General features: G+C 43.0%; 2 protein-coding genes across 4 annotated transcripts in view; one reads left to right on the plus strand and one right to left on the minus strand.

The window, feature by feature from the left end:
• The first annotated feature begins 3,983 nt into the window (after positions 1–3,983).
• LOC139584620 (uncharacterized) lies at positions 3,984–28,945 on the plus strand. 2 transcript variants are annotated; one of them, XM_071416670.1, is made up of 5 exons: positions 3,984–5,102; positions 20,618–20,794; positions 24,781–24,990; positions 26,802–27,015; positions 27,624–28,945. In XM_071416670.1, the coding sequence occupies exons 1-5, from the start codon at positions 4,593–4,595 to the stop codon at positions 27,800–27,802; spliced, it is 1,290 nt and encodes a 429-aa protein (XP_071272771.1). In that variant the 5' UTR covers positions 3,984–4,592; the 3' UTR covers positions 27,803–28,945. The 2 variants fall into 2 exon arrangements, with proteins under 2 accessions (XP_071272771.1, XP_071272772.1); XM_071416671.1 differs by lacking the exon at positions 20,618–20,794 and having other exon boundaries at positions 4,455–5,102; positions 27,624–27,936.
• Positions 28,946–60,449: 31,504 nt separating this feature from the next.
• LOC139584621 (CD9 antigen-like) overlaps positions 60,450–72,089 on the minus strand; it is a 20,857-nt gene continuing 9,217 nt past the window's right edge. For both annotated transcript variants that reach the window (XM_071416674.1, XM_071416672.1), the window contains 7 exons: positions 63,218–63,320; positions 62,997–63,094; positions 62,560–62,634; positions 62,338–62,439; positions 62,117–62,206; positions 61,766–61,849; positions 60,450–61,621 (listed from right to left, as the gene is read on the minus strand). In XM_071416674.1, the coding sequence (XP_071272775.1) occupies positions 61,556–61,621; positions 61,766–61,849; positions 62,117–62,206; positions 62,338–62,439; positions 62,560–62,634; positions 62,997–63,094; positions 63,218–63,320 (618 nt within the window). In that variant the 3' untranslated portion in view covers positions 60,450–61,555. The remainder of the gene's footprint in view (positions 61,622–61,765; positions 61,850–62,116; positions 62,207–62,337; positions 62,440–62,559; positions 62,635–62,996; positions 63,095–63,217; positions 63,321–72,089) is intronic.

Raw genomic sequence — 72,089 nt, forward strand, 5'->3', positions numbered from 1 at the left:
TGGTCGAAAGTGAGAGTGGTGTATCTGCAGGCCAGCTCCCGACGGACTCCCTGTCTCTCCCAGCGGTCCATAGTTTGGACAACGCGATCCATGGCAGTGCTAAGTTGGTAAAGCATTGCTGCATACTCCTGGACGCGCTCCTCCAACTCAATGGCCGTGGTATCCTCTCCTGCTGACTCCATAGTGTGGTCAGAGATTCTGTAATGCGGTGCGTGCTGGTGGCAGGGAAGTCAGGCGCAGGAGAATGAACTTCGTAAAAACGGAGCTGTTTAATAAACATTCAAAAAACCTCAGAAAACCAAAGTATACAAAAATAACATAATAGGGTGCAAAACCCATCGCACACCAGAACAAATAACACACCTACATACAACAAACAATCTCTGACAAGGACATGAGGGGAAACAGAGGGTTAAATACACAACATGTAATGAATGGGATTGGAACCAGGTGTGTAGGAAGACAAGACAAAACCAATGGAAAATGAAAAATGGATCAATGATGGCTGAAGGTCGGTGACGTCAACCGCCGAACACCACCCGAACAAGGAGAGGGACCGACTTCGGCGGAAGTCGTGACACCGGTGAAATTGCAGAGCGCGAAATTCAAATTACAGAAATAGTCATATTTAACATTCATGAAAATACACGTGTCATACATCAGAAAAAAGCTTAATTTCTTGTTAATCCAGCCGCTGTGTCAGATTTGAAAAAGGCTTTGCGGTGAAATCACACCATGCGACTATCTGAGGACAGCGCCCAGCACACAAAAGCATTAAAAACATTTTCCAACCAGGCAGGTGCGCCACGAAAGTCAGAAATAGAGATAAAATAAATGCCTTACCTTTGAAGATTTACTTCTGTTGGCACTCCAAAAGGTCCCAGCTACATCACAAATGGTCCTTTTGTTCGATAAAGTCCTTTTTTATATCCCCAAAAACTCAGTTTAGCTGGCGCTCTTCATTCAATAATACACCGGTTTCCCTCCTTCAAAATGAATCCCAAACGTTACTTATAAACGTCTCCAAACAAGTCAAACAACGTTTATAATCAAAAGTCAGGTACCCTAATACGTAAATAAACGATAAATTTTAAGACAGAGAATCGTTATTGTCTTTACTGGAGATAAACAACAAAGTACGCGCTCTCATCCACGTGCGTGAAAACACTACAGCCAAAATGGGAGCCACTTAGAAAAACTACAAATCCTAGCTCATTTTTCCAAAAACAAGCCTGAAACTCTTTCTAAAGACTGGTGACATGTAGTGGAAGCCCTAGGAACTGCAATCTGGGAGGTTTTCCCTTCATATTAAGAAATGACAGCCATTGGAATCAGTGGTGGGCTGAAATTCTTTTTTTCTGGATGGTTTGTTGTCGGGTTTTCGCCTGCCATATCAGTTCTGTTATACTCACAGACATTATTTTAACAGTTTTGGATGCATATACTAGCTTCTGGGCCTGAGTAACAGGCAGTTTACTTTGGGCACCTAAGTCATCCAAACTTCCGAATACTGCCCCCTAGCCTTCAGAGATGAAGGTTGGTCAATCCGGACAATTTCAAGAACTTTGAAAGTTTTCAAGTGCAGTCGCTAAAACCATCAAGCGCTATGATGAAACTGGCTTTCATGAGGACCGCAACAGGAAAGGAGGGCCCAGAGTTACCTCTGCTTCAGAGGATAAGTTCATTAGAGTTACCAGCCTCAGAAATTGCAGCCGAAATAAACACTTCACAGAGTTCAAGTAACAGACACATCTCAACATCAACTGTTCAGATGAGACTGTGTGAATTTTCAACAGGACAATGACGTACGCTGTGTAAGGGCTTTTTGACCAAGGAGTGTGAGGGTGTGCTGCATCAGATGACCTGGCCTCCACAATCACCAGACCTCAACCAAATTGAGATGGTGTGGGATGAGTTGGACCGCAGAGTGAAGGAAAAACAGCCAACATGTTCTCAGCATATGTGGTTCTTCTTGACTGTTGGAAAAGCATTCCAGGTGAAGCTGGTTGAGAGAATGCCAAGAGTGTGCAAAGCTCTCATCAAGGCAAAGAGTGGCTTCTTTGAAGAATCTAAAATATATTTGTTTAACGTTTTTTGGTTACTACATCATTCCTTATGTGTTATTTGATAGTTGTAATGTCTTCACTATTATTATACAATGTAGAAAATAGTAAAAATAAAGAAAAACCCTTGAATGAGTAGGTGTGTCCAAGCGTTTGACTGGTACTGTATATAGAGTCTAGTACAGTTTGTGTGTGTGTGTGTGTATGTGTGTGTGTGTGTGTGTGTGTGTGTGTGTGTGTGTGTGTGTGTGTGTGTGTGTGTGTGTGTGTGTGTGTGTGTGTGTGTGTGTGTGTGTGTGTGTGTGTGTGTGTGTGTGTGGACGTGTTTGTGTGTGTGTGGACGTGTTTAACTATTCTTGTGGGGACTTCTGTTCCCCACAAGACTAGTAAACAATCAAATTTGACCAACTGGGGACAATTTGTTGGTCCCCACTAGGTCAAATGCTATTTCTAGGGGGTTTAAGTTTAAGGTTAGAATTAGGTTTAGGGTTAGTTTTAGGGTTAAGGTTAGGTTTTGGGGTTAAGGTTAGGGTTAGGGTAAGAGTACGGGTTGGGGTTAGGGGTTAGGGAAAATACGATTTTGGATGGGACTGAATTGTTTGTCCCCACAAGGTTAGCTGTACAAGAGTGTGTTTGTGCGATATGCAAAAAAAACGTTTACATCTACATTTCATTTGTATGAATTCTGGATAAAACATGTATATCAATTATGCCCTAAATATACTAAGTTCCATGATAAGGAACAGCCCCACACAGCCTTTCCTCTGCAAGAGAAGTGTGCTGCTGACTTACTGTCATCCAGCCTGTCTCTGCAGCTGCGCAGTCCCCTGGGGTTAAGCTATCACAGTGACATTGCCATCTCTTATGGCGGAAATTACAAGCCTATTTTGTAATACTTTTATTGCATCAAATGGTTGTTTTATGCAACAGAGTAGAGGGTTCTTATAACTCTCTATTGTGTCTGTGTGAACTGAAAGTGGGCCTCTGGGAGATAACACTGACAGGAGATTTACGATGTCTTTGGGGATACCGCATTCCAGAGCATGAGTTAATGTTTCTGTTCTATACAATACCAGGGAGACATGGCTCCTGTATGAAGTTGGGGGGCCTGTCACGCCCTGACCATAGAGAGCTTTTATTCTCTATGTTGGTTAGGTAGGGGTGTGATTAAGGGTGGGTCATCTAGGTGAATTTATATTTCTATGTTGGCCTAGTATGGTTCCCAATCAGAGGCAGCTGTTTATCGTTGTCTCTGATTGGGGATCATATTTAGGTAGCCATTTTCCCATTGTGCTTTGTGGGATCTTGTCTATGTATAGTTGCCTGTGAGCATTATTTATAGCGTTTCGTTTGTTCGTTTTGTTCTTTAAGTTTCTCTTCCGAATAAAAGGATGGAAACATACCACGCTGCATCTTGGTCCGCTTATTTCAACGAACGTGACAGGGCCAGACACTGGTCTCTACACCATGAAAACTGTTCACACAACAGATACTGTCTGCTGTGAATTATAAGTATCTTTCATACAAATCTTAACCTTGTGACCCATTCCATGCATCTGTTGTGTGTTACGTAGACTGAAGGAGGATGGACTTTGCTATAAAATACTGTGGCTCAAACCAGCTCGTTGAGTTCTCAGTGATCACCTCCAGGGGTGATTATCGACCAGCTCCATCACTGCACTAATTAAATAATAAAGTTGGATTGTTTTGAAGAAATCTTAAAAGTCTCTCCTTTTGATTACAATAATTCCACCACACTCTCTACTGGGGAGGCCAACCGCAATATATACTGATGGTGTTTTAGGTTACAGCCATGTCATTACAGAGAGAGATAGAGGTCGGAGCTAATCGACATGCCTGGTTTTAGACAGAGAATCAATAGTCCCTGAAATAAACCCAGAGCTGATTGTCCAGACCTGCAGACAGACTGCAGTTAGTGTTGCAGCAGGTCACATAGAGGGCTGGAAGCAATGTGGCCACTGGCCAGATGGACAATATTAGTGGGATGCATATTTGACTGAAAATAGCCTACACATTCACTCACAGTCAAAGTCAATTAGACCCTATTCAAACGGATTACTTGTTTTACACTCGGGTGAAACTGGATTCTTTTGAGTTTATGCCCTCTGAACTTGTTGCAGGACCTGATTGTGACCACAGGACAGAACGCCCGGCGCTCGTTAACGTGTAATTGTTACACTTACCGCGGCTGGAGATAGACGGTAAAGCGATACAGTATCGCTTTTTCGGTCAGTTATTTTGTTTTATGGTTTTGAAATACATCGTAACTGATTGAATAATTTATTCACAACAGTGTCATTCCTGGGTCGTCTAGCCAACTGTGACTTTACTTGCGGGAGAAGAGAAGAGAATGTGTGTTTGGTCGCAGCTGGTCTCGTTGAGTGGATGGGTCTGTGTGGAGAGACGCTGCGTTTCTCTCTCTGCTGGAGAGCACTGACCAAGGCGACAGTAACGTGACAGTGCGCATGTAAGAAAGCTCTCTCTACCTCCAACAAGTCTAAGTGATAAATGCTCATATCTAGCCACAGCATGGACGGGCTGCAGACGGAGAGCACCGGACTCAACAGCATCAACAAGGAGAAAACAGAGGAACAGTACCGGGCTCTAGCCTACGACACCGCGCTCAGCACTCTGGTGGCCGTGGTGTTTTACGTGGTGGTCAAAGTGAGCCTGGACGGGATCAGGCAATGGCGGGCCCGGATCTCGGTTCTAATAGTGGGCTCGGGTCCCGTGGGGCTAACGGCCGCGCTAGTCGCTGTTCGCTCGGGGAAGGTGCTGAAGCTCACGCTGCTGGATGAGAGGTACCGCACGGCGCTGCTCTGCCGCCCCCAGCAGATTGCCCTGGACCCGCGCAGTGTGGAGTTCCTGCTCGAACTGGGGGTGGACTTTGATAACATGGAGGGCTGCTGGCACAACGAGCACTTCTTCACGAAGATAGGAGTGTTTCAAGAGTACCTGCTCAGCATTCTGGAGCAGAAGAGACAGAAGGTGGAAATCAAGGTTCAGCTGGGAACGAAGGTACACTACATATATTTCCATTTATTTCTAAACCTTTATTGAAAAAAATGCATTACTTGTCACATTATTTGTACGTTCTATATATAGAGAGAGAGAACAATAGGGGGGGTTACACTCTGACAAGCATCACTCTGACAAGCATATATATATTGAATATATATACTGAACAAAAATATTAACACAACATGCAAAGTGTTGACCCCATGAGCTAAAATGCCACAAATGTCTCAAGTTTTGAGAGTGTGCAATTGGCATTCTGACTGCAGGAATGTCCACCAGAGCTATTGTCAGACAATTTAATGTTCATTTATCTACCATAAGCCGCCTCCAATGTCATTTTAGAGAATTTGGCACTACGTCCAACCGGCCTCACACCTGCAGACCACGTGTAACCACGCCAGCTCAGGACCTCCACATCTGGCTTCTTCACTTGCGGGATGGTCTGAAATGAGCTACCCGGACAGCTGATAAAACTGTGGGTTTGCACAACCGAAGTCTTTCAGCACAAACTGCCAGAAACCGTCTCAGGGAAGCTCATCTGTGTGCTCGTTGTCCTCACCAGGGTCTTGACCTGACTACAGTTTAGCGTCGTAATCAATAAAAGTGTGCAAATTCTCACCTTCGATGGCCACTAGCAAAGGAGATTTGTGACGCTGCATGAGGCAAATGGTGGTCACACCAGATACTGACTGGTTTTCTGATCCACACCCCTACCTTTTTTTGAAGGTATCTTTAACCTTTACCGAACCTCAACCCCGTATCCGGGATCACCCCCCACCCCCCACACACTGATTAGCATAGATAGCATAGCTTCAGAAGTAGATAGTAGCATCTAAATATCATTAAATCACAAGTCCAAGACACCAGATGAAAGATACAGATCTTGTGAATAAAGCCACCATTTCAGATTTTTAAAATGTTTTACAGGGAAGACAAAATATGTAAATCTATTAGCTAAACACGTTAGCAAAATACACCACTATTCTAACTCCATCAGTTTCTTACTCCTTCAGGTGCTATCACCAATTCGGCTCAACTAAGATATTGATAGCCAATAACCTATAAAAAAAACCATCAGATGACAGTCTGATAACATATTCATGGTATAGGATAGTTTTTGTTAGAAAAAAGTGCATATTTCAGGTAGAAATCACAGTTTACAATTGCACCGACCATCACAAATCCACTAGAATTACTAGATAGAGCAACGTGTATGACCAATTTACTCATCATAAAACATTTCATAAGAATAGACAAAGCATAGCAATGGAAAGACCCAGATCTTGTGATTCCAGACAATATTTCAGATTTTCTAAGCGTTTTACAGCGAAAACACAATAAATCGATAAGTTAGCATACCACATGTGAAAACGTTACCAGAGCATCGATTCCAGGCAAAGAGCGCTATAACGTAATCACCGCCAAAAGATATTAATTTTTTCACTAACCTTCTCAGAATTCTTCCGATGACACTCCTGTAACATCATTTTACAACATACATATACAGTTTGTTCGAAAAGGTGCATATTTAGCCATACAAAACCGTGGTTACACAATGAAAATACTAGGAAATCAAGCCTCAATATGTCTGACGTCATCTATCAGAGTGATCTAGTTTAATTAAAAGCTAATCATATACTTGACTAAAAAATACAGGGTTGACAGGAATCGAAAGACAAATTAGTTCTTAATGCAACCGCTGATTTACATTTTTAAAATTATCCTTACTTTTCAATACAGGGTTGGCCAAGTGAAGCTATACCAAACAAAATGGCGATGTATGCGTTTAAAATATTTCGACAGAAACACGGTTTATCATATTAAATATTGCTTACTTTGAGCTGATCTTCCATCATATTCTTGGGCAATGTATCCTTTCTATGTTATAAACGTCTTTTGGTCGATAGATGTCCTCTGTCCTTCGAAATGTCCATCACCAACGACCGACACCCTAAAGCGTGTCCAAACTTTCAGAGTGCACGACAAAGAAATTCCTCAAAATCGCACTAAACGGATATAAATTGATATAAAACGGTTAAAATTCACTACATTATGATGTTTTTAACAACTATAACGACTGAAAACATGACCGGAGAAATACTGCTGGTTAGAAAACGATTTGGAACGAGGCAGGTCCGATGGCCTTCACGCTTGAGGCGCACGTTGAGAAAGAGGGGTCTCTGTACATTTTTGTCATTTATAATGGCTGTGAACGTCCCATAGACTTCATTGAAAACGTGATGACGTACAGACACCCAGAGGAAGACGTAGGTAGTGTCGGTTTCTTCATAGCATTCACTGTGGCCTTATAAACAGACCCCAGATCAGAGGTAAAAATTTCTGAAATCTGAACCCTGTCATGAAAAGTGCTGTAGAAATTGTTCTGTACCACTCAGAGACAAAATTTCAACTCCTATAGAAACTATAGACTGTTTTCTATCCAATAATAACAATAATATGCATATTGTACGATCAAGAATTTAGCACGAGGCAGTTTAATTTGGAGACACAAATATGCTAATGCGGAACAGCACCCCCTATAGTTCCAAGAAGTTAACCATCAAATACATCAAATAACATTTTATTAGTCACATGTGCCAAATACAACAGGTGTAGTAGACCTTACAGTGAAATCCTTACTTATGAGCCACTAACCAACAATGCAGTTTCAAAAAAATACAGATAAGAATAAGAGATAAAAGTAACAAGTAATTAAAGAGCAGCAGTAAAATAACAATAGCGAGACTATATACAGGGGGTACCGATACAGAGTCAATGTAGGTAAAGTTATTACAGTGATTATGCATAGATGACAACAGAGAGTAGCAGTGGTGTAAAGAGGGGGAGGGGCAATGCAAATAGTCTGGGTAGCCATTTGACTAGATCAATCAATCAATCACATTTATTTATAAAGCCCTTTTTACATCAGCTGATGTCAAAAAGTGCTGAACAGAAACCCAGCCTAAAAGCCCAAACAGCAAGCAATGCAGATGTAGAATCACCTCTGAACTAGATGTTCAGGAGTCTTATGGCTTGGGGGTAGAAGATGTTTAGAAATCTCTTGGACCTAGACTTGGCACTCTGGTACTGCTTTCCATGCGGTAGCAGAGAGAAAAATCTATAACTAGGGTGGCTGGAATATTTTACAATTTTTAGGGCCTTCCTCTGACACCGCCTGGTATAGAGGTCCTGGATGGCAGGAAGCTTGGCCCCAGTGATGTACTGGGCCGTTCGCCCTACCCTCTGTAGTGCCTTGCGGTCTAAGGCCGAGCAGTTGCCATACCAAGCAGTGATGCAACCAGTCAGGATGTTCTCGATGGTGCAGCTGTAGAACCTTTTGAGGATCTGAGGACCCATGCCAAATCTTTTCAGTCTCCTGAGTGGGAATAGGTTTGTCGTGCCCTCTTCACGACTGTCTTGGTGTGCTTGGACCATGATAGTTTGTTGGTGATGTGGCCACCAAGAAACTTGAAGCTCTCAACCTGCTCCACTGCAGCCCCGTCGATGAGAATGGGGGCGTGCTCGGTCCTCCTTTCCTGTAGTCCACAATCATCTCCTGTGTCTTGATCATGTTGAGGGAGAGGTTGTTGTCCTGGCATCACACGGCCAGGTCTCTGCCCTCCTCCCTATAGGCTGTCTCGTTGTCAGTGATCAGGCCTACCACTGTAGTGTCATCGGCAAATTAAATGATGGTGTTGGAGTCGTGCCTGGCCATGTCGTCATGAGAGAACAGGGAGTACAGGAGGGGACTGAGCACGCACCACTGCGGGGTCCCTGTGTTGAGGATCAGCGTGTAGGATGTGTTGTTACCTACACTTATCACCTGGGGGCGGCCCGTCAGGAAGCCCAGGATCCAGTTGCAGAGGGAGGTGTTTAGTCCCAGGGTCCTTAGCTTAGTGATGAGCTTCGAGGGCACTTTGGTGTTGAACATTGGTATTCCTTATGTCCAGGTGGGAAAGGGCAGTGTGGAGTGCAATAGAGATTGCATCATCTGTGGATCTGTTGGGGCGGTTTGCAAATTGGTGTGTGTCTCGGGTTTCTGGGATGATGGTGTTGATGTGAGCCATGACCAGCCTTTCAAAGCACTTCATGGCTACAGACGTGAGTGCTACAGGTCGGTAGTCATTTGGGCAGGGTACCTTAGTGTTCTTGGGCACAGGCATTATGGTGGTCTGCTTAAAACATGTTGGTATTACCGACCTGGACAGGGACAGGGAGGGGTTGAAAATGTCAGTGAAGACACTTGCCAGTTGGTCAGCACATGCTCGCAGTACACATCCTGGTGTGGCCCAGCGACCTTGTGAATGTTGACCTGTTTAAAGGTCTTACATCGGCTGCATAGAGCGTGATCACACAGTCTTCCGGAACAGTTGGTGCTCTCATGCATGTTTCAGTGTTATTTGCCTCGAAGCGAGCATAGAAGTAGTTTAGCTCGTCTGGTAGGCTCGTGTCACTGGGCAGCTCTCGGCTGTGCTTCCCTCTGTAGTCTGTAATGGTTTGCATGGCCTGCCACATCCGACGAGCGTCAGAGCCGGTGTAGTACGATTCAATCTTAATCCTGTATTGACGCTTTGTCTGTTTGATGGTTCGTCGGAGGGCATAGCATGATTTCTTATAAGCTTCTGGGTTAGAGTCCCGCTCCTTGAAAGCGGCAGCTCTAGCCTTTAGCTCAGTGCGGATGTTGCCTGTAATCCATGGCTTCTGGTTGGCGTATGTACGTACGGTCACTATGGGGATGACGTCATCGATGCACTTATTGATGAAGCCAATGACTGATGTGGTGTACTCCTCAATGCCATTGGAGTAATCCCGGAGCATATTCCAGTCTGTGCTAGCAAAACAGTCCTGTAGCTTAGCATCTGCTTCATCTGACCACTTTTTATTGATCTAGTCACTGGTGCTTCCTGCTTTAATTTGAGCTTGTAAGCAGGAATCAGGAGAATAGCATTATGGTCATATTTGCCAAATGGAGGGTGAGGGAGAGCTTTGTATGTGTCTCTGTGTAACGGTTTTCTTCCGTTGGTGAAGGAGAGGACCAAAATGCAGCGCGGCTAGTGTTCAACATGTTTAATAAACACAGAGACGATAACGTGAACACTATACAAAATACAAAACAACAAAATGTGAAAACCGAGACAGTCCTATCTGGTGCAGAACACAAATACAGAAGACAATCACCCACAAACCCCAACACAAAACAAGCCACCTAAATATGATTCCCAATCAGAGACAACACAAAACACCTGCCTCTGATTGAGAACCATATTAGGCCAAACATAGAAACAGACAAACTAGACACACAACATAGAATGCCCACCCAGCTCACGTCCTGACCAACACTAAAACAAGTAAAACACACAAGAACTATGGTCAGAACGTGACAGTACCCCCCTCCTGAGGTGCGGACTCCGAACGCACCACCTAAAACTCTAGGGGAGGGTCTGGGTGGGCATCTGTCCGCGGTGGCGGCTCCGGCGCTGGACGAGGATCCCACTCCACCATTGTCTTTGTCCCCCTCCTTAGCGTCCTTTGAGTGGCGACCCTCGCCGCCGACCTTGGCCTAGGAACCTTCACAAAGGTCCCCACTAGACTGAGGAAACTCCTCCGGACTGAGGGACAGCTCATGACAGAGAGGTAGCTTATGACAGAGAGGTAGCTTAAGACAGAGAGGTAGCTCAGGACAGAGGGGCAGCTCTGGACTGAAGGGCAGCTCCAGACTAATGGCAGCTGCGGACTGAAGGGCAGCTCCGGACTAATGGCAGCTGCGGACTGAATGGCAGCTCATGACTGGAGGGCAGCTCATGACTGGAGGGCAGCTCATGACTGGCGGGCAGCTCATGACTGGCGGGCAGCTCATGACTGGCGGGCGACTCTGGTCGCTCCTGACTGGCGGGCGGCTCCGGCAGCTCCTGACTGGCGGGCGGCTCTGGCAGCTCCTGACTGGCGGGCGGATCTATCAGCTCCTGACTGGCGGGCGGTGTCTTATATATGTGTCTTATATCATTTTAAAGGTAATCTTGTTGTTAATCCCACCAAAGTGTCCGATTTCAAATAGGCTTTTCAGCGAAAGCACTACAAACGATTATGTTAGGTCACCACAAAACCACAATAAGCACAGCCATTTTTCCAGCGAAAGATAGCTTTCACAAAAACCAGAAATAGAGATAAAAGTAATCACCAACCTTTGATTATCTTCATCAGATGACACTCATAGGACTTCATGTTACACAATACATGCATCTTTTGTTTGATAAAGTTCATATTTATATCAAAAAATCTGAGTTTACATTGGCTCGTTAGATTCACTAGTTGCAAAAACATCAAGTGATTTTGCATAGCCACATCGTTTCAACAGAAATACTCATCATAAATGTAGATGATAATAGAAGTTATACACATGGAATTATAGATATACCTCTCCTTAATGCAACCGCTATGTCAGATTTCAAAAAAACTTTACGGAAAAATAAACCATGCAATAATCTGAGACGGAGCTCAGAACAATAGCCAAATTAGCCGCCATGTTGAACTCAACAGAAACCAGAAAATACATGATAAATGTTTCCTTACCTTTGATGGACTTCATCAGAATGCAGTCCTAGGAATCCCAGGTCCACAATAAATGCTTGATTTGTTCGATAATGTCCGTTATTTATGTCCAATTAGCTACTTTCGAATTGTTTACCAAACCCCCTAACCAAAGTCTCAAAGTGCGTCCACTATAACGTGACGAAATGTCCAAAAGTTCCGTTACAGTCAGTAGAAACATGTCAAACGATGTACTGAATCAATCTTTAGAATGTTGTTAACATACATCTTGAATAACGTTCCTACCGGAGAATTACATCGACTTCAATTGACCGATGGAACGGAGCTCACTCTCACGTGAACGCGCCAGTTCAATACGTGGGCACCTCATGGAAGTGATTACTCATTCATGTCTCCTTTGGCCTCAATTTACATTGGAGTCATCAGACAAAGTTCTATTGACTGCTGACATCTAGTGGAAGCCGTAGGAAGTGAAAACCCATCCATATCTCTCTGTATTTTCAATGAGAGCTTGGTTGAAAATCTGGCACCCCCAGAAAATATCCAAACAGAGAGTGGAACTTCTCAGGTTTTTGCCTGCCATATGAGTTCTGTTATACTCACAGACATAATTCAAACAGTTTTAGAAACTTCAGAGTGTTTTCTATTCAATACTACTAATAATATGCATATATTAGCAACTATGACATAGGAGCAGGCCGTTTACTCTGGGCACCTCTGTGCACCTTTCATCCAAGCTACTCATTACTGCCCTTTCAGCCATAAGAAGATAACCAACCAACTGTATGTTGATGTTGTCGTCGTTCAGCCACGACTCCGTGAAGCATAAGGTGTTAGTTTTTAATGTCCCGTTGGTAGTTTAATCTTCCGTGTAACTAGTCGATTTTATTCTCCAAGGATTGCACATTTGCTCGCAGAATGGAGGGAAGTGGGGGTTTATTCGATCGCCTTCGAATTCTCAGAAGGCAGCCCGCCATTCGGACCCTCTTTCTCCGCCTCCTCTTCACGCAGATCATCAAATCAAATCAAATTTTATTAGTCACATACACATGGTTAGCAGATGTTAATGCGAGTGTAGCGAAATGCTTGTGCTTCTAGTTCCGACAATGCAGTAATAACCAACAGTAATCTAACCTAACAATTCCACACTACTACCTTACACACACACACAAGTGTAAAGGGATAAAGAATATGTACATAAAGATATATGAATGAGTGGTGGTACAGAACGGCATGGCAGATGCAGTAGATGGTATAGAGTACGGTATATACATATGAGATGAGTACTGTAGGGTATGTAAACATAAGTGGCATAGTTTAAAGTGGCTACTGGTACATGTATTGCATAAAGATGGCAAGATGCAGTAGATGATATAGAGTACAGTATATATACATATGAGATGGGTAATGTAGGGTATGTAAACATTGTATTAAGTGGCATTGCTTAAAGTGGCTAGTGGTACATTTTTACATAATTTCCATCAATTCCCATTTTTAAAGTGGCTGGAGTTGGGTCAGTATGTTGGCAGCGGCCGCTAAATGTTAGTGGTGGCTGTTTAACAGTCTGATGGCCTTGAGATAGAAGCTGTTTTTCAGTCTCTCGGTCCCTGCTTTGATGCACCTGTACTGACCTCGCCTTCTGGATGATAGCGGGGTGAACAGGCAGTGGCTTGGGTGGTTGTTGTCCTTGATGATCTTTATGGCCTTCCTGTGACATCGGGTGGTGTAGGTGTCCTGGAGGGCAGGTAGTTTGCCCCTGGTGATGCGTTCTGCAGACCTCACTACCCTCTGGAGAGCCTTACGGTTGTGGGCGGAGCAGTTGCCGTACCAGGCGGTGATACAGCCCGACAGGATGCTCTCGATTGTGCATCTGTAGAAGTTTGTGAGTGCTTTTGGTGACAAGCCAAATTTCTTCAGCCTCCTGAGGTTGAAGAGGCGCTGCTGCGCCTTCTTCACAACGCTGTCTGTGTGGGTGGACCAGTTCAGTTTGTCCGTGATGTGTACACCGAGGAACTTAAAACTTTCCACCTTCTCCACTACTGACCCGTCGATGTGGATAGGGGGGTGCTCCCTCTGCTGTTTCCTGAAGTCCACAATCATCTCCTTTGTTTTGTTGACGTTGAGTATGAGGTTATTTTCCTGACACCACACTCCGAGGGCCCTCACCTCCTCCCTGTAGGCCGTCTCGTCGTTGTTGGTGATCAAGCCTACCACTGTAGTGTCATCCGCAAACTTGATGATTGAGTTGGAGGCGTGCATGGCCACGCAGTCGTGGGTGAACAGGGAGTACAGGAGAGGGCTCAGAACGCACCCTTGTGGGGCCCCAGTGTTGAGGATCAGCGGGGTGGAGATGTTGTTACCTACCCTCACCACCTGGGGGCGGCCCGTCAGGAAGTCCAGGACCCAGTTGCACAGGGCGGGGTCGAGACCCAGGGTCTCGAGCTTGATGACGAGTTTGGAGGGTACTATGGTGTTAAATGCTGAGCTGTAATCGATGAACAGCATTCTCACATGGGTATTCCTCTTGTCCAGATGGGTTAGGGCAGTGTGCAGTGTGGTTGCGATTGCGTCGTCTGTGGACCTATTGGGTCGGTAAGCAAATTGGAGTGGGTCTAGGGTGTCCGGTAGGGTGGAGGTGATATGGTCCTTGACTAGTCTCTCAAAGCACTTCATGATGACGGAAGTGAGTGCTACGGGGCGGTAGTCGTTTAGCTCAGTTACCTTAGCTTTCTTGGGAACAGGAACAATGGTGGCCCTCTTGAAGCATGTGGGAACAGCAGACTGGGATAAGGATTGATTGAATATGTCCGTAAACACACCAGCCAGCTGGTCTGCGCATGCTCTGAGGACGCGGCTGGGAATGCCGTCTGGGCCTGCAGCCTTGCGAGGGTTAACACGTTTAAATGTTTTACTCACCTCGGCTGCAGTGAAGGAGAGCCCGCAGGTTTTGGTAGGGGGCCGTGTCAGTGGCACTGTATTGTCCTCAAAGCGGGCAAAAAAGTTGTTTAGCCTGTCTGGGAGCAAGACATCCTGGTCCTCGACGGGGCTGGTTTTCTTTTTGTAATCCGTGATTGACTGTAGACCCTGCCACATACCTCTTGTGTCTGAGCTGTTGAATTTCGACTCGATTTTGTCTCTGTACTGAGACTTAGCCTGTTTGATTGCCTTGCGGAGAGAATAGCTACACTGTTTGTATTCGGTCATGCTTCCGGTCACCTTGCCCTGGTTAAAAGCAGTGGTTCGCGCTTTCAGTTTCACGCGAATGCTGCCGTCAATCCACGGTTTCTGGTTTGGGAATGTTTTTATCGTTGCTGTGGGTACGACATCGTCAATGCACTTCCTAATGAACTCGCTCACCGAATCAGCATATTCGTCAATATTGTTGTTGGACGCGATGCGGAACATATTCCAATCCGCGTGATCGAAGCAGTCTTGAAGCGTGGATTCAGATTGGTCGGACCAGCGTTGAACAGACCTGAGCGCGGGAGCTTGTTGTTTGAGTTTTTGTTTGTAGGCTGGAATCAACAAAATGGAGTCGTGGTCAGCTTTTCCGAAAGGGGGGCGGGGGAGGGCCTTATAAGCGTCGCGGAAATTAGTATAACAATGGTCTAGTGTTTTTCCAGCCCTGGTAGCACAATCGATATGCTGATAGAATTTAGGGAGTTTTGTTTTTAGATTAGCCTTGTTAAAATCCCCAGCTACGATGAATGCAGCCTCAGGGTGTGTGGTTTCCAGTTTACAAAGAGTCAGATAAAGTTCGTTCAGGGCCATCGATGTGTCTGCTTGGGGGGGAATGTATACGGCTGTGATTATGATTGACGAGAATTCCCTTGGTAGATAATGCGGTCGACATTTGATTGTGAGGAGTTCTAGATCAGGTGAACAGAACGACTTGAGTTCTTGTGTGTTGTTATGATGATCACACCACTTCTCGTTAATCATAAGGCATACCCCCCCGCCCCTCTTCTTAGATCATGGGGATCAGGGCCTGTTCCCGAGGAAGCAGTATATCTTTCGCGTTGGGCTCGACAGAGTCGTGAAAGGAAAAAAAGGATTCTGATAGTCCGTGGTGAATAATCGCAATCCTGATGTCTAGAAGTTATTTTCGGTCATAAGAGATGGTAGCAGCAACATTATGTACAAAATAAGTAAAAAAATAAGTTACAAAAAACGCAAATAAACAAACAAAATAACACAATCGGCTGGGGGCACGTAAATCGTCTGCCTTCTTCTCCGGCGCCATCTTACAACAGATGCATGTCTGTATTTCCAGTCATGTGAAATCCATAGATTAGGGCCTAATTTATCTATTTAAATTGACTGATTTCCTTGTATTAACTGTAACTAAGCAAAATCTTTGAAATTGTTGTTTATATTTTTGTTCAGTGTGTGTATATATACAGTATGTGTCAAAAGTTTGGACACACCTACTTATTCCAGGGTTTTTCTATATATTTACTATTTTCTACATTGTAGAATAATAGTGAAGACATCACAACTATGAAATAACACACATGGAATCATGTAGTAACCAAAAAGGTATAGATACAGTTGAAGTCGGAAGTTTACATACACCTTAGCCAAATATATTTAAACTCAGTTTTTCACAATTCCTGACATTTAATCCTAATAAAAATTCCCTGTCTTAGGTCAGTTAGGATCACCACTTTATTTTAAGAATAGGAAATGTCAGTATAATAGTAGAGAGAATGATTTATTTCAGCTTTTATTTCTTTCATCACATTCCCAGTGGGTCAGAAGTTTACATACACTCAATTAGTATTTGGTAGCATTGCCTTAAAATTGTTTAACTTGGGTCAAACGTTTCCAGTAATCTTCCACAAGCTTCCCACATTAAGTTGGGTGAATTTTGGCCCATTCCTCCTGACAGAGCTGGTGTAACTGAGTCAGGTTTGTAGGCCTCCTTGCTCGCACACGCTTTTTCAGTTCTGCCCACAAATGTTCTATAGGATTGAGGTCAGGGCTTTGTGATGGCCACTCCAATTACCTTGACTTTGTTGTCCTTAAGCCATTTTGCCACCACTTTGGAAGAATGCTTGGGGTCATTGTCCATTTTGAAGACCCATTTGCGACCAAGCTTTAACTTCCTGACTGATGTCTTGAGATGTTGCTTCAATATATCCACATATATTTCTATTTTGTGAAGTGCACCAGTCCCACCTGCAGCAAAGCACCCCCACAACATGATGCTGCCACCACCGTGCTTCACGGTTGGGATTGTGTCTTTCAGCTTGCAAGCCTCCCCCTTTTCCTCCAAACATAACAATGGTCATTATGGCCAAACAGTTCTATTTTTGTTTCATCAGACCAGAGGGCATTTCTCCAAAAAGTACGATCTTTGTCTCCATGTGCAGTTGCAAACCGTAGTCTGACTTTTTTATGGCGGTTTTGGAGCAGTAGCTTCTTCCTTGCTGAGCGGCATTTTAGGTTATGTCGATATAGGACTCGTTTTACTGTGGATATAGATACTTTTCTACCTGTTTCCTCCAGTATCTTCACAAGGTCCTTTGCTGTTGTTCTGGGATTGATTTGCACTTTTCGCACCAAAGTACATTCATCTCTAGGAGACAGAACGTGTCTCCTTCCTGAGCGGTATGACGGCTGCGTGGTCCCATGGTGTTTATACTTGCATACTATTGTTTGTACAGATGAACGTTGTACTTTCAGGCGTTTGGAAATTGCTCCCAAGGATGAACCAGACTTGTGGAGGTCCACAATTTTTTTCTGAGGTCTTGGCTGATTTATTTTGATTTTCCCATGATGTCAAGCAAAGAGGCACTGAGTTTGAAGGTAGGCCTTGAAATACATCCACAGGTACACCTCCAATTGACTCAAATTATGTCAGTTAGCCTATCAGAAGCTTCTAAAGCCATGACATAATTTTCTGGAATTTTCCAAGCTGTTTAAAGGCACAGTCAACTAAGTGTATGTAAACTTCTGACCCACTGGAATTGTGATACAGTGAATTATAAGTGAAATAATCTGTCTGTAAACAATTGTTGGAAAAATGTAATGTGTCGTGCACAAAGTAGATGTCCTAACCGACTTGCAAAAATGATACTTTGTTAACAAGAAATTTGTGGAGTGGTTGAAAAACGAGTTTTAATGACTCCAACCTAAGTGTATGTAAACTTCCGACTTCAACTGTATATAGATATTGAATATGTATTTAGGATCATATGATTGTTCACTCTTTAGTTAAAAAAAATTTAACCAGCCACCATGCTGTTCTATAGAATAGCCTGTGATTCATTGACTATACATTACCACCTGATAGATACACATCTGATGTATAGTTGGTTTTAAAGAGTCACTGGTAAATGTGATCTGATGCAGATTACCGTACCACTCATTGCATAAATCTCCCTTTCTCTGCATTACAGCATTAAACAATGGTAGAATGATGGCAGCCTACAGTACTAGGGCTTATAGCACATCATTATATAATGGCAAAATTATGATCACATTCACTAAAGATGGGCTTATCTGCTGACACAACATAACCTGGAAAATATGTGTCCTCAGGCTCTCTCTATTCTGAAAGGCAGAGACCCTCAGTCCTGCTCCTCTAGAGCCACAGTAGTATTGCAGGTTTTTGTCCCAGCTTAGTGCCATCACACCTTATTCAGTTAATCAACTGATCATTGTCCCCTTGATTAGCTGAATCATGTGTTTTATTGCTGAGCTGGAACAAAAACATGCAGTCTGCAGCTCTCAAGAAGCAGTGTTGAGGATCACTGCCCTAAAGGCCTTATCTGTTTGCTGGCTGGCCAGAGTTTCTCAGTTCACACCAGTGCCTTTTGATCACTTCATGACATTCGTAATGAATAAATCAGTACCTATTGCCATGGCAATAATAATCCCCATTGGTTAATCAGTATCTGATTAAAGGTAGGAATGAAGGCCAGTAGACAGTGCAGCCCTTGAGGATGAGAGCTGTCCACCCCTGGTTCACCCTCCTCTCCCTGATTCCTCCCTGCTGCCTTCCTGGCGATCCAGTGACTCACTCCATGTTTATGCATTAAAGCAGGTGAACGTCAAGGTCAAGCATATCTTTGATCGGAACAAAGTTCTGCATCATTAAAGAACATTGACAATTCTGAAGCGTCCTGTCCATAGCCATTATTAGACAGGAGTGCTTGATTATTGGTTTAGTCCCAGGCTGTGGGATCTGTGAATGAATGACAGGACTTTTAAATCACCAGTTCTCTGTAGTCTGAATGGATTTAACACGTCTTAGCCTCGACTCTCAGCCATCACTGGCTCAAACCTGATTGAGTTTATTGTTGGACACACACCAGGGGAGAACGACTTCTCCCTCTCATTGAAGCCAAAGATGTTCAAGGCCAACCGCGGTTCTGCAGGCTGTTGTTTTCAGAAAAGCAGGATCCCCCATTATAGTGAATGGGAAAAATCTTCTTGAGAAATATTAATGTCAATAAACAAAAAATGCTAAGACAATCATGGTGCCAATAGTTGCTTCTATTACACCAGATGTACACTACATGGCCGAACGTATGTGGACACCTGCTCGTCGTATATCTAATTTCAAAGTCATCAGCATTAATATGGAGTTAGTCACACTTTAATGCTATAACAGCGTCCACTCTTCTGGGAAGGCTTTACACTAGATGCTGGAACATTGCTGCGGGGACTTGCTTCCATTCAGCCACAAAAGCATTAGTGAGGTCGGGCACAGATGTTGGGCGGTTAGGCCTGGCTCGCACTCAGCTCTTTAGTAAGGCCTTTCTACTGCCAATGTTTGTCTATGGAAATTGTATGGCTCTGTGCTCGATTTTATACACCTGTCAGCAACTGTTGTGGCTGAAATAGTCAAATCCACTCATTTGAAGGGGTGTCCACATACTTTAGCATATATAGTGTATGTCCTTGAACCGATTATTTTAAAATCGCCACAGAATAAGTTATAAGGATAATTTAGACTCTAACAGCAGCCTGCAGTACCCCGGTCGTTCTCTCTCTTTCTCTCTCTGTTTCTCTCTTTCTGTCTCTGTCTCTCTTTCTCTCACTCTCTCTCTCTCTCTCTCTTTCTCTCTCGCTCTCTGTCTCTCTCTGTCTCTGACTATTATTTTCTATCTGTATTATTAATTCCTCTATTCCTGTTATCAGGTATTTATTCTGTATAAACTAACAATATTTTGTATTTGTTTTAATCAACAGTTATCTGTGTGTGTGTGTGTGTGTGTGATAGTGTTTACACCAGATCACTGCCCTGCTCTATTGCTCTGGACACTTAGCCTTATCACAGACATGAACCAGTACCTAAACAAACCAGGATATCAGAGCCAGCCGGACACAGACACACGCACGGCTGCACCCTACGCAAGCACACACACAGACACACAAAGTTGTCTCAAACATAGGGCTGTTATTGTTTGGTATTGTAGATAATAATAACAATAATAGTCCTCATCATAATAATAATTAGGTGGGTGCTTATATTTGTCCTATTTCATGTGTTTTTGGAAATGTGTTTTTTTGCATATCCCAACTCCCCCTCAGACACCCTCGGAGAGTGGGGTTACGGCCAGGGTCAGCCATTATCAACGGCAACCCTGGAGCAATTAGGGTTAAGTACCTTGCTCGTGGGCACATGGACAGGGGTGTAAGTGTGATCCTTTAAGCTGTATGATTGGTATGTCTCTGATGATGTCGTACCACTTTTAGGATAAGCATGTTTGTTTAGACAGAAAGAGGGATAGAAAGGGAGGGTATAAACATTTTTATTTTATTTTATTTAACCATTATTTAACGAGGCAGGTCAGTTAAGAAGAAATTCTTATTTACAATAACGGCCTAAAAAATTATCTACCCCCCCCCCCCTCTCTCTCTCTCTCTCTCTCTCTCTCTCTCTCTCTCTCTCTCTCTCTCTCTCTCTCTCTCTCTCTCTCTCTCTCTCTTGATCTGTTCTTCCTGTTTATCAGTTCACAGAGGAGTACCTGCGGAAGATCCCGGGTTCTGATTGGCCGCGTGTGATCGTGGTGGCTGATGGGTCGTGTGGGGACTCATGCTCTGTGCTGGGTATCAGCTCTGACTACACTGTAGAGTCCTGCCACGCATACGGGGCTAATGCCACTATAGAGAGACTGGACCAGAGACAGGTCAGACAAACAAACAAACAAACAAACAAACAAACAAACAAACAAACAAACAAACACACACACACACACACACACACACACACACACACACACACACACACACACACACACACACACACACACACACACACACACACACACACACACACACACACACACACACACACACACACACACACACACACACACACACTGATCAAACAGAGCCCTGGTGATCCACAGCTGAATACAATACAGTATTTAACTCCTATATAAACCATAGCTCTGTAGAATGGCCATAGGGACTGTCTATACTAGCAATATGGCCCTGTTCCATGTTGGTCTGTCAAACCTGCCCTTGGTGTGTTTATGGTAATCTGAACATCTCCTTAAGTACACAGTATAGAGCTTATTGCACTCTATGGGAACATTGAGATCCATCCACAGATAAAAGTAGTCAGTGACAGGCTGAAGCCCCTTTTGAATTATATTGATGTTATCAGGTGTACAGCAGGTGTTACTGTACTGTATGTCAGGCTTGTTAGGCCCTCAGGCCGTGTATTGTCTTGGTCCTCATCTGTTACCTGACTGTGATGTCATCAGCTCTGATGTTCCTGGGCCAAAGGTCATCTGTCATGGCAACCAGAGTGTGGATGGTGTGATGAGTTAGTGGTGTTACTGGGAGAGGGGAGGAAGGAAGGAAGAAATGAATGACGGGATAATGAAGGAACAGAGGAAACAGAGGAAATACAGACAGGATGATGACATAGGCAGCTATCAGCACAACAAGATCTGCTAAGCAACAGCTGTCTCCTCTGTCTGTATGAACTCTGATGTGTTCATGTGTTTACTGTGTGTCTTTAAAGGAGAGGATCACTTAATTTGAACAAATCAATGTTTTTGATGTAAATTGGCATGTTATAGAAATGCGCAGACGCTTTTTTTGAGAAACTTACCCCACCAGAGATATACTTCCTCATGCTCGTTCAGCAGTTACAGTTAGAGATATACTTCCTCATGCTCGTTCAGCAGTTACAGTTAGAGATATACTTCCTCATGCTCGTTCAGCAGTTACAGTTAGAGATATACTTCCTCATGCTCGTTCAGCAGTTACAGTTAGAGATATACTTCCTCATGCTCGTTCAGCAGTTAGTTAGAGATATACTTCCTCATGCTCGTTCAGCAGTTACAGTTAGAGATATACTTCCTCATGCTCGTTCAGCAGTTAGAGATATACTTCCTCATGCTCGTTCAGCAGTTACAGTTAGAGATATACTTCCTCATGCTCGTTCAGCAGTTACAGTTAGAGATATACTTCCTCATGCTCGTTCAGCAGTTACAGTTAGAGATATACTTCCTCATGCTCGTTCAGCAGTTACAGTTATAGATATACTTCCTCATGCTCGTTCAGCAGTTACAGTTAGAGATATACTTCCTCATGCTCGTTCAGCAGTTACAGTTAGAGATATACTTCCTCATGCTCGTTCAGCAGTTACAGTTAGAGATATACTTCCTCATGCTCGTTCAGCAGTTAGAGATATACTTCCTCATGCTCGTTCAGCAGTTACAGTTAGAGATATACTTCCTCATGCTCGTTCAGCAGTTACAGTTAGAGATATACTTCCTCATGCTCGTTCAGCAGTTACAGTTAGAGATAAAACATGAACAAAGGAAACAACAACATTGTCAGTGTAGTGGGACTTGAGCGATACTTCTTTGGAGAAGCAGCACAGCTGGATAGGGGGAACCACTCAGGTCACACAAAATGGAACATAACGTTGTGGATAAAGTTTGGAATGACACAATTTCATGTGTACAAGTGTACATCTAACGACCATACTGAGAGCGTTGCAGTTTGTAAAAGAACGTACGGTACTGGGTGTTTTGGGAGCCTTTGTTCATGTTTTATCTCTGCCCCTATAGCTGCTGAAAGAGCATGAGGAACTATATTGCTGGTTGGGAAGTTTCTCAAAGACAAGTTAGAGGCACTTCATACTGCAACATGCCATTTTCCTTTCATGTGAAATTAATGTTTTATAAAACTGAAAGTTAACTCAACTTGGGTTCATTATAGGTACAATTCTGGCACCAGAAATGTCTTGATTCATGATGATTCTCTCTTACTGGTTCTAGAACATAATTCTCAGTACTCTAAAATAGCCTACTCTCATTATCTTCTTTCCTTCAACTACATTGACATGAAAGAACTGGTCTGGTGAATGCAAATTATAGATATAATAGGCATCCACTATATTGCTTACACATTGGCTAGGTTTGATCAGTGAAGATGGTGAGCAGATGAGGCGAGGAAGCCCTTCTAGACAATTGAGATGGTCTCCTAAGTAATAAACAGACACAGACTCTTGGCTGCCCTGCAGGGAGAGATAGGCACCTGGATCATATTTACATAAGCAGTCATCACACGTCCTGCATAGCTAACCAGCCACCAGGAAAAACACTGATAAGACACAGTTTATTCTCATAATAAAGAAGACAGGGCTGTGGGCACAGATGTAATAGCAATGCAAACGATGTAAAACACAAATATGAGAGAGCGAGAGAGCGCGCGTGAGAGAGAGAGAAACCCCTTGTTCTATCCAAGGCTATGTCAGGTCAGTGTTTCATAAGGTTGAGCAGTAGCAGTGATGTGTCACATCTGTTTCTCAGAGACCTGTTTGTGTTCCTCATGGGTTTATTCTGTTGTCTTATTGTGCTCCAGCTACATCCTCTCCACAGGGACAGATTCACACAGCTGTGACTTCCAATCACTACTTAACTTATCTATCTCTCGCTGGCCGTTTCCGTTAGTTAATGAATTTAGCTCAGAGGATATGACCTGTTTACCCACCCCGCTCTCTCCTCTGCAGTGGTAAACACTGTTGGATCACACTGGTCTGGTTCATGTCATTGATGTGAATCTAGATCAATTCTGGGGGGGGGGGGGGGGTTATAGGATTAAACACCCTTTTGGGGTGGAAAAGGGGTCACATAGAAAGAGAGAGAGTGAGAGAGGTGGAGAGCAGGGGCGTGCCGGTATCTGGTGTAACCACCATTTGCCTCATGCAGCGCGACACATCTCTGTCGCATAGAGTTGGTTGTGCTGTTGATTATGGCCTGTGGAATGTTGTCCCACTCCTCTTCAATGGCTCTGCGAATTTGCTGGATATTGGCGGGAACTGGAACACACTGTTGTACACGTTGATGCACAGTATCCCAAACAGGCTCAACGGGTGACATGTCGGGTGAGAATGCAGGCCATGGAAGAACTGGGACATTTTCAGCTTACAGGAATTGTGTACAGATCCTTGCGACATGGGGCCGTGCTTTATGCTGAAACATGAGGTGACCGCGGAGGATGAATGACACGACAATGGGACTCAGGATCTCGTGCATTCAAATTGCCATTGATAAAAATGCAATTGTGTTCGTTGTCCGTAGCTTATGCCTACCCATACCATAACCCCACCTCCACCACGGGGCACTCTGTTCACAACATTGACATCAGCAAACCGCTCTCCCACAGGACACCGTACATGCTGTCTGCCATCTGCCTGGTACAGTTGAAACCGGGATTCATATATGAAGCGGACACTTCTCCAGTGTACCAGTGGCCATCGAAGGCAACTCAATATTGGGAAGGTGTTCCTAATGTTTGGTATACTCAGTGTATAGCCATTGAATTATACCGTGCTGTTATACTGTGCGTTATAGGGAAATAATGCTTGCTCTATAATGCCCTTCACACCAATCAGAAACGAGTATTCAACGATGACATGGTTTAAACAGTTTTACAGGATAAGAACGTATCATTGAATCTATGAAGTTTTTTTTAACAGTTCTCTCTAAGTAGTTTTATGTTATTGCTATACTGATGATGGTAAGTATGACATTGATTTCTTCTCTCTGCACTCTAAATTAATCTAAATTAAATGCATCTGTTGCTCCCTCTCTCTCTTCCTCTATCTCTCTTACACACACACTGACATCCCTCTCCTTTTCATCTCCAGGTGCCCACCCCAGAGATCCGAGCCCACAGCCTGTTCTTCGACTTGTCTGCGTACGGAGTGGAGGCTCTCAGGGAGCCGAAAAGCTCTGCCGTCAAGCCAGGGTTCCACCTCAAGATCTACGGAACCTTCCGGAACCGCTACATGGCTCTGGTCTGCCCCGCCTCAGACACCAAGATGGTCCGCTTCCTCCGACACACAGCTAACTCTTCGGTAAAGACCCTAGCAGGCAGTGTCTATTTCTGATGACAGCACAGAGCATCTGTTCCATACCAATTCCCTGCACATTTCCCTAGGACCTGGGTTGGGACCACTAGCCAACACCTAGAGCCAAGACCTATTCTTCAGGCTTGCCACTGTCTGCTTACCAACATAAATAAACTGAGGTTTAGAAAACACATGGACAGAAAATGAATGAATCAATCATCCAATAATGAATGCTGTGATCACAGTATGTTTTCTGTGCCCTTCCATGCATGTGTGTATGAGCCTTGTCTCCCTGCTTGGCCAGACTAATGTACTGTATTTCTAATAATAACCCTGGCCACAGAGTCGCTTTTTACACCTACTTACCTCACACCTTTCCAGCATATGACCCCTGACCACACTGTGTTAGTCTGTTGATTACACAGAGCAAAGCCCTGTGTGTGTGTGTGTGTGTGTGTGTGTGTGTGTGTGTGTGTGTGTGTGTGTGTGTGTGTGTGTGTGTGTGTGTGTGTGTGTGTGTGTGTGTGTGTGTGTGTGTGTGTGTGTGTGTGTGTGTGTGTGTGTGTGTGTGTGTGTGTGTGTGTGTGTGTGTGTGTGTGTGTGTGTGTGTGTGTGTGTGTGTGTGTGTGTGTGTGTGTGGCCATCTGGACGCTCTTAGAAAAAATTGTTCCTAGGCTGTCCCCATAGGAGAACTCTTATTTTGTTCCATGTAGAACACACACACACACACGTATGCTGTTACTTGGTTACGGATGACTGTCCTGGTGTAGGCCGAAGGACAGATGAGTGGAGAGCACAGCAGTGTCACAGAGAGGAAGAGAGTAGAAGACAGAGAAAGGAAGAAGGGGGAATCATTCATTTCATGGCTGTAATTGTTTTACAATCGACGTGATAACAGAGCAGACGTCAGAGGAGGGTCAGAGATGTGTTTTCCACTGTTCTTTTTCAAGTTTCACTGTCTTCCAGAACATCAATGGATAATAATAAAATGTCCTGATTATATTCCTGTACAATTGACTCTGGTAGGCACCGCAGTTTGTTTGTATGGCAGAGGTAGCTCACTGGACTATGCTCTTGGTTTGAGCAACAAATCTGAGCCCATGAGCTAACATGGTCTTGCACTGACAACCTGGGCTGTCAGTTACAATCACTCAGGTCCCTCTTTTTCTCAAAGAGGATCTTCAGTTGCTTTGTCTTTGTCTTGGCCACACCAGATTTCTTTATCCAGCCCTTGGCTGGCTGGGTGGGTGGTGTTTCTGTTTCTACAGATGACAGTCTGTCATTCTACAGATGACAGACTATAAAACTGTAGTGTGTAACCTTTCAACCCTAAACCAACCACCATTGACCAATCAAACAATACCAAGTTTACAGTGCAACCTGACCACCAAGGCCCAATCTCCATGGGGTGTCACAGCATTTACAGGCTTGTGTGGGGGATGAGACCAATGTAAATAAGACCGAATTCCCGAGAGGACCATAACACTCTATACAGATACAAGTAACCACAGAGATCATACATCAATATACTGTAGAGAGCATCAGAGTTATCCTCAGTGAACAAGTTTCAGAGAGATACCAGACATGGATACTATAGTATTACTCTATCATATTCAATAGTCAGTCTCTGGATACTGTAACAGAGAGATACACTTTGGCCCCTTAGAGTGGGAAGGGCTGACTAGGCCTTGGGCATTGTCCTTTGTTCCTGGACTTTTTGACATGCAACTCCAGGTAACAGTGCACACATAAATTAGGGGCGAGCCTACAAAACACATTCTGTTCCATGACTCATCTCTGGTTTTCTCTCCCTCCAGATCATGAAGAACATCTTCCACCAGTCGTTTAATGCGTATAAGACCGACATCGAGCCCCGTCTCAATGACCTGACACTGCACCGCATGCAGTGCAGTAGACGTCTATTTGACATCCAGCTGTCTCACCGGAGAGTCAGTGCCGCCTACATAGAGGGAGACAATGTGTCTGTGACCGTGGAGGGGGAGGCGGTACGGGTGCTCAACTTCGACACAGGTACACGCAAACGCCCTGACATCAGCTTACATTGGTACACAAAAATGTTCTGGCCTCACTTGTCGCAGTGCTCAACTTCTATGGTATCACCAATGCAGGTATGTGTAACTCCTTGACTTCATTATCATCATCATCAACAGAGTGCTTGGTTTTCCCATAGGTAAAATAAATCACCTTTGTTGTCAAGGGGCCCCTATTTTTAGAGCATGAAGACACTTGAGAAGGAGAGAGAAATGGATGGGTGAGATGAAGTGGTGTGACTCACTACTGTACTGAATGCCATTTTAGCCTCTGAAAATCAATTTCTCCATCTCTCTGAGGCTGCTTTTTACTTTACAACATTTCAGCATCTTTTAGAGTACCTTTCAGTGTCTTTTAGGCTACGTTTAACCGTTTTTTATTAATGAGGGGTTTATGAAATTAATAACGCCTTTTGATTTGTTTTATCTCTCATATTTTCAGTATCTATGATAAGAGTAAGATATAACATCTCTCCCAAGACCTCATGATTTCAGATTCTTCTTCTCACTATGTTTGATAGATATTCAACTCACAGCACTGATAAAATGTATCTTTGTCCCCCCCCTCCCCCCCCCTCCTCCGACCAGGTTGTGGGGTGAACCTGGGGATGAGGGGTCTTGAGTCCTTGGGGACATTTATCTACCACACGGCCACGGCTGTGGACCAGAATGACATGTTGGAGGCCTTGTCCGCCAAGATCCAGCACTCCAGACAGGTGGCAGAGACCTTCAGGCAGACTGGTCTGGCACACACCATGTTCGAGTGACAGCAGGGAGAACACACACACATGGGGGCGGAGTAGGACACTGTCTCTAGTGTCCCTGTTTCAGCTGAAAGAGAAAAGTGGCTTTTACATTAAATGTAAAAAAGCTGCTTTACCATCGTGGGCCCATGGATCAGGAGCACAGAGAGGGTTCTGAACAGGAAACAGACTCTATGGATGAATGTATAGGAGGTTGGTGGCACCTTAATTGGGGAAGACAGGCTCGTGGTAATGGCTGGAGTGGAATAAGGGGAATGGTATCAAATAAATCAAACACATTATTTCCAAGATCTATAGCCTTTATGTATGGTCTGCCGTGAGGACCAAAGCGCATATGTCAGTGTTTAATTTCAGGGATGGGAGTGTCTCGGTGTTCTACAGTGGCTTCCTTCCCTTACCTTCCCTCATCCAACCAATCCTGTAGTTTCAGATAGCTGGATGATGGACAGGAAGCTGTTAAAGAGCATTGAGATGTAGTCTTGCACTTGATGTACTGTGGGTTTAACTGAAACTTGAATCATGTGATGGAGTTGATCTTTTTTCCGGTGGAGTGACCTGTCTTGTGAGATATTCAGTACAGCATGTTACTGTAATTCTGTGTTTTTGACACCTTTGGTATGTGCCTGGTGCATCGTACAACTCACAAACCTTGGCCATTAGCCAGAAACAAATGGATTCTGTTGTTACAACCCCTTTACTGCTGAAGAATGTTTGAGTAGCTTTGAAGATTCTAGAACTGCCTCTGATTAGGACTTTTAGTATTGTTGAAGGAAGCTGAGTGGCAGGCAGAAAACGTCTGAAGTAGGTCTCTCCTCATCTCCACTAATATAAAAAGGCAGGATAGATGAACGCAATATGTGCAGATGAAGGAAAGGAGACAAGCAGAGGAAGCCAGTTTGTACTTTTGGGATTATGCACCCATAGTTCCACAGGAAGATGTGGAAGGAGCTTATTATGGCATTATGTTCCAATGTGGATGAAGATGATTGACTAAGTAGTAACACATGTGGGAGAAGGTATCATGTTGAAGTGCCATAAGTACTGGCTTAATCAGTCATTACCACACCGGACTGATACAAGTGAAGATTGTACTCTTTCTATGGATATTGTTTGTTTGTTTAATAAAATATATGGTCTTATAAATCACAGGTTTCTATGTACAGTATGTAGTTCATGGTTAGGTGATAATGTCATCTAGTGGTATTTTAGACGTTCGGACATAAATCTGTATCACAAGAGAAGCTTTGCACTTTTAAAAGTGTAGTACTGCTCCCCCCCACCAACTAAATATTGTAAAAATAACTAAAATAAAACACACAAGGATTAGGTTAAATGTACACATATTTGCATTATGCACTGTAAAGACAGAGTATACTGTACATTTAACCACCAGTATCAGAATCATGGCCATGCTTACCTGTTCCTAGCATCTACACTCTATCCAAGCTCCACAACCACAGTTAAGAGCCTACTGCCCCTAATCATAGAAAAGAAAACACTGGAAACTTAAACCTTTGACTCTTCATACAAAAGGTGTGTTAAGTTTGTACAACCGATTAACCCATCAACCACTCAATAGTTTATTTCCTCCTCTTGAGCAGTTTGCTGTGTAGTCTATTGTCCGTATGAAGGAATTCTGGTTATGGAATGTTTGTTTGATGCTGGACATGAGCATTCTCATCAGGGCTGCATTGCTCTCCATCTCCTCTAGAGGGCGATATTGGACACATAACAATAGTTAGATGTCATCAAGCACTACGACTGCCACACACTATCTCTCTTTCTCACCTTGGTGAATGCTCATATCAGGCGTCGTAGCACGGCCTCCTTTCTCTGAGGACACAGGCTGGTCACCTGACCCACATAGCCCAGTAAACAGGACATGATGTGAGGCTACTGGGACCACACACACACGCTAGTTGCTGATGCTTTCAACATCTTTGATGAACGTAAGAGGAGATTGAAGACCCTAAAGTAAGCCATGATATGATTAAACGCGGGTATATGGTCTGACTGGGTCTCACCTGCATCAGCACACAGAGATGGTTCATGTTTTGAGATACTGAGGTCAACCTCTATGTCCTTGGCACTCAGAACAGGCTACTGCAGAGAGAACGAAACAGGGAAAGAGAGAGAGTAGGAGAGAGCTATCAGTTGCAATTTAGTGACATTTTATCTCTGTAGTGAGATTGTGGTTCTTTATCTGATCTCTCTTACCTTGAGTTTCTCCATCCAGGTCCTCAGTAGAGAGCTAAGTATGTGTGGATCTGACTGTGACCAGTAGGGCTCAGGCCACTCACTGCTGTCCAGCTCCTCCTGTCAAATCAGGGGTTCTTATATCTGTTTTGTTTCACACATGTACAAGTGTGTTTGTTGCATTTCCATATGTGGAAATGTGTTTGTTGCATATCCCACTCAGACACCCGCTGAGAGTAGGGTCACAACCAAAGGGATTAGCAATTATTGACGGCGACCCTGTAGCAATTAGGTTGTAGTGCCTTGCTCAAGAGCAGATTGACAGATTTTTTCCAGATAGTCAGCTTGGGATTTGAAATATCAAGCTTTTGGTTACTGGCCCAGCGTTCTTAACCGCTAGGCTACCTGCCGCACCTGTCAGTCAACAAAGAGAGACAGAGGGGAGATAGAGCAGAGTGCAGTTAGGATTCCAGTTACAGGTAGGCAGCCCATGACAGATTAAGGTATCCCATTCCCATATGTTCATATCATAGTATGGTAAACTCTATTACATTTTAGTCAATTCAGGAGGGCCCAAATGTTGAGATCCGGGGAACAAGCTTTAGGAGCTTAGTAACTTCCCAGCAGATCTAGATTCAATCCGATCTGCTTTATCCTGTGATAACCGACAACTGCATAGCAGTCTTATTGTTTTTATTTAGGCGATGTTGGAGGTGTAACTGTGTTGGAGCTGTCAATTCAGCAAGCGGCTCCCGGCATTATACCTATCACGGATATTGCCATTGGATGCACCGAGTAGCATTAGTACTACAAATCCTATGCAGCCTTCATGCAGATTGTAATCTACACCAATTTTGTTAAATGATTTTCAATTTGAGTGTCTTTATTTCTATATAACCTAGACACCTTCTCGCTCTGAACTGTTAACGCAGGTGGGATTTAAGGACCGGTGTGGATTTGTGACAATGACGGCAAGATAATGGCACCGGAGGATATGGCTGCCGTTTTACGGGCTCCTAACCAACTGTGCTATTTTGTGTATTTTTTCATGTTGTTTGCAACTTATTTTGTACATAATGTTTCTGCCACCGTCTCTTATGACTGAAAAGAGCTTCTGGATATCAGGAAAGGCCCAAATCCCCATCATTCACATGAAGAAAACGCAGATAAACTGGGTGAGCTCTGTTGAAGAATATCCTACCAACGGGACATTAAAAACAGTAATATCTTATGTTTCACCTAGTCGTGGCTGAACGACGACATGTAACAGTTGGCTGGGTTTTCCGTGCATCGGCAAGCCATAACAGCTGCCTCTGGCAAGATAAGGGGTGGCGATCTGTAGGGGTAGGTACTACTTGGCCACCAGCCCTGCCCAGGGCCCAACATTCTGCCCTCCTCTCCAGCATGCACCTCCAGAAAGGCAGGCAGGCTCAAGGCCAAGGCTGTAAGATGGCCGGGCACACAGTAGGTACACCACCTAGTTGATGATCATAATGAACACAGATAGCTTTAAGAAACAGATACAGGAACCCATAGGGTACTGGAGAAAGGGGAGGATTGAGAGAGAGAGTGGGCCCTGCTGAAGATTTTGACTAGAGTCATGATTCGTTTTTCATGATTCTAGTCAACTCATTAATTTTAGTCGTTCGTTTGACCTGCTAGTGCTGGGGCCGCAACGAGTCCTACAGCAGGATTGAAATCCAATTTATGCTTGATCCGAAAATGCGGTCGGAGGTGTAGGTGCCTCTCAAATTTTGTAACAATGCGGAGGGCTCCATATACCAATAGACATGATTGGTTGACGGTAGGTGAGGGCGGGAGATATAAACACAAACTCACTTCCTTGACAAATTCCATCACAACAGCACTGTGCTGCTCCGAAAAGCTCAAAAAGTATGAATGCCCTGACTTCTGCAGAGGTCATACCATCGTGCTAAATGCTACACGGCCAATGCAGTTGTTGGATGGACCATGCAGCGCCTTTAAGGGCCAATTTATGTTTGATATGAAAATGTGGTTGGAAACTCCGTAAGGAGGGTGTGACACAGCTTTGTAGAACCAAAACATTACACAGCCTCTGCTCAACAAACTCAAACTCGAGAACAAATCCTTTGGTGGACTGCAGTTAGTGAAGGACTCTTCGAAGCACCTTGCCTGGCTACCCAGACTCCTTTCTCCGTTCAAACGCTATGCCACGCCCACAGACGCAGCAGAATAATTTAGTGTGTGTCGTCAGGCTACTTAACACCCTCAAGGCAGTCAAGCAATGCATTCTGCAAAGAGTCGTTCACAATCTAGTCCGGTTGCTGCCACAACTAGACCTCATTTCAAATGTATCAATAAATAATTGTATTTGTATGCCTAGCAATCAACAAATGTACATTGTTTAAAGCACACTTTTACAAGTCTATCACAATAGGAGCCAATTTAAGGTTGATCCAAAAATGTGGTCGGAGATTCTGTATGAAGGGTGTGATGCAATTGCGGAGGTCCTGTATACACACAAACTCACTTCCTTGACAATTTCCTTCACAACAGCTCTGCTCAACAACTATGCACTGCTCCGCGAAATGCACAAAGTATGAATGCCCTTACTTCTGCAGAAGCCGTATCACCCCCAAAAGAGTTGTTATTTTGATTGAACAAGCCGAAAAGATCCAAGTCAGTAAAAAGATCCAAACTTCCAATCCCTACAGCATACAGTGGTCACCAGCAACGTCACGTCATTCTGAAATGACTGCCAGGATCTGAAAGATCAACTTTTTTTTTTTTATTATAAAGAAAACAAAAATTAATAAAAAAATTATAATAATACTAATAATAATAAAATGCAAACAAAAACAAATATAAACATAAAATTAAAATTACATTTGAAATTTGAAACTGGAACAACCATTTCAGTAAAGGGTGCAATAAATCCAACTAACAAAACATGTATGTTATTTATCTTTGTGTAGCATAAGATAAATTATTTGATTAATCAATCAATGTACATGCAAAATACAGATATTGAAACAAACAATATTTTTTTAAACCGCAATAGAGCATGCTGGGAAGTATGATAATGATGGGTGTGGTTTGCAGACCAGCTCGACCAGTGGTCACCAACCTTTTCTGATTCAAGATCACTTTCTGAGTCAAGATCACTTTCTGAGTCAAGATCACTTTCTGAGTCAAAATGTAAACCGAAATATACCACTCAGATTATTTTTAAACATAACTTTAAAAAACATAAGCCTATGCAACATTAACCAATTAAAAACAATTATGTATCAATGAGGTTTGTGCAGTAGGCCCAATACATTACCACCACAAATTGGCTATGCTTGAATTGCCATGCCAATATTGTTCTTCTCTGACCATTTAGAAATTATATTTCAAAATGTTTGGTATATGATCACACTGTTAATAGATCATTTGTAGTATTACTTGTGAGGCACAGCTGAGTGAGCATAATATGTATTTTTTTTTACTGGGCTGATGACCTGCATCTGATGGTCAGTCTGAGGGGAGAGAGCAGCAGTAAGGCTGCCTTTCACCCAACTCACCGTCCCTCCTCTCTCCCTTCCTCCGCTGAGAAAAGGGGACACAGTCTTCCAACTGATGGTGAAACTTAAGTCGCACTGCATTACTTCTGCCTCATGCACCAATTCATATGAAAACGAATAAAAAAACATGAACGCTAGGCTTTATCGTTGTGTTTTTACAGAAATGTTTGGTGATCGACAAGGAAAGCCTTGGAGATTGACCAGTTGAACACGATCGGCCGGTTGGTGACCACTGATGTAAAGTGTGTATAAATGCCTTGATGATTTGAATTTGCAAGCGTTTGGGCAGAAGTGCATTAATGTTTCAGCAGTTCCACCAGCTACATCTTTATTACAAAAAAACCTATATCCACACACTCTGGAAATTACTGTATGGTTAGGGTACAGTGTTGTTCCCTGGGGTACAAAATGGTCAAAGGTAAACATAAGGTACTTTCAGAGGCACACTTAGAACTCACATGGTACTTGTCAGTTTCTTTCAGGGTGTATGTGGAGATAATCAAGTATAGTGGTAAATTGGTTTGGTATTGGTTTCGGTAGAATACAAAAAGGTTACTCTGCGCACACGCTACAGCTTTTGGGACTTCATCTATAATAATTTGGCTGCCCTAAATTATTTTTTACCAGCAGGTGCCACTAGTGTAGACTGTGTTGATTAAAGCCTAGAGTAATTAACCTATTTTTGACACAATTGCCTGGAAAGCCTCAATGCTTCAGGATGCTTCATTTCCCCATCACTGCTATTTTAAGCATTCTTTGCGGTTGGGAGCAAACTGACCTTCCTGCCACACCATCAGGTCAGTGAGCATGACAGAGATCAGCCACAGTAAGTTACTGTGCATTTTACAATAACTGCTTGCAGCAAGCTGACAGTTATGGATGTTATGTTTGATACTGGAGCTCCAAGGCATGTGTGGAAATCTCTAAGCAGCTAACTTTAAAGCAGTGTGCCGATGCGTGTATCACTTTATCAGAAGGATGTCATCAATGATGTCTGAAGCTTCATTTGATCATGTGCTTTTTCAAACCGTGTGTTGCAAAATGCGAGATCCCACTGATTATGCAGTGGTTCCAGTGCTTTCTTCCATTCTAAGCAGCTTTCAAACACTGACCTTTACTGGACACCGTACTTACAAATATAGTTAGGCCGGTATCTTAGCAGGTAGATCAGGGAACATAGGGAGGGTATGAGGTTCAATCCCATTGAAGACATTATTTTGTGAAACCACACTTTCTGCACTGTTGTTCAAATAATTTGTTTTATTTAGTATAGTATACGATTCTGTCTTAAGCATCCTAAATAATGCCATGGATTCAGTTTTTGAAAAATTGTAAACTTGAAAGCAAAAATGGGAAGCATGATGTAAACCTAGTATTCCAACTGATTATTTACATCTCATTTAGCAGATGCTCTTATTTATAGCAATTAGTTAAGTGCCTTGCTAAAAGGCACATCAACAGGTTTTTCAACTATTCAGCTTGGGGACTTGAACCAGTAACCTTTCAGTTACTGGCCCAATGCTCACAACTTCTAAGCTACCTGCCACCCTAGGCTAACAAAGCTAATGACTTACTGCTGCACCACAGAGTTGTGATTGAAACATTGGAGATATTTATTGCTGACCAACAGAAGACACTAATGCGCATTGTGAACAGATAATAAAGCTCTGCATAATTAACTGTTTTTTGGCACAATTTGGTGATAGCCCCAAATCCTTCAGAAAGCCTTGGTTTCCCATCACTACTGACAGTAAGTTAGATTTTTTTTTAACATGAACTATCCAGTGATTTACCGCAGTTAAGTTACTGGAAAATGCACAGTAACTTCTTAACAGTGCTGCGCTTGCTTCTCACAAGCTCTTACAAAGATTATAGAACTGTGAGTGGACAAATGAAGTGCTCAACATTCATCAACATGGTACAGCAGTTCCCTTAATGGTTGGCACAAAAACAACATATTTCAGGCCATGCCCCCAAATATGCGAATGAGCCTCCGACAGCACATTGCTCCCACCTACATTTCAAAGTGCAGTGAATGTAACAACAACTCATTTAACAACAATAACCTTAATTCAACAGTCAAAATTCTGTATTTTCACTGCAATTCAGTAGCTGGTAACTTACTGTGGGCTTGCCGGGTAGACGGAGTTCTACCTTCAGACACATGAAATTGTTGAAAATTAGAAGACTTTGCCTTCCCGGAGCTAGGGCGGCTGAATCAAGTGCACCTACCACCAACAGTGGAAAACGAATAAAAAAACATGAACGCTAGGCTTTATCGTTGTGTTTTTACAGAAATGTTTGGTGATCGACAAGGAAAGCCTTGGAGATTGACCAGTTGAACACGATCGGCCGGTTGGTGACCACTGATGTAAAGTGTGTATAAATGCCTTGATGATTTGAATTTGCAAGCGTTTGGGCAGAAGTGCATTAATGTTTCAGCAGTTCCACCAGCTACATCTTTATTACAAAAAAACCTATATCCACACACTCTGGAAATTACTGTATGGTTAGGGTACAGTGTTGTTCCCTGGGGTACAAAATGGTCAAAGGTAAACATAAGGTACTTTCAGAGGCACACTTAGAACTCACATGGTACTTGTCAGTTTCTTTCAGGGTGTATGTGGAGATAATCAAGTATAGTGGTAAATTGGTTTGGTATTGGTTTCGGTAGAATACAAAAAGGTTACTCTGCGCACACGCTACAGCTTTTGGGACTTCATCTATAATAATTTGGCTGCCCTAAATTATTTTTTACCAGCAGGTGCCACTAGTGTAGACTGTGTTGATTAAAGCCTAGAGTAATTAACCTATTTTTGACACAATTGCCTGGAAAGCCTCAATGCTTCAGGATGCTTCATTTCCCCATCACTGCTATTTTAAGCATTCTTTGCGGTTGGGAGCAAACTGACCTTCCTGCCACACCATCAGGTCAGTGAGCATGACAGAGATCAGCCACAGTAAGTTACTGTGCATTTTACAATAACTGCTTGCAGCAAGCTGACAGTTATGGATGTTATGTTTGATACTGGAGCTCCAAGGCATGTGTGGAAATCTCTAAGCAGCTAACTTTAAAGCAGTGTGCCGATGCGTGTATCACTTTATCAGAAGGATGTCATCAATGATGTCTGAAGCTTCATTTGATCATGTGCTTTTTCAAACCGTGTGTTGCAAAATGCGAGATCCCACTGATTATGCAGTGGTTCCAGTGCTTTCTTCCATTCTAAGCAGCTTTCAAACACTGACCTTTACTGGACACCGTACTTACAAATATAGTTAGGCCGGTATCTTAGCAGGTAGATCAGGGAACATAGGGAGGGTATGAGGTTCAATCCCATTGAAGACATTATTTTGTGAAACCACACTTTCTGCACTGTTGTTCAAATAATTTGTTTTATTTAGTATAGTATACGATTCTGTCTTAAGCATCCTAAATAATGCCATGGATTCAGTTTTTGAAAAATTGTAAACTTGAAAGCAAAAATGGGAAGCATGATGTAAACCTAGTATTCCAACTGATTATTTACATCTCATTTAGCAGATGCTCTTATTTATAGCAATTAGTTAAGTGCCTTGCTAAAAGGCACATCAACAGGTTTTTCAACTATTCAGCTTGGGGACTTGAACCAGTAACCTTTCAGTTACTGGCCCAATGCTCACAACTTCTAAGCTACCTGCCACCCTAGGCTAACAAAGCTAATGACTTACTGCTGCACCACAGAGTTGTGATTGAAACATTGGAGATATTTATTGCTGACCAACAGAAGACACTAATGCGCATTGTGAACAGATAATAAAGCTCTGCATAATTAACTGTTTTTTGGCACAATTTGGTGATAGCCCCAAATCCTTCAGAAAGCCTTGGTTTCCCATCACTACTGACAGTAAGTTAGATTTTTTTTTAACATGAACTATCCAGTGATTTACCGCAGTTAAGTTACTGGAAAATGCACAGTAACTTCTTAACAGTGCTGCGCTTGCTTCTCACAAGCTCTTACAAAGATTATAGAACTGTGAGTGGACAAATGAAGTGCTCAACATTCATCAACATGGTACAGCAGTTCCCTTAATGGTTGGCACAAAAACAACATATTTCAGGCCATGCCCCCAAATATGCGAATGAGCCTCCGACAGCACATTGCTCCCACCTACATTTCAAAGTGCAGTGAATGTAACAACAACTCATTTAACAACAATAACCTTAATTCAACAGTCAAAATTCTGTATTTTCACTGCAATTCAGTAGCTGGTAACTTACTGTCAAATTACAGGTAATTTTGGACAGTGTGTACTATAAGCAGATCTGAAGTATTGTATAAGTATAACTTTAGAACCTGTCATTGGTTCTGCCTGGAACCAGAGAGTTATTCATGAAAGGGTTCTAAATGGAAGTTCCCCTACAGCAGGGATAGGCAGCTTTGATGGGGGTGGGGGCCACCAAAAGTCTGAACTCATCATGAGGGACCACAGTGGCTCACAGGTCTGCATACCCACATCCATACCCACACATGCAGTCAGAGCCAGCCCTAGCCTTTTGGGGGGCCTAAGCAGAGAGAAAAATAATTAGTTTTAGAATTAATTTCCTGCAATTCTACACATTTTGACATGGGCCATAGATAAAATGTTGCAGTTTTAAAGCAAGTTTTCTGCAATTCTACACATTTTCCCATGGGGCAGAGAGAAGATTCAGCAATTTTATAACATATTTCATGCACGTCTACACATTTTTCCATAGGGTGGAGAGATATATTTACAGTTTTTAAGCAAATTTCCTTAAATTCTACACATTATGCCCTGAATTCTGCCATGTTAATATGATATCTGAGTAGAGTGAAAACAAAATCAATGGGTATCCCCCGGTCGGTAATTTGTTTAGCCGATGACGGCTGACTGAGTGATTGTCAGTGACTAACATAAAAAGAGAAACTGCAAATTTCGAAATTGCACCTTGTGTATTCTACTATTCTAACTCTCAAAAGTAAGTTGAGACCCCGACTGAGTTTCTAAATGTAATTTTGTTTATTTTTTATTTTTTGGAAATTGATCTGCACAAGCCGACAGTTGCCCATCTCTGCTCTACAGGGACAAATCAAAGGGTTCTACGACAGGGTTCTATGTAGATGTCTATCTATCCCCTACAGGGACAATTACATTTTTTAGGCAAGTCAGTTAAGAACAAATTCTTATTTACAATGACGGCCTAGGAACAGTGGGTTAACTGCCTAGTTCAGGGGCAGAACGGCATATTTTTACCTTGTCAGCTCAGGGATTAGAACTAAGAACTAAGAACAGATATACAGTTGAAGTCGGAAGTTTACATACATCTTAGCCAAATACATTTAAACTCAGTTTTTCATAATTCCTGACATTTAATCCTAGTAAAACTTCTCTGTCTTAGGTCAGTTAGGATCACCACTTTATTTTAAGAATGTGAAATGTCAGAAAAATAGTAGAGAGAATGATTTATTTCAGCTTTTATTTCTTTCATGACATTCCCAGTGGGTCAGAAGTTTACACACACTCAATTAGTATTTGGTAGCATTACCTTTAAAATGTTTAACTTGGGTCAAACGTTTCAGGTAGCCTTCCACAAGCTTCCCACAATAAGTTATGTGAATTTTGGCCCCTTCCTCCTGACAGAGCTGGTGTAACTGAGTCAGGTTTGTAGGCCTCCTTGCTCACACACACTTTTTCAGTTCTGCCCACAAATTCTCTATAGGAAGGTCAAGGCTTTGCGATGGCCACTCCAATACCTTGACTTTATTATCCTTAAGCCATTTTCCACAACTTTGGAAGTATGCTTTGGGTCATTGTTCATTTGGAAGACCCATTTGCGACCAAGTTTTAACTTCCTGATTGATGTCTTGAGATGTTGCTTCAATATATCCACATAAATTTTCTTCCTCATGATGCCATCTATTTTGTCAAGTGCACGAGGCCCTCCTGCAGCAAAGCAACCCCACAACATGATGCTGCCACCCCCGTGCTTCACGGATGGGATGGTGTTCTTCGGCTTGCAAGCCTCCCCCTTCTTCCTCCAAACATAATGATGGTCATTATGGCCAAACAGTTCTATTTTTGTTTCATCAGACCAGAGGACATTTCTCAAAAAAGTACAATCTTTGTCCCCATGTGCAGTTGCAAACCGTAGACTGGCTTTTTTATGGCAGTTTTGGAGCAGTGGCTTCTTCCTTGCTGAGCGGCCTTTCAGGTTATGTTGATATAGGACTTGTTTTACTGTGGATATAGATACTTTTCTACCTGTTTCCTCCAGCATCATCACAAGGTTCTTTGCTGTTGTTCTGGGATTGATTTGCACTTTTCACACCAAAGTACGTTCATCTCTAGAAGACAGAACGCATCTCCTTCCTGAGCGGTATGATGGCTGTGTGGTCCCATGGTGTTTATACTTGCGCACTATTGTTTGTACAGATGAACGTGGTACCTTCAGGCGTTTGGAAATTGCTCCCAAGGATGAGCCAGACTGCTGGAGGTCTACAATTTTCTTACTGAGTTATTGGCTGATTTCTTTTGATTTCCCCATGATGTCAAGCAAAGAGGCACTGAGTTTGAAGGTAGGCCTTGAAATACAGGTACACCTCCAATTGACTCAAATTATGTCAATTAGCCTATCAGAAGCTTCTAAAGCCATGACATCATTTTGTGGAATTTTTCAAGTTGTTTAAAGGCACAGTCAACTAGTGTATGTAAACGTCTGACCCACTGGTATTGTGATACAGTGAATTATAAGTGAAATAATCTGTCTGTAAACAATTGTTGGAAAAATTACTTGTGTCATGCACAAAGTAGATGTCTTAACCGACTTGCCAAAACTATAGTTTGTTAACAAGAAATGTGTGGAGTGGTTGAAAAATGAGTTTTAATGACTCCAACCTAGTGTATGTAAACTTCTGACTTCAATTGTAGCCCTTGGTTCACTCCAGATTTGACTGCCCTTGACCAGCACAAAAACATCCTTTTGCGTACTGCATTAGCATCGAATAGCCAATGCGATATGCAACTTTTCAGGGAAGTTAGGAACCAATATACACAGGCAGTTAGGAAAGCAAAGGTTCGCTTTTTCAAACAGAAATTTGCATCCTGTAGCACAAACTCAGAAAAGTTCTGGGACACTGTAAAGTCCATGGAGAATAAGAGCACCTCCTCCCAGCTGCCCACTGCACTGAGGCTAGGAAACACTGTCACCACCAATAAATCTACGATAATCGAGAATTTCAATAAGCATTTTTCTACGGCTGGCCATGCTTTCCACCTGGCTACCCCTACCCTGGTCAACAGCTCTGTACCCCCCACAGCAACTTGCCCAAGCCTCCCCATTTCTCCTTCACCCAAATCCAGATAGCTGATGTTCTGAAAGAGCTGCAAAATCTAGACCCCTACAAATAAGCTGGGATAGACAATCTGGACCCTCTCTTTCTAAAATTATCCGCCGCAATTGTTGCAACTCCTATTACTGGCCTGTTCAACCTCTCTTTCGTATCGTCTGAGATCCCTAAAGATTGGAAAGCTGCCGCGGTCATCCCCCTCTTCAAAGGGGGGAGACACTCTAGACCCAAACTGTTACAGACCTATCTCTATCCTACCCTGCCTTTCTACAGTCTTCGAAAGCCAAGTTAACAAACAGATCACCGACCATTTCGAATCCCACTGTAACTTCTCCCCTATGCAATCTGGTTTCCGAGCTGTTCATGGGTCCACCTCAGCCACGCTCAAGGTCTTAAACGATATCATATCCGCCAACGATAAAAGATAATACTGTGCAGCCGTCTTCATCGACCTGGCCAAGGCTTTCGACTCTGTCAATCACTGTATTCTTATTGGCCAACTCAACAGCCTTGGTTTCTCAAATGACTGCCTCACCTGTTTCACCAACTACTTCTCAGATAGAGTTCAGTATACTACCGGTCCTTCTTTGGACACTGTGTTAACAAACCTTCAGACGAGCTTCAATGCCATACAAAACTCCTTCCGTGGCCTCCAACTGCTCTTAAATGCAAGTAAAACTAAATGCATGCTCTTCAACTCGCCGTCTAGCATCACTACTCTGGATGGTTCTGACTTAGTATATGTGGACAACTACAAATACCTAGGTGTCTGGTTAGACTGTAAACTCTCCTTCCAGACTCACATTAACCATCTCCAATCCAAAATTAAATCTAGAACCGGCTTCCTATTTTGCAACAAAGCATCCTTCACTCATGCTGCCAAACATACCCTCGTAAAACTGACCATCCTACTGATCCTTGACTTCGGCGATGTCATTTACAAAATAGCCTCCAACACTTTACTCAGCAAATTGGATATAGTCTATCACAGTGCCATCCGTTTTGTCACCAAAGCCCCATATACTACCCACCACTGCGACCCGTTTGCTCTAATTGGCTGGCACTCGCTTCATATTCGTCGCCAAACCAACTGGCTCCAGGTCATCTATAAGTCTTTGCTAAGTAAAGCCCCTCCTTATCTCAGCTCACTGCTCACCATAGCAGCACCCACCCGTAGCACGCACTCCAACAGGTATATTTCACTGGTCATCCCCAAAGCCAACTCTTTCTTTGGCCGCCTTTCCTTCCAGTTCTCTGCTGCCAATGACTGGAACAAATTGCAAAAATCACTGAAGCTGGAGTCTTATATCTCCCTCACTAACTTTATGCATCAGCTGTCAGAGCAGCTTACCGATCATTGCACCTGTATACAGCCCATTTTTTGCTCCTTTGCACCCCAGTATCTCTACTTGCACATTCATCTTCTGCACATCTATCACTCCAGTGTTTAATTGCTAAATTGTAATTATTTCACCACTTTGGCCTATTTATTGCCTTACATTTTCACACACTGTATATAGACTTCTCTATTGTGTTAGTGACTGTACGTTTGTTTATCCCATGTGTAACTCTGTGTTGTTTGTGTCGCACTGCTTTGCTTTATCTTGGCCAGGTCGCAGTTGTAAATAAGAACTTGTTCTCAACTGGCCTACCTGGTTAAATAAAGGTGAAATATAATAAAATAAAATAAAAAGGGATTCAATCTAGAAAACGTTCAGTCACTGGCCCAATGCTCTAACCACTAGGCTACCTGCCGCCCCAGGTAGCCTAGACAAAATGAAGAACCCATAAGGGTTCTTCCTATTGGCCCCAAAGTCAAAACCTCAGACAACCACAGGGAAAGTAATAAAAAAACTAAAAACACAAAAAAATAAAGTGTTAATAATTAAATAAAATAAAATAAATAATTAAAATTTAATAAAATAATTACACAAAACAGAGACCTTGGGTGAATGACAAGTGTGCAGGCCTCCTGGCCATGGAAGAGGAGGACTTGATGGTGCAGGTACTGCAGCAGGGTGAAATGGGCCCATGGCACAGGCTGAGGGGGTCTGGATGCAGCGGGGACGTTTGATACGCACGTAGTGGACCACCTCACTGGAGCTCACACACAGGGTGTAGAACAGGTGGCAGGCTATCAGGACACCTGTCAGCAATGACAGGAGGTGTGTGTGTCATTTCTGCAGGAACGTTTATGGACAATATGTTTCTGATTGCAGTCAATAATTGCGTCCAACACAGACGTCATCAGAGCGTGCAACAGATCAGTGTACTGTTTCACTCGGTCTGTTGTTGGAATAGTTTTAATTTTCATTAAATAGTTTTTAACTCTTGTCACAAATTTGGATACCTCCTGCGCCTCGACCTGTTGGTTCAGCCTGTTGTACACATAAGTGTTTGTGTCAACACCTGCTACCCACTAGCCAGCTAGCTAGGTTGCAATAGAGCCCGCTTTGCCTGGAATAGCTAACAAACGTTTATAGCGCTGTAGAAGCTGTGTTTATTGTTCCAATCAACGCTCGTCCCATGTCACAACTCATGGAAACCGAAGGTAGTGGCATGCTGCTAAACAGACTGATGTGTCTGCAAGTGGTTTGAAGCAGATTGACATAAGGAATAACTTCGCCGCACTGGTGCCTGGTTTACCTATGCCTTCTTTGCTGGGATTGCATGTGTCTGCGATGGCTGTGCTGACTCCAACTATGCTGACTCCAGCAGCGGCTTCGTCATCAAGTTCGACTCCTTTCCCTCTCTCCGGATCTCACAGGGCACTGCCTGCAGGGAGAGATCTGAACCTATTGCCAGGAGCAGTGGGTGTATAGTATCCTGCTTCTCGTGGGCCCGTGAAAGGTTCAACGAATTGTGTGAGGGATTGGAAAGGGCACATTTTTTCATCCTCTTCTCCGAAAGTTGTATTGGGCAGTTTGATGGTGAGAAATATCTCAGTCCCTGGAGCAAAAACGTTGTGCTATCCAGGAGCAAGAGTACAGAAACATCAATAAGCTGCTCCCAAACATTTCTAACCTGCATCAGGAAATTGAGTCTGTCAAAGTTCATGTGGGATTCAATTACATTATGAAGGGCAGCTAAGAACAGCTGAAGATGTATTTTAAAGAACTGATTGGGTCTCTGCTTGACACCAACAAAGACCTCATAATATCTGGCCCTGTGCCCACCCTAAATTGTGGCGTTGAATATTTCAGCAGAGTTTTAGCCCTCCATAACTGGCTACGAGACTATTGCAGCTCTGTGGGTGTAACATTATTTTAAAATGTTAATACATTCTGGAAACTAAGCTTGTTTTATAAGGAGGATGGGATCCACCAAAATCATTTGGGTTCCTGGATCATTTCAGAGCATTATAAGGCTGCATTGAGACAATGACTTATCAATGACCCAAGCCCAACTCAGTTAACCCCTACCATTGTGTCGCTGAGTTGCCATAATGCTTCAGAAAATGTACATTATCCCAGGGGCATTGTAAGATACAATGTAAGTAACCTAATTTATGTCCCTCTAACTGACTTGAAGGCCTTTGCTGATCCTACAGCTATTGAATGCAGTAATCATGTGCCTATGAACCAAAGTTATACTGCTAGCACTGAGGTGAAGTGCCCTAGTAGGACGTCCACTGTGTGCAGCTTACCTGCACTAACATAAATAACATGAGCATGTCTACTTCTGCTAAGTTTCCCCAGTAAAGCAATTAAAACAATCAAGAATCCCAGAAAAGTGTTACAAATAGCCCACATTAAAAACAAGGTTCATAAAATCAATAATTTGCTGGAAACGTTCATATTCTGAAAATCTCTGAAACTCACTTAGATAATAGCTTTGATGATACAGTGGTAGCAATACATGGTATAACATCTACAGAAAATACAGAAATGCCAAAGGTGAAGGTGTGGCCGTTTTATATTCAGAATCACTTTCCTGTAAAGCTTAGAGAGGATCTCATGTTAAATACTGTTGTATTGGTATGGCCACAGGTTAGTCTGCCTCACCCAAAGCCCATTCTGGTGGGAAGCTGCTATAGACCACCAAGAGAGGGATGAGGAAAAAGGAATGGCAAATAAGTCTGGCTTCACAACTAGTTGGCAAACGTACTGCAAATTGAGAAATCATGAGACTAAACTGAATAAAAAGAAGAAGAAACTATTCTATGAAACAAAGATAATTTAATTTAAGAATTACAGTAAAAAGCTTTGGAGCACCTTAAATTAAAATTGTAATTTTGAATTCCGTAAAGTGAGTGTGGAAGAAGTTAAATAATTATTGTTGTCTATCACAGGGGTCTGACAACTTCAATAGAAAATGACTGAGGAAATTAGCTAATGATATTGCCACTCCTATTTGCCATATCTTCTATCTAAGCCTACCAGAAAGTGTGTGCCCTCAAGCTTGGAGAGAAGCAAAAGTAATTCCGCTACCCAAGAATAGTAAAGACCCCTTTACTGGCTCAAATAGCCGACCAATCAGCCTGTTACCAATCCTTTGTAAACTTTTGGGAAAAATTGTGTTTGACCAGATACAATGCTATTTTACTGTAACCAAATTGACAACAGACTTTCAGCATGCTTATAGGGAAGGGCATTTAACAAGCATGGCTTTTCCACAAATGACTGATGATTGGCTTTGATGATAAAAAGATTGTGGGAGATGTTTTGTTAGACTTTAGTGTGGCTTTCGACATTATCGATCATAGTCTGCTGATGGAAAAATGTATGTGCTATGGCGTTACCCCCCCTGCTATATTGTGGATAAAAAGTTACCTGTCTAACAGAACACAGAGGGTGCCCCTTACTTTTTTCAATCTATACTAATGACATGAAACTGGAAGCCATATATCCCGAGGCTGCATTTATTGTTATTTTTCATTTTAACAGAGCAAATTTGAGGAAAAGGCTACCTAAATTCTATCAGCATATCAACTGCAGCACTCGTACTGGAAAAACACTGGACCATTGTTACTCTAACTTCCGGGATGCATACAAGGCCCTCCCTCGCCCTCCTTTCGGAAAATCTGACCACGACTCCATTTTGCTCCTCTCTTTCTATAGGCAGAAATTCAAACAGGAAATACCCATGCTAAGAACTATTCAACGTTGGTCTGAGCAATCAGAATCCACACTTCAAGATTGTTTTGATTGGGTAGCTTCTGAGAATAATATGGATATGTACAAATCAAATCAAACTTTATTTGTCACTTGCGCCGAATACAACAAGTGTAGACCTTACCGTGAAGTGCTTACTTACAAGCCATTAACCAACAGTGCAGTTCAAGAAGAGTTAAGAAAATATTTACAAAATAAAATAAAGTAAAAAATTATAAAAAGTAACACAATGAAATAACAATAACGAGGTTATATACAGGGGGTACCGGTACCGAGTCAGGGTACAGGTTAGTTGAGGTAATTTGCATATGTAGGTAGTGACTATGCATAGATAATAAACAGCGAGTAGCAGCAGTGTACAAAACAAATGGAAGGGGAAGGTCAATGTAAATAGTCCGGTGGCCATTTGATTAATTGTTCAGCAGTCTTATGGCTTGGGGGTAGAAGCTGTTAAGGAGCCTTTTGGTCCTAGACTTGGCGCTCCGGTACTGAGTTTATCAAGAAGTGTATAGGAGATTTTGTACCCACTGTGATTATTAAAACCTAACCAGAAGCCATGGATAGATGGCAGCATTCGCGCAAAACTGAAGGCACGAACCACCGCATTTAACCATGGCAAGGTGGCAGAATACAAACAGAGTAGTCAATCCTTTCGCAAGGCAATCAAACAGGCAAAACGTCAGTATCAAGGCAAAGTGGAGTCGCAAGTGGGGTCTACAGACAATCACGGAATACAAAAGGAAAACCAACCACGTCGCGGACACCAGACAAGCTAAAAACGTTCTTTGCCCGCTTTGAGGATAACACAGTGCCACCGACGTGGCCAGCTACCAAGGACAGTGGACTCTCCTTCTCCGTGGCCGACGTGAGTAAGACATTTAAACGTGTTAACCCTTGCAATGCTGCCGGTCCAGACGGCATCCCTAGTTGCGTCCTCAGAGCATGCACAGACCAGCTGACTGGTGTGTTTACGGACATATTCAATCTCTCCACATCCCAGTCTGCTGTCCCCACATGCTTTAACCTGTCTGGCTCCGGGGTTCCGCTAGCGGAACTCCTCCCACATTCCACTGAAAAGGCAGAGCGCGAAATGATTTTTTTTTTTTTTAGAAATATTTAACTTTCACACATTAACAAGTCCAATACAGCAAATGAAAGATACACATCTTGTGAATCCAGCCAACATGTCCGATTTTTAAAATGTTTTACAGCGAAAACACCACGTATATTTATGTTAGCCCCCCACCAAATACAAAAAAGGACAGACATTTTTCACAGCACAGGTAGCATGCACAAAACCAACATAACTAACCAAGATCCAACCAAACTAACCAAGAAACAACTTCATCAGATGACAGTCCTATAACATGTTACACAATAAATCTATGTTTTGTTCGAAAAATGTGCATATTTGAGGTATAAATCAGTTTTACATTGCAGCTACCATCACAGCTACCGTCAAAAATAGCACCGAAGCAGCCAGAGTAATTATAGAGACCAACGTGAAATACCTAAATACTCGTCATAAAACATTTCTGAAAAATCGATGGTGTACAGCAAATTAAAGACAAACATCTTGTGAATCCAGCCAATATTTCCGATTTTTTAAGTGTTTTACAGCGAAAACACAATATAGCATTATATTAGCTTACTACAATAGCCTACCACACTACCGCATTCATTCATCAAGGCACGTTAGCGATAGCAATAGGCACATTAGCGATAGCGAATAAACCAGCAAAATATATTAATTTTCACTAACCTTCATGAACCTTCATCAGATGACAGTCCTATAACATCAGGTTATACATACACTTATGGTTTGTTCGAAAATGTGCATATTTAGAGCTGAAATCAGTGGTTATACATTGTGCTAACGTAGCATCTTTTTCCCAGAATGTGCGGATATTTTTCTAAAACTCACCTATTCTGACCAAATAACTATTCATAAACATGACTAAAAAATACATGTTGTATAGGAAATGATAGATACACTAGTTCTTAATGCAATCGCCGTGTTAGAATTCTAAAAATAACTTCATTACGACATCCAGCTTATGTTATAGCGAGAGCGTGCCCAAAATCTGGGCGCTACCTAATAGTATACATGTTTGACAGATATATGAAATAGCATCATAAAATGGGTCCTACTTTTGATGATCTTCCATCAGAATGTTGTACAAGGGATCCTTTGTCGTGAACAATCGTTGTTGGTTTTAGAACGTCCTCTTCTCTAGTCAATTAGCACGGAAAGCTAGCAAAGTAGCGCAAAGCTCTCCTTCCTGAACAAAGGCACACAACGCAACACGCCTAACGTCCCGAAAAAATTTCAATAATCGAATAAAACTATATTGAAAAAACATACTTTACGATGATATTGTCACATTTATCAAATAAAATCAAAGCCGGAGATATTAGTGGTCTATAACGACAGCTTTCCAGAAGGCAATCCCAGGCTCCTTCTCGCGCTTTCCAGAAAACAGGAAATGGGTGACACGTCATGCCAAGAGCTTTTATTCCACCTCAGACCAAGATAAACACTCCATTTCTTCTCTCACTGCCTATTGACATCTAGTGGAAGGTGTATGACGTGCATGTATACTAATACGTATCAAGCCCATTTATAGGCAGGCCCTAGAACAGAGCATCGTTTTCAGATTTTCCACTTCCTGATTAGGAAGTTTGCTGCAAAATGAGTTCTGTTTTACTCACAGATATAATTCAAACGGTTTTAGAAACTAGAGAGTGTTTTCTATCCAATAGTAATAATAATATGCATATTTTACGAGCAAGAATTGAGTACGAGGCCGTTTAAATTGGGCACGATTTTCCCCCAAAGTGAAAACAGCGCCCTCTGTCCTCAACAGGTTAAGATGGCCACCATTGTTCCTGTAACCAAGAAAGCAAAGGTAACTTAACTAAATAACTATCGCCCCGTAGCACTCACTTCTGTCATCATGAAGTGCTTTGAGAGACTAGTCAAGGATCATATCACCTCCACCTTACCTGTCACCCTAGACACACTTCAATTTGCTTACTACCCCAATAGGTCCACAGACGATGCAATCGCCATCACACTGAACACTGCCCTATCCCATCTGGACAAGAGGAATACCTATGTAAGAATGCTGTTCATTGACTATGGCTCAGCATTCAACACCATAGTACCCTTCAAGCTCATCATTAAGCTTGAGGCCCTGGGTCTCAACCCCGCCCTGTGCAATTGGGTCCTGGACTTCCTGACGGGCCGCCCCCAGGTGGTGAAGGTAGGAAACAACATCTCCACTTTGCTGATCCTCAACACTGGGGCCCCACAAGGGTGCCTGCTCAGCCCCTCTTTTACTCCCTGTTCACCCATGACTGCTTGGCCATGCATGCCTCCAGCTCAATCATCAAGTTTACAGACTACACAACAGTACTGTAGTAGGCTTGATTACCAACAATGACAAGACAGCCTACAGGGAGGAGGTGAGGGCACTCAGAGTGTGGTGTCAGGAAAATAACCTCTTACTCAACATCAACAAAACAAAGGAGATGATTGTGGACTTCAGGAAACAACAAAGGGAGCACCCCCCTATCCACATTGACGGGACAGCAATGGAGAAGGTGGAAAGTTTTAAGTTCCTTGGTGTACAAATCACTGACAAACTGAAATGGTCCACCCACACAGACAGTGTGGTGAAGAGGGCGCAACAGCGCCTTTTCAACCTCAGGACGCTGAAGAAATTTGGCTTGTCACCTAAAACCCTCACAAACTTTTACAGATGCACAATTGAGAGCATCCTATCGGGCTGTATCACCACCTGGTACGGCAACTGCACCGCCCACAACCGCAGGGTTCTCCAGAGGGTGGTGAGGTCTGCACAACGCATCACCGTGGCAAACTACCTGCCCTCCAGGACATCTACAGCACCCGATGTCACAGGAAGGCTAAAAAGATCTTCAAGGACAACAACCACGCAAGCCACTGCCTGTTCACCCCGCTATCATCCAGAAGGTGAGGTCAGTACAGGTGCATCAAAGCTGGGACCGAGAGATGAAAAAACAGCTTCTATATCAAGGCCATCTGACTGTTAAACAGCCATCACTAACACAGAGAGACTGCTACTTACATACAGGCTTGAAATCCTTGGCCACTTTAATAAATGGACCACTAGTTACTTTAATAATGTCACTTTAATAATGTTTATATATCTTGCATTACTCATCGACATATGTTAATACTGTATTCTATTCTATATATTGCATCTTGCCTATGCCACTCTGACATTGCTCATCTACATATTTATATATTCTTATTCTATTCCTTTACATAGATTGTGTGTATTAGGTATGAAATTCTTAGATATTACTTGTTAGATATTGCTGCACTGTCGGAACTAGAAGCACAAGCATTTCGCTACACTCGCAATAACATCTGTTAAACACGTGTATGTGACCAATAAAATTGGATTTGATTTGATGCCGCTGGCCTGAGTAAAGCCAAATGTTTTCACTGCAACACTTAACAAAGAGCTGCAGTTAGTATTAGAATGGGTGGCAAGGAATAAGTTAGTCCTAAATATTTCAAAAACTAAAAGCATCTTATTTCGGACAAATCATTCACTAACTCCTAAACCTCAAATAAATATTGTAATAAATAATGTGGAAATTGAGCAAGTTCAGGTGACTAAACTGCTTGGAGTAAACCTGGATTGTAAAATTCCATGGTCAAAACATGTGGATACAACAATAGCTAAGATGGGGAGAAGTCTGTCCATAATAAAGCACTGTCCATAACACAACACTATAATCAAGGCAAGTCCTACAGGCTCTAGTTTAGTCGTACCTGGACTGCTGTTCAGTCGTGTGGTCAGGTGCCACAAAGGTAGACCTCGAGAAATTACAATTGGCTCAGAAGAGGGCAGCATGGCTGGCCCTTAAATGTACAAGGAGAGCTAACATGAATATGTAAATCTCTCATGGCTTAAAGTGGAGGAGAGACTTACTTCTTCACTACTTGTTTTTGTAAGAAGTGTTGACATGCTGAATGAATCGAGGTGTCTGTTTAAACTACTAGCAAACAGCTTGGACACCCATGCATACCCCACATAAGAAATGCCACCAAAAGTCTCTTCACAATCCGCAAGTCAAGAACAGGCTATGGAGGTGCACAGTACCACATAGAGCCATGGCTACATGGAACTCTATTCCACATCGGGTGACTGATGCAAGCAGTAGAATCAGATTTAAAAAACAGAATACACCTTATGGAACAGCAAGGACTGTGAAGAGACGCACACAGGCACAGACATACATTTAAGTGATAATGCCCGAGAAGACGGTGTTTGGAGGATATATTGGCACAGGTGTTGTTAGGCACGAGACAAATCAAATCAAATCAAATTTTATTAGTCACATACACATGGTTAGCAGATGTTAATGCGAGTGTAGCGAAATGCTTGTGCTTCTAGTTCCGACAATGCAGTAATAACCAACAAGTAATCTAACCTAACAATTCCACAACTACTACCTTATACACACACACAAGTGTAAAGGGATAAAGAATATGTACATAAAGATATATGAATGAGTGGTGGTACAGAACGGCATGGCAAGATGCAGTAGATGGTATAGAGTACGGTATATACATATGAGATGAGTACTGTAGGGTATGTAAACATAAAGTGGCATAGTTTAAAGTGGCTAGTGGTACATGTATTACATAAAGATGGCAAGATGCAGTAGATGATATAGAGTACAGTATATACATATGAGATGGGTAATGTAGGGTATGTAAACATTATATTAAGTGGCATTGTTTAAAGTGGCTAGTGGTACATTTTTACATAATTTCCATCAATTCCCATTTTTAAAGTGGCTGGAGTTGAGTCAGTATGTTGGCAGCGGCCGCTAAATGTTAGTGGTGGCTGTTTAACAGTCTGATGGCCTTGAGATAGAAGCTGTTTTTCAGTCTCTCGGTCCCTGCTTTGATGCACCTGTACTGACCTCGCCTTCTGGATGATAGCGGGGTGAACAGGCAGTGGCTTGGGTGGTTGTTGTCCTTGATGATCTTTATGGCCTTCCTGTGACATCGGGTGGTGTAGGTGTCCTGGAGGGCAGGTAGTTTGCCCCCGGTGATGCGTTCTGCAGACCTCACTACCCTCTGGAGAGCCTTACGGTTGTGGGCGGAGCAGTTGCCGTACCAGGCGGTGATACAGCCCGACAGGATGCTCTCGATTGTGCATCTGTAGAAGTTTGTGAGTGCTTTCGGTGACAAGCCGAATTTCTTCAGCCTCCTTCAGCCTCCTGAGGTTGACGAGGCGCTGCTGCGCCTCTTCTAGATCAGGTGAACAGAATGACTTGAGTTCCTGTGTGTTGTTATGATGATCACACCACGTCTCGTTAATCATAAGGCATACCCCCCCGCCCCTCTTCTTACCGGAAAGATGTTTGTTTCTGTCGGCGCGATGCATGAAGAAACCAGCTGGCTGCACCGACTCCGTTAGCGTCTCTTGAGTTAGCCATGTTTCCGTGAAGCAGAGCACGTTGCAATCCCTGATGTCTCTCTGGAATGCTACCCGTGCTCGGATTTCGTCAACCTTATTGTCAAGAGACTGGACATTGGCGAGTAGTATGCTAGGGAGTGGAGCGCGATGTGCCCGTCTCCGAAGCCTGACCACGAGACCGCCTCGTTTGCCCCTTTTTCGGCGTCGCACAGGGTCGCCGGCTGGGATCAGATCCATTGTATTGGGTGGAAGGCAAAACACTGGATCCGTTTCGGGAAAGTCATATTCCTGGTAGGAACGATGATGAGTTGACGTTAATAACCTGTTGAGGATGGGGGCGCTGTTGTGGCTATTTATGCTAATCGTGTACTTTTTTGAAACGGCTTCCCACAAAGTTCTTGATCGTACAATATGCATATTATTATTATTATTGGATAGAAAACAGTCTATAGTTTCTATAGGAGTTGAAATTTTGTCTCTAAGTGGAACAGAGCCCATTCTACAGCAATTTCCCTGACATGGAGTCTTATTTCAGAAATTTTGGCCACTGTTCTGGAGTCAGTTAAAAGGGCACTGTTATTGCTATGACTATACGGACACTGCTTACGTCTTCCCCTGGATGTCTTTACGTGATGACGATTTGAATGGGGTCGATTGCGCGTTCACAGGCACTATAAATTAAAAAACCCTGAGGCTAGTCACTCTTTTGGAGCTGCGTCATGCGCCTAGAGGACACCGACCCGCACCTGTTCCAAGCATTAGTGGAGGGAGTAATATTACTCTGGTCATGTTTCTACTCGTTATGGGAGTTAAAAACATCATAAGGTAGTTAATTTAAAGCGTTTTATAGCAATTTATATCCGTTTAGTGCGATTTTGGGACATTTATTTCTGAAACGCTGTGAATTGCTGGGCACGCTTCCAGTTCATCCCGAACGCAGTTGGCATTTCCACATGGCAAGAGGACAGCTTTCCACCAAAAGACGATTGGACCCAAGAAAGGATCCTTTGCCCAAGATACTGATGGAAGAACAGCTCAAGGTAGGACATTTTTATTATGATAAATCGTGTTTCTGTCGAAAAATGTTAGTGGCTTAGGACGCCATGTTTTTTGACGTAGCTTCGCTTGGCGCAAGCTGTATTGAAAAGTAAGGATAATTTAAAAAATGTAATTCCGCGATTGTATTAAGAATTAAATTGTCTATCAATCCCTGTCCACCCTATATTTTTTAGTCACGTTTATGAGTATTTATGTATAAGAGTAGATCACTGTCTAAGTGGCGCACAGACTTTTTCTGACCAGCTGAGCTACATTTCACATTGTCTAACCATGATTTTGGTGGCTAAATATAAACATTTTCGATCAAACTCTATATGGATTGTGTAATATGATGTTACAGGAGTGTCATCTGAAGAATTCTGAGAAGGTTAGTGAAAAAATTAATATATTTTGGCGATGTTTACTTTTATCGCTCACTTTGGCTAGAATCAATGCTGGGCTGCTATGTGCTATGTGCTATGCTAATATAACGATTTATTGTGTTTTCGCTGTAAGACACTTAGAAAATCTGAAATATTGTCTGTATTCACAGGATCTGTGTCTTTCGATTCGTGTATGCTGTGTATTTTTACGAAATGTTTGATGATTAGTAAGTAGGTAAACACGTTGCTCTAAGTAGTTTTTCTATTCCATTTGTGACGGTGGGTGCAATTGTAACCTATGCCATCTACCTGAAATATGCACTTTTTTCTAACAAAACCTATCCCATACCATAAATATGTTATCAGACTGTCATCTGATGAGTTTTTTTATTGGTTAGGGGCTATAAATATCTTAGTTTAGCCGAATTGGTGATAGCTACTGGTGTTGGTGGACAAATAAAAGATGGTGGATTATGCTAATGTGTTTTTAGGTAATAGATGTACATCTTTACATATTGTGTCTTCCCTGTAAAACATTTTAAAAATCGGACATGTTGACTGGATTCACAAGATCTGTGTCTTTCATTAGCTGTATTGGACTTTAATGTGTGAAAGTTAAATATTTAAAAAAAATATTGTTTTTGAATTTCGCGGCACTGGTTTTTCAGTGGGGGTGGGGGGGGAGTGCCGCTAGCGGCACTCTCATCCTAGACAGGTTAATCGTATATTCAGTAGTTCCTCCCGACTGTATGTAATGAAACCTAAGATTACCTGGGGTACCGATGTAAGAAATAACACATAAAAAAACAAAATACTGCATATTTTCCAAGGAACGCGAAGCGAGGCGGCCATCTCTTTTCGGCGCCGGAAGACGGACAACAAGGTTGTCAAACCGTGCAAATATATCCTCCAAACACTGGCATCGATGGCATTATCACTACCTGCATTTGCATTTGTTTAAGCTGTTTTCTCGTGACATTTATTAGGATTTATCCATAACATTCAGCTAATGAGGCACGACACTGTTGTTCAGAGGAGCTAGCCAACAAAACAGCTAACACATTCACTTCAAACTGAAGCTGGAAACACTGCAAACTAGCTGCACTTTTTACCTCGTTTTACCTTTATTAAATTTACATTTCTTTGTATATATCCAGAAAAATTATGCCAGCTGATTCATGATTTCGACTGGCTGAGAAACGCTGCCTGCCTGTCTCGTCTCGACTCTTGATACGTTCATTACTATGGGACAGCTGGAGATCAACTTAATATTGAAACAATGTTGCAAATGTCAGAGAGACAGACAGCAAGGTTTATACAAATCTCTGCAGTTGAAAACTAAATGTTAGTCTAAAATAAATGTGAGATAATGTCTAGATACTTTTTATAATGGAGATCAAGTTTATAAATTGCCTGGCTGGGCTGATGAGACAGTGGATTGCGCTGTCAGATGGAACAGAGTAAATAGGCATTTTAAATGTAATAGATTTAGCCAGAGGTAACTTGTGGAATAGACACCGACTGGAATGCGGTTTAAACCAATCAGAATTCAGGTTTAGAACCACCTGTTGAATAAACACATGATAAGACATGCACTCTACACACATGTACACATGGATGTTGTATTGTAAATATGTGATAGTGGAGTAGTGACCTGAAAGAACACACTAAATGTATTGGGTAAAGTGTTATGAAATGTAATTTGTTACGTGCCTCCTAGAAGGAGGGAGGTGCAGGAATCAGGAGCAGGAGAGCAAGGAAGTCCCAGTGGCACAATCGTTTATTCAGTAGTCCCAACTCAACAACAACATGGGGGGAAACACGCCCAAACGAGGTTGCCACACACAGGGAAATAAACACTACACATGGAGGAGAAACCTCTACTCCTAACCACCTTCCAAAACGGTACAACTGCCGTGAGAAAAGAAAACCCCATGGTGCAGACACGCCCCCCTAACAAAGTAACCACAGCAAACAATCCGGCACAAAGACTAGCAGGCAGCGGAGGTTAATAAACCCACCGAAATCAAATAATAGGACACAGGTGTAAACAAAACAGACAGACACAAACGAAAAGGAAAAATGGATCGATGGCAGCTAGTAGGCCTGCGACAACGACCGCCGAGCACCGCCCGAACAGGGAGAGGAGCCACCTTCCGTGGAAGTCGTGACACTTGTAATAGTTTTTATTGTATATACCTGCCTTAATGTTTCTGGAGGTGGGCCACAGTGAGCATGCTCCCCAGGTGAAAGCATGTTGATGATGGACTTGATGTCCATCACACACACGCAGGCAGTCATGAACACATACATGACAATTAAGCATTGGTACTGCTCTATGATGCTGTACTTCTTGATGACGTGAGAGAAGGATCTGGCCATAGCCACAATGTCATCAGTCAGCCTGACAACAGCACACAATCACAGTGAATATAGAACTTCTAATCGTCTCTCTTTTTCTCTCTCTCTCTCGCCCCAATCTCCTTCTCTCCTTCTGTCCATCTCTTCCCCACCCCCAACCCCTCACCAGTGTGAGTAGAGTCCCTGTACAGTTTGTTGGCTGGGCATCCAGCAGGCTGGTCCTTTGTAGCGGCAGTCCAGTCCTCCACAGGCCAGGAGGCAGATGATCTTGGGTGGGATGGCTTCACCAGGTTCTCTCTGACCTGGGAGTAGGTGTCACGACAATTTTCAATCCTAATGATGATAACAATCACTATAGCTTTGACCAATTCCCCTTAGGTTGTAAAGCTAGGGTTAATAAGAATTAGGCAAAGACTCAGATTCTGCAAAAGGTTCGTTATAGTTTATTCATGAGAGCTCTAAAGTCAACCAAAATTTGAACAGTCCTTTGTTCTCTCAACTCTCACACCACTACACAGCAACACAATGATTTCAGGCTACTAACACATATTATGGAATTACGACTACACACACACACGCACGCACGCACGCACGCACGCACGCACGCACGCACGCACGCACGCACGCACGCACGCACGCACACACACACACACACACACACACACACACACACACACACACACACACACACACACACACACAGTAGGGGGATTACACGCGCACACAGACACACAAACAGTAGGTGGGATGTATCTTTCCCCACAGTCCTCATTCCTCGTTTATCACTACCAAGCTGGCAGTTCCATCCCGTTCCTTGGAAGGAGCCTCTTTCCTGTTGTCCTTTGTTCTCTCAACTCTCACACCACTACATAGCAACACAATGATTTCAGGCTACTAACACATATTATGGAATTACGACTACTAACACATTTCATACAATTATATGATTTCAGGGTGGAATCCTTTAGTCATTACTTTAAACATATAAACTTATCAGTGGGCTAGCCGTAGCACCGGCACCATGGGCATAATGGACAGCATGTACCATAACGGGGGTAGTTCACAGAGTCCGTTTAACCCTCTAGAGTGTAAGCCCTGTCTAAGCCGGGGGAGGCGGGGTTCTACTAAGCTAACATATTAATGTGTAGCCCAAACGGTTTGGATACTACAGACAGAAGTTGGCAAAAGAGGCTGTACCGACTTCAAACGAGTTCCAATACACTTGTAGAGAAAAACGGAGAACAACATCATATTCGTAAGAGTCTCATTGTTCCACAGGGAGGTTTATAGAGGTGGGCCAACCAGTTTGGACGCTTTAGACATTTTTGTGAGAAGACCGCTTTTCAGGATGTCTCATGGTCTGACAAACACCGCTCTAGCACTGTCACCTTTCACCGCAGATGCGGAAGGGCGATATCGGCGGATGTGGTGGATTGAGATGCAGCCCATACAAACTGTTATCTCTAGCTTAAACAGATAGATTTTGATGGGGATGTTTTTATTGTGATATTTAGATTTCCATGGTGCCATGTAAATTGTAGGAGAAGGGTTAAACCATAAAACTAAAGTCAATTGTTGAACCCTATGGAGGACAAGCTAGAGCCTTTGTCCAGTGGAGCCTGGCCTAATGCAGACACCTGAAGTTGTTTGTTGACCTCCAGGGGGACAAGATAGCCTCTTGGTCCAGTGGGAGGGGGAAACGGGATGCAGTCCAGGTACCAGGGTTACAGACTAATGGAAACCATTTGACTTGTGCCCATTTTGTATTGTATTATTAGCCAATTAGTAGTAGTTATCTTGTTATGAGGAGCTTATGTGTGTTATTGTAGAGACAAGGAAAAGTACAGAAAGTCCCAGGTCAAACACTGTTAATGCTGTATATTAAGATTCTACTAGGCAAAATAGCAACAGTCGGGTCTTGGTTCCTGTTAAGCCAAGTTAGTTTCTGTGACTTGTAGGGCAAGGGAAAGTGGTGGTGGAACTCAACATTGATGTAAGAACAACAGTTGAAGAGGGAGGAAACATCTTGGAAGTGGGCCAGAGAAGCCACCCTCAACAACACTCTAACTGCAGCCTCATTTCACAGGCACACACCTCCTTGCGCACGGGAGTTCTGGAATCGACAACACCGACAAAGAGGAGCCGACCTAGTTTCTGCCCAGCAACACTGATTGTTTTTTTTAGCCATACAAGGGAGGGAACTCCTGCAAGTCCGGTGGTTATAATTATTAAAATGTGATTCACATTTAAAATATATATATATAAAAAATAGAATAATATATCTCTCTCTCTCTCTGATTTGTATGTTATGCTATGCAGCTGAGCATCCAGTTGGGTGCAATACATCTGGTTTGAGCTTTTATCAGTGTCTGTCCGGTCTGTATCTTGAGTAGAACCTAACAAGGCTTAGCTCAGCCTCATGGGGAGATGTAAAGTCAATATGCCCGCCTCAAGAACAACAACTTGGTTAATCTTGGTTAGTATGCTACATCTGCAGGTGGTTAGGTCAGAAGTGACTGACAGAGCCTCTGTAGGATTACAGCCCAGAACGGCCACCAGGCGAACTTTCCCTACTGCACCTGTGTGGTAATGAAGAGTCCAGTAGCTTATACAATTGGAAAAGTAAAGAGAGTCTGTAAATGTTGCAGATAGCTAAAGAAACATACTGTATAACAGTATTATAAACCTAGTGACTAGACCAAGCAGCCTCCAGCCTCAGACCATGACGGTCCATTGCTTAAAGTGTAAGTATTTGATAGATCAAATTGGATGAAAATAAAAATTTTGTGAGGCACCATGCAAATGTACTTGCATTAAAGTTCCATCAATACATTCTCATTATCAACTGTGATTTAATTGACTGATCTTAGTAATCTCTATAGGATTGTTGATTAATTTCAAACAATACCCTCCTCTGTATCTTGTCTTCCCTTTTTGGGGACATCTCTGAGAGAAAAGCTCAATGTTTCTCTCTCTCTCTCACACACACAAAACGTATCTCAGCCATCTGGACATGTTTTGATTATGTCTTTAAGTGTTGCTGTGAGTGTGATATTGCAACCTACATGCACAATTAGAAAGCTGAAGATGTTATTGTTCCAAAGAGTTCCGACTAAATTAGTTATATGTAATTATATGTATTGGTCCACCATTGTTGATTTGACATTAGCACAATAAAAGCTATTTACTGTCAAAGTTGACTGTGCGTTCTTCAATTAAATCCTGATGATTATTCTGTTCCTAAATACAGAACACTTGAATGGGTCAGTTCTATCACAGTAAAGACACAAACATGAGTGTATTCGTTTTATTAAGACCACATGCAATGTCAGGCAGTGTCCATGAAAGGTCAATAGGCCTATGTACAGTATCTGTTGTGAAAATGGTTTTCAAAACATAGCCTAAGAGCAGCCTAAAGCTGAGATTATGGCCACACACACACACACATGAAACGCATCTGTCTCAGCCATCTGGACATGTTTTGATTATGTCTTTAAGTGTTGCTGTGAGTGTGATATTGCAACATACATGCACAATTAGAAAGCTGAAGATGTTATTGTTCCAAAGCAGGTATTCACAACCTGCATTCCCCAGGGGTACGCGCAATGCCGTTGGGGGTACGTCAAATAAAAATGTGATTCACATTTTTAAAAATACATTTAAAAATTACATGGTTTTTTTCTTCACATTTTCAAACAGCACATTTATATTTTCCAACGGGGCTATACATTTGGATGAGGTTTTTCTATCCTGAGTAGCCTAGTTTCACTGCCAAAAATAAACACACACACACACACCGCTGTGTGGTCTTTTATAAGGGTGTGGAGGCTGACGCCCAACTGTCTTACCGGTTCCAGCCCTAACAACTGTTACCAAGGCTGAGGTTCAGCCAACCACATGGATCTGAACGAAACACTCAAGTTAAACTCTAACTACACACACACAATATCATTGCAAGGTGTGTGTGAGGTGTAGCTTGTGACGCTGCTCTGTACCTTTCCAAAAGAGGACTTAGATGTGTATATGTGTGTGCGTGTAACTCATTACAGAGAGAGAGAGAGAGAGAGATAAAAGAAGGAGAGGCTAATGAGATCAGGTTGTTATTTTCCACAGTAGCAGGAAGTTGTGAAAGCTGACAGACATGTTTTACTCTCTCAGTCACACACAAGACCAGAATTAGGATCAGAGGTTACAGTTTATTTGGCTCATTTGTTTTGGTGCATCAACCAACCAGACCAGTGTGAAATGGCATAGATGTTATAAAAGTCACTGTAATCTAACATAGATCTAAATATACTGTAAAACTGACTACAACTCACCAAAAACTTGGTCACAAATAAAAATCAACTTTATAAAAAGAGTCAGAGACTTCAAGGCGTTTTCAAATTGGGTAGAGCGAGAGAGTAAGAAGGAGAGAGAGTGTGAGAGGGAGAGAGAGAGATCAAGAGAAAGAGGGGTTCTTGTACTCTACTGGAGCGACCAAGCTGCCGCTCTATTTCAAAGAACGGGAGAAATAAGCTCACCACAGACCACAGCCTGCAATATCATTGGGAACTTGTCACAATGTGATGATTTAATTGGCTCTGGCTAAGGAACGGTATAGTTTGAGTCGCTTTGCTATAGGGAGTTGTCTTAGGGCCGCCCCTGGTCCTTCAGATGTTATTTTGGTAGAAATGTGATCACAGTACAATATTATTACAATCATTAATAGAATATATTTTGCTTACATGTCATGCCATTATTTCATCAATAGTTTAATTTAAATCATTGAGCAGTTGTGGTAATTGAAAGTCTGTTCATATTACTTTTTTTTTTTTATGACACCTCTAGACTACTATTCATAGATCTCTTAATTCATCATAAATCACAAATGTGTTATGTTTATTTCACTTCCTGAACTAGTTTCTCACAGGGCCAATCAGTGAACAGTGACATCACCATGATGGTTTAGGAGTGTCGACCTGAGCACTGGACAGATTCCATGTTAAAGAGGATCAGCCTGAGAAAGGCACTGCACAGATTTGCTAACCTAGATCACTTCATGAGTAGATGTTTAGGATACAGGGTGATTCTGCGCAGCACCGTCCTCAGGCTGATCCCCTCGATCACCAGGTGTAGCAGATCCTTGTTACAGAGGTTAGGGGATCTAAAGTACTCGTTGGCAGTGGGTTGGCAGCTGCTAGCTCTCAGGCCGACCTTTCTCAACAAGTAAACAAAAGTCATGTAACTAGGAATGACATCATGCAACATTAAAAGGCATCGTCATGGTAATGATAACATCATCAGACGATCTCCCGTGACTTCCTGATGGCACAGCAGAGCAGCATGCTAAAGATCATCCCAAACACCTGGGGAATAGAATGGGAAATGCAGAATAAATTAAGCGTTCTCTATTGTAGGGAGGTTGTCCGTCAGCCTTTCTATCTGTATGTCAGTAATAGGGCATTGTGGGCTAACATGGTCTTCCGTTTCTCTGTGTGTGTGTGTCTTACCATGATGACTCCAATAGCGATGCCCACTCCTCCTATGATGTGCAGCTTGGAGTCAAACACTTCATCTATAGCATCAGGACAGCTCTGCAACACACACACACACACACACACACACACACACACACACACACACACACACACACACACACACACACACACACACACACACACACACACACACACACACACACACACACACACACACACACACACACACACACACACACACACACACACACACACACACACACACACACACACATACATATATCCATCAAGGGGCTGTAGACATTACACAAAGTGGAAGGAGGAACACCTGACCACAAACACAATCACAGATCAGGGTGTTACCTTGATGATGAGGCTATCCAGCCCATCTCTTGGGGGACAGGTATCTTTGGCAAAGTCCACAAAGGAACCTGTTGGTCCGCAGCAGTCCAACTGTAACACACACAGGGTAGAATAGAATGGTACCTTATTTGTCCAACTGTTTTTATGTGGAAGGTATTTGTTTCTGCTCCCAACCCCCTAGACAATACACACACAAGCAAACACATTAACTTCATGATTACCCCAGTCTGTATGAGACGGAGTGTCTCTCTCAGTGTGTCCTGTGAAGTGTTCTGGTAGTTCTGATATGTCTCCAAGTAGAACTGAGTGATGTCATCAACCACCTGTAGAGGAAGGGTTGCAATGTGACAAAACGTAGGGAAAGGGTTTTAATGTAACAAAGAGAAGAACAGAGGAAGGGATTTAATGTAACACAGAACGGGGGATGTAACATGTTTTGGCACCTTGCTTTGGTTGGAGAACCCCCAGATTCCAGCGGCGACCTCGATGGCGAATATGATGAGGAGAAAGAAGAAGAACTGCAAGAGAGAGATATGCATATAACTTTTGTGTGTGTATGTGCCCCCTGACACAAACCACTGCTGAGGAGGGATTTTGGAAAAGAGGATTAGAAATCGAAAGAGAGCTAAAAAAAGAGAGAGACAGAGAGACAGAAAGACAGAGAGAACGAGATCTGGCCTTGAATCTGTTCTGTAACCAGTGATATACTGAAGTCACAGAGTATCAGACTATCAGCCCCAACAGTCAACAGTCCAACTGACTACAAAGAGAAAGATAAAGAGGGGAGGACAGGAGAGGAGAGAAGACAGGATAGGAGAGGACAGGAGAGGAGAAGACAGGAGAGGATAGGAGAGGAGAGGAGATATAGAGGTTAACTCACCAGCCCCAGCATACACGGTGACTCCTGAATCGCTCCACAGCATCCCAGGAACCCAACAACCATCATTAATGACCCTGCAATTATGAGGATATACACACCTACACACAAACACGCACACACACACACACCACCATCAGAGCACCTGCAGTGATATTTGATCATGTATGTGTGTGCATGCTTGTGTGTGTGCGAGTGGGTAAATGTGTGAGTGTGTGAGTTACCTGTGAAGAAGATATGGGGAGATTCTGCTCCTTCAAACAGCCCTCTGGTCTTTGGGTCAAACCTCAACCACAACCCTATAGCCAGCACTCCTGTACCTGCAAGCTAACACAGACACATGACACATGATATTAGATATCATACACACACATACCTATCCCAGGGCAAGGAAAGCCAGGTGAGAGAGAGACACACACAGCTAGCCTCTATCCTTCGATTCCTACAGTAGATACAGTGGATTCAGGAAGTATTCAGACCCCTTGACTTTTTCCATATTTTGTTACATTTCCAGCCTTATTCTAAAATGGAATAAATATTTTTTTTCCCTCATCAATATACACACAATACCTCATAATGACAAAGCAAAAACATGTTTTCAGAAAATAGTCACATGCGCCGAATACAACAGTGAAATGCTTACTTACAAGCCCTTAACCAACAATGCAGTTAAGAAAAAATAAATACAAATAGAAATATAACAAATAATTAAGGAGAAACAATAAAATAACAGCAGCGAGGCTATATACAGGGGGTTCCAGTACAGAGGCTTCCGGTACAGAGTCAATGTGCGGGGGCACCGAGTCAGAATGCTCTCGATGGTGCAGTTGTAGAATTTGAAGATCTGAGGACCCATGCCAAATCTTTTCAGTCTCCTGAGGGGGAACAGGCTTTGTCGTGCACTCTTCACGACTGTCGTGGTGTGTTTGGACCATGATAGTTTGTTTGTGATGTGGCCACCAAGAAACTTGAGGCTCTCAACCTGCTCCACTACAGCCCCGTCAATGAGAATGGGGGCGTGTTCAGTCCTCCTTTTTCTGTAGTCCACAATCATCTCCTTTGTCTTGATCATGTTGAGGGAGAGGTTGTTATCCTGGCACCACACTGCCAGGTCTCTGACCTCCTCCCTATAGGCTGTCTCCTCGTTGTCAGTGATCAGGCACTATTGTGCAGTCGGCAAACCTAATGATGGTGTTGGAGTCATGCTTCGCCATGCAGTCATGGGTGAACAGGGAGTACAGGAGGGGACTAAGTACGTACCCCTGAGGGGCCCCTGTGTTGAGGATCAGTGTGGCAGATGTGTTGTTACCTACCCATACCAAATTGCAAATTGGAGTGGGTCTAGAGTTTCTAGGATAATTGTGTTGATGTGAGCCATGACCAGCCTTTCAAAGCACTTCATGGCTACGGAAGTGAGTGCTACGGGTCTGTAGTCATTTAGGCAGGTTGCCTTCATGTTCTAGGGCACAGGCACTATGGTGATCTGCTTGAAACATGTTGGTATTACAGACTCGGTCAGGGACAAGTTGAAAATGTCAGTGAAGACACTTGCCAGTTGGTTAGCGAATGCTCAGAGTATATGTCCTGGTAATCCGTCTGGCCCTGCGAATGTTGAGCTGTTTAAAGGTCTTACTCATATCGGCTACGGAGAGTGTGATCACACAGTCGTCCGGAACAGCTGACGCTTTCATGCATGCTTCAGTGTTGCTTGCCTCGAAGCGAGCATACAGTGGCAAGAAAAGGTATGTGAACCCTTTGGAAATACCTGGATTTCTGCATAAATTGGTCATAACATTTGATCTGATCTGCATCTAGGTCACAACAATAGACAAACACAGTCTACTTATACTAATAACACACAAACAATTATATGTCTTTATTGAACACACTGTGTAAACATTCACAGTGCAGGGTGGGAAAAGTATGTGAACCCTTGGATTTAATAACTGGTTGACCCTCCTTTGGCAGCGATAACCTCAACCAAACATTTTCCGTGGTTGTGGATCAGACCTGCACAATGGTTAGGAGGAATTTTCGACCATTCCTCCTTACAAAACTGTTTCTGCGTTGTGTTCTTGCAGTCATCTTTGCAGGACGGACACTCTTAGGGAGAGTATCAACAGTGCTGAACTTTCTCCATTTATAGACAATTTGTCTTACCGTGGACTGATGAACATCAAGGCTTTTAGAGATACTTTTGTAACCCTTTCCAGCTTTATGCAAGTCAACAATTCTTTATCTTAGGTCTTCTGAGATCTCTTTTGTTCGAGGCATGGTTCACATCAGGTAATGCTTCTTGTGAATAGCAAACAATTTTTTTGTGTGCTTTTTATAGGGCAAGGCAGCTCTAACCAACATCTCCAATCTCGTCTCATTGATTGGACTCCAGGTGAGCTGACTCCTGACTCCAATTAGCTTTTGGAGAAGTCCTTAGCCTAAGGGTTCACATACTTTATCCAACCTACACTGTGAATGTGTTATGTAAATTAAATTAAATTATAAATTATGTATTCAATATAGACAAGAAAAATACAATAATTTGTGTGTTACTAGTTTAAGTACACTATGTCTATTGTTGTGACTTAGATGAAGTTCAGATCAAATTTGATGACCAATTTATGCAGAAATACAGGTAATTCCAAAGGGTTCACATACTTTTTCTTGCCACTGTAGAAGGGATTTAGCTCGTCTGTTAGGCTCGTGTCACTGGGCAGCTCGCGGCTGTGCTTCCCTTTGTTGTACGTAATAGTTTGGAAGCCCTGCCACATCCGACGAGCGTCGGAGCCGGTGTAGTACGATTCAATCTTAGTCCTGTATTGATGAGTTGCCTGTTTGATGGTTCGTCAGAGGGCATAGCGGGATTTCTTGAAAGCGGCAGCTCTAGATATTTTAAGGTCAGAGCTAGGAATGTCATTATGTGGTTTATCTTTGTTAAAATGTGTGTCAGAGAAATTCTATAGGAAGAGAGACTGCAGATTCTTAAAACAACAATATTATTAGATTTGCAAAAATGATGCAATCCACCATCGCCAGGAATGGTTCAGAGTTGAAAGCTTAACAAACATAGTCGGGTTGTCACACCCTGATCAGTTTCACCTGTCCTTGTTATTGTCTCCACCCCCTCCAGGTGTCACTTGTTATCCCTGGTGTATATATCCCTGTGTTTCCTGTCTCTCTGTGCCAGTTTGTCTTGTATGTTCCAAGTCAACCAGCGTGTTTTTCCCGTGCTCCTGCCTTTTCTATTCTCTTTCACTAGTCCTCCTGTGTTTTACCCTTGCCTGTTTTCTGGACCCGCCTGCCTGACCATTCTGCCTGCCCTGACCTCGAGCCTGCCTGCCACACTGTACCTCCTCAACTCAGAACTGGTTTTGACTTTTGCTAGTCCACGACCATTCTCTTGCCTACCCCTTTTGGATATAATAAATAAAATAAAAAATAACAAAGACTCAAACCATCTGCGTCCCGTGTCTGCATCTGGGTCTCGCCTTGTGCCCTTATACGGACGGTTCTCAAGGTAGCTGACTGAGGTTTTTGGTGTAACCACTGAGTTGCCCACTTTGATATTTAAACCAGGGGACCCTGCAAGCTTTACTCTGGAACCAAATAAGATGGATTCTGTTTTTAAGATGCGGGTCATTTTTTTTTTTTATTATCTGAAAGCCATTTACTGATATTGGATAACTCTGCACTAACGATCTCTTCTTCTGAGGCTTTGTTCTCATGGGACACCAGTGGAGCAGAGTCATCAGCATACAAAAACAAATGACGAGAGCAGGCTGATTTCATATTGTTAATGTACAGTAGGAGTAGAAGAGGGCCAAGGATGCTCCCTGTGGTCCCACAGCTAATCCCCTTTGCACTTGAATGTTTCCCATTAACATACACCATTTAGTCTCTTCTTGTTAAATAGGACTTAACCCAGTCAATGGCCCTGCAATTAAAACCAAAGGCTTTTCACTTGTAGAGCATGATACTAAGGAAATCTCTAGATTTTGCACACCTGCAGTAGAGTATCTTGTGATAAAATGCAGACCACACTACTTGCCTAGAGAGTTTTCAGCTATACTTTTCATGGCTGTCTATTTACCACCACAGACGGATGCTGGCACTAAGACCGCACTCAGTCAGCTGTATAAGGAAATAAGCAAACAGTAAACCGCTCACCCAGAGGCGGCGCTCCTAGTGGCCGGAGACTTTAATGCTGGGAAACTTATCAACTTATCAGTTCCACCTAATTTCTATCAACATGTTAAATGTGCAACCAGAGTGAAAAAAATTCTAGATCATCTGTACTCCACACACAGAGACACGTACAAAGCTCTCCCTCGCCCTCCATTTGGTAAATCCGACCACAAATCTATCCGCATGATTCCTGCTTACAGGCAAAAATGAAAGGTGCGGGACTCTAACCCGGAAGCTTATAAGAAATCCTGCTATGCCCTCCAACGAACCATCAAACAGGCAAAGGGTCAATAGAGTATCTTGTACAATTAACAGTTTTTGTACATTTATATTTACACATGTTTGGTAAGAGGAACAGCGTATGAAAACACAAACACAGAGTTTCATCCTAAGATTGAATCATACTACACAGGCTCCGACGCTCGTCTTATGTGGCAGGGCTTGCAAACTATTACAGACTACAAAGGGAAGCACAGCCGCGAGCTGCCCAGTGACACGAGCCTACCAGATGAGCTAAATCACTTTTATGCTCGCTTCGAGGCAAGCCACACTGAGGCATGCATGAGAGCATCAGCTGTTCCGGACGACTGTGTGATCACGCTCTCCGTAGCTGACGTGAGTAAGACCTTTAAACAGGTCAACATTCACAAGGCTGCGGGGCCAGACGGATTATCAGGACGTGTGCATGTACTGACCAACTGGCAGGTGTCTTCACTGACATTTTCAACATGTCCCTGATTGAGTCTGTAATACCAACATGTTTCAAGCAGACCACCATAGTGCCTGTGCCCAAGAACATGAAGGCAACCTGCCTAAATGACTACAGACCCGTAGCACTCACGTCCGTAGCCATGAAGTGCTTTGAAAGGCTGGTCATGGCTCACATCAACACCATTATCCCAGAAACCCTAGACCCACTCCAATTTGCGTACCGCCCAAACAGATCCACAGATGATGCAATCTCTATTGCACTCCACACTGCCCTTTCCCACCTAGACAAAAGGAACACCTACGTGAGAATGCTATTCATTGACTACAGCTCAGCGTTCAACACCATAGTACCCTCAAAGCTCATCACTAAGCTAAGGATCCTGGGACTAAACATCTCCCTCTGCAACTGGATCCTGGACTTCCTGACGGACCACCCCCAGGTGGTGAGGGTAGGTAGCAACACATCTGCCACGCTGATCCTCAACACTGGAGCCCCTCAGGGGTGCGTCCTCAGTCCCCTCCTGTACTCCCTGTTCACCCACGACTGCGTGGCCAGGCACGACTCCAACACCATCATTAAGTTTGCAGACGACACAACAGTGGTAGGCCTGATCACCGACAATGACGGGACAGCTGATTAGGGAGGAGGTCAGAGACCTGGCCGGGTGGTGCCAGAATAACAACCTATCCTTCAACGTAACAAAGACTAAGGAGAAGATTGTGGACTACAGGAAAAGGAGGACCAAGCATGCCCCCATTCTCATTGAAGGGGCTGTAGTGGCGCAGGTTGAGAGCTTCAAGTTCCTTGGTGTCCACATCACCAACAAACTAAAATGGTCCAAACACACCAATACAGTCATGAAGAGGGCACGACAAAGCCTATTCCCCCTCAGGAAACTAAAAAGATTTGGCATGGGTCCTCAGATCCTCAAAAGGTTCTACAGCTGCAACATCGAGAGCATTCTGCCTGCCTGCATTCTGCATCACTGCCTGGTACGGCAACTGCTCGGCCTCCAACCGCAAGGCACTACAGAAGGTGGTGCATACGGCCCAGTACATCACTGAGGCTAAGCTGCCTGCCATCCAGGACCTCTATACCAGGCAGTGTCAGAGGAAGGCCCTAAAAATTGTCAAAGACCCCATAGACTGTTCTCTCTACTACCGCATGGCAAGCGGTACCGGAGTGCCAAGTCTAGGACAAAAAGGCTTCTCAACAGTTTTTACCCCCAAGCCATAAGACTCCTGAACAGGTAATCAAATGGCTACCCGGACTATTTGCATTGTGTGCCCCCCCATCACCAACCCCTCTTTTATGCTGCTGCTACTCTCTGTTTATCATATATGCATGGTCACCTTAACTAAACAATCATGTACATACTACCTCAATTAGCCCGACCAACCGGTGCCCCCGCACATTGGCTACCCGGGCTATCTGCATTGTGTCCCGCTACCCGCTACCCACCACCTGCCAACCCCTCTTTTACGCTACTGCTACTCTCTGTTTATCATATATGCATAGTCACTCTAACTATATCTACATGTACATACTACCTCAATCAGCCCGACTAACTGGTGCCTTTATAAAGCCACGCTACTGTTATAGACTCGCTACTGTTATTTTTCACTGTCTTTTTACTGTTGTTTTTATTTCTTTACTTACCTATTGTTCACCTAATACCTAGTATTTGTTTATTATTATTTATTTTTTTACTTAGAAATTGCACTGTTGGTTAGAGCCTGTAAGTAAGCATTTCACTGTAAGGGCTACACCTGTTGTAATCGGCGCACGTGACAAATAAACTTTGATTTGGTTTGATACGATGATCAACCATATCAAACGCCTGCAGATCTAGCCTTACCATTCCACAGTCAACTTCTTTCCTGATAAAGTCAGTTAAAAACAATAGACATCTATCTGTGGAGTGGGACTTTCTTAAACCAGACTGTAGTTCATATTAAAGATGATTCTTGATGGTATATTCCTCAATCTTTCATACGTGACTTTTTCAAGCAATTTAGACAGCACACTCAAAATGAATACAGGTCTATAGTTTCCCTTGTCTGTTTTGCTGCCCTTCTTGTGGATAGGGATCACTATAGTTTTGTATATACGTGGGGACTCTACCCTGCTCAATAGAGATGTTGATTAAATGGGTGACACAAGGAACAATAAGTTCAGCTCCATCTCTTAAAAACCTTTCAGGGATATTGTCGAGGCCTGTACCTTTAGAGCAGTTTAGTTCAGACAGTCTCTTGACAACTTCAGCCTGAGACACTGCTGTAAAGGAAAAGGCAATCACTTGGAGTAATAGCCCAAGACCTGACCCTTCCCATACACTCCAGTACAACCAGGTAGCTTCTCAACCAAATTTGAGGCAACTGTTGTGAATTTTTTTTTGAGATTGTCAGCTACCACTTCCTTGTCAAACGTGATTTCCACATTGACCTCAAGACCCAAGCTTTTGCAATTTGTTTTCTGTTCATCACTATATCCCAACTGTTTCAGGGAGTGCAACAACTTCCTAGGGTGACTCCTATTCTCACCAATTGTGTCTTTAAAATAAAGAAATGTGGCATCTTCAATCATCTGACTAGATTTGTATTTATTGTTGAGAGTATCATTAAGCCAGGATCAGGTTGGTACATGCAACAGTTGCACTCAGTTGCACTCTTTCACGCTATATCCATCTGTCTGTATGTCTATGTCCCACACACACACATTCCTCAAACCGCCTCCTCAATCTAATTATTAACTTTAGCCTCGATGGAGAATAGTGATCTGCTCCAGGGTGTGTGTGTGTGTATGAGTGTATCAGCATTAGTGATGCGCGGGTAAGTTTAGGGCAATTAAATATTGTGTGGCTGAAGGGCGGGTGGGTTGAATAAAGAGAAAACAATGCATTAAAACCCATGAATGTATAATTCTTGTGCAATTCCTATCTATAGGCTATATTGAGCCTCCAGTATTTATGCTGCAGTAGTTTATGTGTCGGGGGCTAGGGTCAATCTGTTATATCTGGAGTATTTCTCCTGTCTTATCCGGTGTCCTGTGTGAATTTAAGTATGCTCTCTAATTATCTCGCTTTCTTTCTTTCTTTCTTTCTTTCTTTCTTTCTTTCTCTCGGAGGACCTGAGCCCTAGGACCATGCCTCAGGACTACCTGGCCTGATGACTCCTTGCTGTCCCCAGTCCACCTGGCCGTGCTGCTGCTCCAGTTTCAACTGTTGTGCCTGCGGCTATGGAACCCTGACCTGTTCACCGGACGTGCTACCTGTCCCAGACCTGCTGTTTTCAACTCTCTAGAGACAGCAGGAGCGGTAGAGATACTCAAATCAAGTCAAATTTATTTATATAGCCCTTCGTACATCAGCTGATATCTCAAAGTGCTGTACAGAAACCCAGCCTAAAACCCCAAACAGCAAGCAATGCAGGTGTAGAAGCAGATACTCTGAATGATCGGCTATTAATAGCCAACTGACATTTACTCCTGAGGTGCTGACCTGTTGCACCCTCTACAACCACTGTGATTATTATTATTTGACCATGCTGGTCATCTATGAACATTTGAACATCTTGTCCATGTTCTGTTATAATCTCCACCCGGCACAGCCAGAAGAGTATTGGCCACCCCTCATAGACTGTTTCCTCTAGGTTTCTTCCTAGGTTCTGGCCTTTCTAGTGAGTTTTTCCTAGCCACCGTGCTTCTACACCTGCATTGCTTGCTGTTTGGGGTTTTAGGCTGGGTTTCTGTACAGCACTTTGAGATATCAGCTGATGTAACAAGGGCTTTATAAATAAGTTTTTCTTTAATTTATCTGGAGTTATTACTTTAGCGTGCCAAATAAACACCAATTTACAAACGTCGATCATCTGAGGCAAAAAGGAAGATGTGTGTGTTTAATTCAATAAGAGAAATGTTGCGAAATGGAGTTTAAAATCATTAGTAGTCTAATGTTTGGGAAAGATTTGGTGAAGTGGTAAAAGAGGATCATAGCAGTGCCGGATATGTTATGTGTGATGATTGCGAGATGCTATACAAATTCAACAGTCACAAGACGGGGACTTCCAAATGGCAAGTCAAGGAAACTGTACTATTCAGATGGGTTAAATAGAATATAGCATAACTGAAATCTAGACACTGAATGTAGGTATATAACCTCTCACATAGCCTAATATACTGACAGTAGGTCTATAACCTCTCAC

This window comes from Salvelinus alpinus, chromosome 9 (assembly GCF_045679555.1).
Source record: "Salvelinus alpinus chromosome 9, SLU_Salpinus.1, whole genome shotgun sequence".
Classification (NCBI taxonomy): domain Eukaryota; kingdom Metazoa; phylum Chordata; class Actinopteri; order Salmoniformes; family Salmonidae; genus Salvelinus; species Salvelinus alpinus.

Coding starts and splice junctions, on each gene's coding strand:
- LOC139584620 (XM_071416670.1), top strand. CDS start 4,593: ATGCTCATATCTAGCCACAGCATGGACGGGCTGCAGACGGAGAGCACC. Junction 5,103..20,617: donor AGGTTCAGCTGGGAACGAAG/GTACACTACATA, acceptor CCTGTTTATCAG/TTCACAGAGGAGTACCTGCG. Junction 20,795..24,780: donor AGAGACTGGACCAGAGACAG/GTCAGACAAACA, acceptor TTTCATCTCCAG/GTGCCCACCCCAGAGATCCG.